Source organism: Rattus norvegicus, chromosome 4 (assembly GCF_036323735.1).
Source record: "Rattus norvegicus strain BN/NHsdMcwi chromosome 4, GRCr8, whole genome shotgun sequence".
In the NCBI taxonomy this organism is placed as follows: Eukaryota; Metazoa; Chordata; class Mammalia; order Rodentia; family Muridae; genus Rattus; species Rattus norvegicus.
In genome coordinates this window covers 163666612-163738700 of record NC_086022.1, presented here as the reverse complement: position 1 = coordinate 163738700, position 72089 = coordinate 163666612, and the positions used below count along the sequence as shown (strand labels likewise).

General features: G+C 43.0%; 1 protein-coding gene and 1 long non-coding RNA gene across 7 annotated transcripts; one reads left to right on the top strand and one right to left on the bottom strand.

The window, feature by feature from the left end:
* Nucleotides 1-28000: 28000 nt before the first annotated feature.
* On the bottom strand, nucleotides 28001-42770 carry Clec2d2l3 (C-type lectin domain family 2 member D2 like 3). Of its 3 annotated transcripts, none has more exons than NM_001024337.1 (7): nucleotides 42469-42770; nucleotides 38791-39009; nucleotides 37120-37299; nucleotides 31058-31183; nucleotides 29972-30150; nucleotides 29295-29401; nucleotides 28001-28322 (listed from the first exon to the last, which is right to left on the bottom strand). In NM_001024337.1, exons 3-7 carry the CDS (start codon nucleotides 37286-37288, stop codon nucleotides 28196-28198), a joined length of 708 nt encoding a protein of 235 aa, NP_001019508.1. In that variant the 5' UTR covers nucleotides 37289-37299; nucleotides 38791-39009; nucleotides 42469-42770; the 3' UTR covers nucleotides 28001-28195. The 3 variants fall into 3 exon arrangements, with proteins under 3 accessions (NP_001019508.1, XP_038964142.1, XP_038964141.1); XM_039108214.2 differs by having other exon boundaries at nucleotides 38942-39009; nucleotides 42469-42607; XM_039108213.2 differs by lacking the exon at nucleotides 42469-42770 and adding an exon at nucleotides 42306-42440.
* Nucleotides 34673-50300, top strand: LOC120102404 (uncharacterized). 4 transcript variants are annotated; one of them, XR_010066275.1, is made up of 4 exons: nucleotides 34673-34930; nucleotides 41020-41086; nucleotides 44746-44842; nucleotides 47919-50300. It is a non-coding gene; the product is annotated as an uncharacterized LOC120102404 (long non-coding RNA). The 4 variants fall into 4 exon arrangements; XR_010066276.1 differs by lacking the exon at nucleotides 41020-41086; XR_005503980.1 differs by lacking the exons at nucleotides 34673-34930; nucleotides 41020-41086 and adding an exon at nucleotides 42623-42760.
* The last annotated feature ends 21789 nt before the right edge of the window (nucleotides 50301-72089 follow it).

Genomic DNA, 72089 nt, shown 5'->3' with positions numbered 1-72089 from the left:
GCAGGAATAAGGTAGTCATGATCTTTAGTTACCTCTTGTTGACTTTGGGGCAACATGTCTGTCTCTAGGAAACCTAGTAAATGGGTATGGGAATGTTGTTCCAGTCTTAGGAGAGTTGGATGTTCCGTGCTTTCAACGTCAGTGGAACCTGTATGGGATGATGTCATTATGCAGCAAGGTGGGTCCAGGATAAGGTATAGCCTATCATTGGATGAGGAGGAATCATAGGTGGAGAAAGTCTAGGATGGAGGGAGGAGGAGGGGAAGCAGAAAATCAAGATGGGGACAACAGAGCAGGATGATCTAGATCCTTGTACACTGGGTCGAATTTGTCTTGTCTAGGAAGACAGTTTAAGTCTTTAATTGGCAGTGAATTTGTTGTGTGGATATATTGTGGATTTGGAATTTAACATGTGAATGTAATTGCTAAATTACAAGTTTCTGGAACTTTGATTTTCCTGGCTAATGAGGACAGTGTGTGAAAGAAATGGCTGGGAGGCAGTTGAAGTGTATGGAACTGGTTCAGTTGCCTGCACAGAGTGAAAATGTTCAAGAGCCCACAGAACAAGATATTTGTGTCTGTCTGTGTGTTTGTGTGTGTGTGTGTGTGTGTGTGTGTGTGTGTGTGTGTGTGTGTGTGTGTAACAAGGGGAGAAGAAGCAGAGAGAACTTGGAGACTAATGTTAAGATTCTTCTCTGCATATTTACAGGTTGTTAAGAATATCCTCAAGGGATGGATATGTATAGGACTTTGTGTGTCTAGGTGGGCAATTATATATTATCAATTGGATGTAACTTAATTGTGTTGTGTGTCCTTTCGTGTGACAATTTAAGTTCAAGAGAACATGCAGTGGCTGGAGACACTAGGCTGCCATGGAATTGGGATGTATATTTCTGGTATGGTGGCAACCTGCCTTGGGAGCTAGATGGGTAGAGATTGTGCCAGGCTCAGAGAGAAGCCATCGGCAGTGTGATATGGGATGGAGCAGAGTGGGTGAGAGGCTTTGCTGACTGAGATGAAGATATCTACCAGATATCTCGGGGCACTGTGATGACAGATCTAGTGCAGGATAAAAGACAGCTTTTTTTTTTAATTTTATAGCAACATGTTACTTGCAGCTTCTCCAGGCCATGTGATTCTGTTCCATCTTCCTCCCAATTCCTCTCCCCAGTCCTTCTTCCTTTCTCTCTAAAACTTCCAGCCCCACCTTTCTCTTCCTCTGCAAATCACAAGGTCTAATCTTTATTTTATCAGTTCAAAGGAGAAGAAGGTTCACATTGAAATTACCTGAATGTATGATCCACTCATCCTCATAGCAGCCACACTTAAGGAAGCAGAATTAATATCAAAATACAAACAGCACCAGGGCAACCAACAATATTTCCTCCTTTTTCTCCAATTAAAAGACGTTTTTCTCTCAGATATGAATTGAAGACAACCATCCCAATCATACCAAGTATAAAGTATGAGATGACCTTTACACCAAAGCCATTATATTTATCAATTCAGATAAAGCACTCTATCACCAATCCTAACTTAAAGAGCTTGTAATTCATTGCCTGAAGTATGTTCTGGTTTTAGCTTTTATTACCATCTGAAAACCATCCTCTCAAATCTATATCATCTCTATCAATGGTAAATAAGTTGAGACTAAAACTAATCTTCAGCCCCACCAGAATCTAAGAATGGATTAAATGTTACATGTAAATATAGAAGGCACAATGCATAGCTTCCAAACCTTGAACAATTTGTAGAGACAGCTGACTAACCTGGACAGTCCCTCATTCCTCAAAACATTGGCGCATCAGTCTTCAGCCTTCTGTCCATGATCATCAGACAGACTTTTGTAAAGCAGAATTATGAAAGACTGCTTACGCCAACTTGGCAGAGCCATCAATGGACTATTCCACATAGTGTGTCCTTTTCCTGGACAATATTTGTGTCCTTAGATGAATTGAGGCAAATCTTGTCCAGTGGCTATCTTGACACAACTGGAAAAACTCCATTGATGCTCAATTTCTTCTTTGAACCAGAAGGGGGTACTGTCAGGGGCAGACCTGTCTCTAGTCAAATGATCTTTAAAAAGTAAATGGCCTTATATATCATATTCTGTGCACCCTTACACCTTTAAAGACTATCTATATATGTATGTATATCTGAACTGTTAAACCTTAACTATAGTCATTTCTATTTGTAAATTAAAAACACATTATTATAATCAAATAACAATATAATATATCTATGGGTTTTCTATCTGGCCTTTAACTTGCATTAGTCAATCATCCTAAACAGTTTGTAATGTCAGTTAGTAGAAGGACTGGGTCTAAGCCTTATATACTAGATAAGTTGCATAGGCACATTGCCTGTCAAAGAGTAACAATATTAATTTCAAATTTTGCATCAATATAAGAAATTCACACTAATGAAAAACTTAAATCTACATCAATCTATAAATTCTGTACAAATGTAAAATTATAATTTCAATTTGGATCAATTATAAAGAAATCTACCAATATAAGATGGGACTATACAATGTTTTGTTTAAAAGTAAAGTTGAGAGCCAGAAGAGACTACACTCTGCCCACATTTCTGACCCCAGAGGAAAACACCAAATGCCATCTGGGACCTGGTGCACAGGGGCTCCCAGAAAAGGCTTCACAGGTATTCCTGGTTTCTTCCCTCGTGGAGAGCTCAAAAGGAACACCCACAAGCAAACTTGAACCTCGGGACCACAGGTAAAACCAACTTTTCTGCACCAAGCAACATGACTGGTGGTCTCAGGACACACAGAGGCAAAATTCCTCTGGGACCTGACACTTCGGGTTTTTAGCTGGATTCCCAACCTCGCTGATCCCCACCCGCAGCTCACTGCTCCCAAACACCTTGGGAGAGAGATCTCACCTCCCTGACAGGTGGGCACTCCTGAGACTGCAGAGTGGAAGAGACCACCAATACTGCCGACCCCTGCCCACATCCCTGACCCAAGAGGAAACTGTATACGGCCTCTGCAAACCAGAAGATAGGGGCACTGGAGCTGCAGGTCCCCTGTGCCCCAGACACCGCCAGAACCTGAAGGGACAGGATAAACAGTTCTCTGCACCCAAATCCTGTGGGAGGGAGAGCTAAACCATCAGAGAGGCAGACACACCTGGGAAGCCAGAAGAGACTACACTCTGCCCACATTTCTTTTTTTTTTTTAATTTATATCAGCTGTTTCTTTTTTTTTTTGTTTATTTCTATATTTTTTTTTATTAACTTGAGTATTTCTTATATACATTTCAAGTGTTATTCCCTTTCCCGGTATCCGGGCAAACATCCCCCTCCCCCCTCCCCTTCCTTATGGGTGTTCCCCTCCCAACCCTCCCCCCATTGCCGCCCTCCCCCCACCAGTCTAGTTCACTGGGGGTTCAGTCTTAGCAGGACCCAGGGCTTCCCCTTCCACTGGTGCTCTTACTAGGATATGCATTGCTACCTATGAGGTCAGAGTCCAGGGTCAGTCCATGTATAGTCTTTGGGTAGGGGCTTAGTCCCTGGAAGCTCTGGTTGCTTGGCATTGTTGTACATATGGAGTCTCGAGCCCCTTAGCTCTTCCAGTTTTTTCTCTGATTCCTTCAACGGGGGTCCTATTCTCAGTTCAGTGGTTTGCTGCTGGCATTCGCCTCTGTATTTGCTGTATTCTGACTGTGTCTCTTAGGAGCGATCTACATCCGGCTCCTGTCGGTCTGCACTTCTTTGCTTCATCCATCTTGTCTAATTGGGTGGCTATATATGTATGGGCCACATGTGGGGCAGACTCTGAATGGGTGTTCCTTCAGTCTCTGTTTTAATCTTTGCCTCTCTCTTCCCTGCCAAGGGTATTCTTGTTCCCCTTTTAAAGAAGGAGTAAAGCATTCACATTTTGATCATCCGTCTTGAGTTACATTTGCTCTAGGCATCTAGGGTAATTCAAGCATTTGGGCTAATAGCCACTTATCAATGAGTGCATACCATGTATGTCTTTCTGTGATTGGGTTAGCTCACTCAGGATGATGTTTTCCAGTTCCAACCATTTGCCTACGAATTTCATAAAGTCGTTGTTTTTGATAGCTGAGTAATATTCCATTGTGTAGATGTACCACAATTTCTGTATCCATTCCTCTGTTGAAGGGCATCTGGGTTCTTTCCAGCTTCTGACTATTATAAATAAGGCTGCAATGAACATAGTGGAGCACGTGTCTTTTTTATATGTTGGGGCATCTTTTGGGTATATGCCCAAGAGAGGTATAGCTGGATCCTCAGGCAGTTCAATGTCCAATTTTCTGAGGATTCTCCAGACTGATTTCCAGAATGGTTGTACCAGTTTGCAATCCCACCAACAATGGAGCAGTGTTCCTCTTCCTCCACATCCTCGCCAGCATCTGTTGTCCCCTGAGTTTTTGATCTTAGCCATTCTCACTGGTGTGAGGTGAAATCTCAGGGTTGTTTTGATTTGCATTTCCCTTATGACTAAAGATGTTGAACATTTCTTTAGGTGTTTCTCAGCCATTCGGCATTCCTCAGCTGTGAATTCTTTGTTTAGCTCTGAACCCCATTTTTTAATAGGGTTATTTGTTTCCCTGCGGTCTAACTTCTTGAGTTCTTTGTATATTTTGGATATAAGGCCTCTATCTGTTGTAGGATTGGTAAAGATCTTTTCCCAATCTGTTGGTTGCCGTTTTGTCCTAATCACCGTGTCCTTTGCCTTACAGAAGCTTTGTAGTTTTATGAGATCCCATTTGTCGATTCTTGATCTTAGAGCATAAGCCATTGGTGTTTTGTTTAGGAAATTTTTTCCAGTGCCCATGTGTTCCAGATGCTTCCCTAGTTTTTCTTCTATTAGTTTGAGTGTGTCTGGTTTGATGTGGAGGTCCTTGATCCACTTGGACTTAAGCTTTGTACAGGGTGATAAGCATGGATCGATCTGCATTCTTCTACATGTTGACCTCCAGTTGAACCAGCACCATTTGCTGAAAATGCTATCTTTTTTCCATTGGATGGTTTTGGCTCATTTGTCAAAAATCAAGTGACCATAGGTGTGTGGGTTCATTTCTGGGTCTTCAATTCTATTCCATTGGTCTATCTGTCTGTCTCTGTACCAATACCATGCAGTGTTTATCACTATTGCTCTGTAATACTGCTTGAGTTCAGGGAGAGTGATTCCCCCTGAAGACCTTTTATTGTTGAGGATAGCTTTAGCTATCCTGGGTTTTTTGTTATTCCAGATGAATTTGCAAATTGTTCTGTCTAACTCTTTGAAGAATTGGATTGGTATTTTGATGGGGATTGCATTGAATCTGTAGATCGCTTTTGGTAGAATGGCCATTTTTACTATATTAATCCTGCCAATCCATGAGCATGGAAGATCTTTCCATCTTCTGAGGTCTTCTTCAATTTCCTTCTTCAGTGTCTTGTAGTTCTTATTGTACAGATCTTTTACTTGCTTGGTTAAAGTCACACCGAGGTACTTTATATTATTTGGGTCTATTATGAAGGGTGTCGTTTCCCTAATTTCTTTCTCGGCTTGTTTCTCTTTTGTGTAGAGGAAGGCTACTGATTTATTTGAGTTAATTTTATACCCAGCCACTTTGCTGAAGTTGTTTATCAGCTTTAGTAGTTCTCTGGTGGAACTTTTGGGATCACTTAAATACACTATCATATCATCTGCAAACAGTGATATTTTGACTTCTTCTTTTCCGATCTGTATCCCCTTGACCTCCTTTTGTTGTCTGATTGCTCTGGCTAGAACTTCAAGAACTATATTGAATAAGTAGGGAGAGAGTGGGCAGCCTTGTCTAGTCCCTGATTTTAGTGGGATTGCTTCGAGTTTCTCTCCATTTAGTTTAATGTTAGCAACTGGTTTGCTGTATATGGCTTTTACTATGTTCAGGTATGGGCCTTGAATTCCTATTCTCTCCAGGACTTTTATCGTGAAGGGGTGTTGAATTTTGTCAAATGCTTTCTCAGCGTCTAATGAAATGATCATGTGGTTTTGTTCTTTCAGTTTGTTTATATAATGGATCACGTTGATGGTTTTCCGTATATTAAACCATCCCTGCATGCCTGGGATGAAGCCTACTTGGTCATGGTGGATGATTGTTATGATGTGCTCTTGGATTCGGTTTGCCAGAATTTTGTTGAGTATTTTTGCATCGATATTCATAAGGGAAATTGGTCTGAAGTTCTCTTTCTTTGTTGTGTCTTTGTGTGGTTTAGGTATAAGAGTAATTGTGGCTTCGTAGAAGGTATTTGGTAGTGATCCATCTGTTTCAATTTTGTGGAATAGTTTGGATAATATTGGTATGAGGTCTTCTATGAAGGTTTGGTAGAATTCTGCACTAAACCCGTCTGGACCTGGGCTCTTTTTGGTTGGGAGACCTTTAATGACTGCTTCTATTTCCTTAGGAGTTATGGGGTTGTTTAACTGGTTTATCTGTTCCTGATTTAACTTCGGTACCTGGTATCTGTCTAGGAAATTATCCATTTCCTGAAAATTTTCAAGTTTTGTTGAATATAGGTTTTTATAGTAAGATCTGATGATTTTTTGAATTTCCTCTGAATCTGTTGTTATGTCTCCCTTTTCATTTCTGATTTTGTTAATTTGGACACACTCTCTGTGTCCTCTCGTTAGTCTGGCTAAGGGTTTATCTATCTTGTTGATTTTCTCAAAGAACCAACTTTTGGTTCTGTTGATTCTTTCTATGGTCCTTTTTGTTTCTACTTGGTTGATTTCCGCTCTGAGTTTGATTATTTCCTGCCTTCTACTCCTCCTGGGTGTATGTGCTTCTTTTTGTTCTAGAGCTTTTAGGTGTGCTGTCAAGCTGCTGATGTATGCTCTTTCCTGTTTCTTTCTGCAGGCACTCAGCGCTATGAGTTTTCCTCTTAGCACAGCTTTCATTGTGTCCCATAAGTTTGGGTATGTTGTACCTTCATTTTCATTAAATTCTAAAAAGTTTTTAATTTCTTTCTTTATTTCTTCCTTGACCAGGTTATCATTGAGTAGAGCATTGTTCAATTTCCAAGTATATGTGGGCATTCTTCCTTGATTGTTATTGAAGACCAGTTTTAGGCCGTGGTGGTCCGATAGCACGCATGGGATTATTTCTATCTTTCTGTACCTGTTGAGGCCCGTTTTTTGACCAATTATATGGTCAATTTTGGAGAAAGTACCATGAGGAGCTGAGAAGAAGGTATATCCTTTTGCTTTAGGATAGAATGTTCTATAAATATCCGTTAAGTCCATTTGGCTCATGACTTCTCTTAGTCTGTCTACATCTCTGTTCAATTTCTGTTTCCATGATCTGTCCATTGATGAGAGTGGGGTGTTGAAATCTCCCACTATTATTGTGTGAGGTGCAATGTGTGTTTTGAGCTTTAGTAAGGTTTCTTTTATATATGTAGGTGCCCTTGTATTTGGGGCATAGATATTTAGGATTGAGAGTTCACCTTGGTGGATTTTTCCTTTGATGAATATGAAGTGTCCTTCCTTATCTTTTTTGATGACTTTTAATTGAAAATTGATTTTATTTGATATTAGAATGGCTACTCCAGCTTGCTTCTTCTGACCATTTGCTTGGAAAGTTGTTTTCCAGCCTTTCACCCTGAGGTAGTGTCTGTCTTTGTCTCTGAGGTGTGTTTCCTGTAGGCAGCAGAATGCAGGGTCCTCGTTGCGTATCCAGCTTGTTAATCTATGTCTTTTTATTGGGGATTGAGGCCATTGATGTTGAGAGATATTAAGGAATAGTGATTATTGCTTCCCGTTATATTCATATTTGGATGTGAGGTTATGTTTGTGTGCTTTCATTCTCTTTGTTTTGTTGCCAAGACGATTAGTTTCTTGCTTCTTCTAGGTTATAGCTTGCCTCCTTATGTTGGGCTTTACCATTTATTATCCTTTGTAGTGCTGGATTTGTAGAAAGATATTGTGTAAATTTGGTTTTGTCATGGAATATCTTGGTTTCTCCATCTATGTTAATTGAGAGTTTTGCAGGATACAGTAACCTGGGCTGGCATTTGTGTTCTCTTAGGGTCTGTATGACATCAGTCCAGGATCTTCTGGCCTTCATAGTTTCTGGCGAGAAGTCTGGTGTGATTCTGATAGGTCTGCCTTTATATGTTACTTGACCTTTTTCCCTTACTGCTTTTAATATTCTTTCTTTATTTTGTGCATTTGGTGTTTTGACTATTATGTGACGGGAGGTGTTTCTTTTCTGGTCCAATCTATTTGGAGTTCTGTAGGCTTCTTGTATGCCTATGGGTATCTCTTTTTTTAGATTAGGGAAGTTTTCTTCTATGATTTTGTTGAAGATATTTACTGGTCCTTTGAGCTGGGAGTCTTCACTCTCTTCTATACCTATTATCCTTAGGTTTGATCTTCTCATTGAGTCCTGGATTTCCTGTATGTTTTGGACCAGTAGCTTTTTCCGCTTTACATTATCTTTGACAGTTGAGTCAATGATTTCTATGGAATCTTCTGCTCCTGATATTCTCTCTTCCATCTCTTGTATTCTGTTGGTGAAGCTTGTATCTACAGCTCCTTGTCTCTTCTTTTGGTTTTCTATATCCAGGGTTGTTTCCATGTGTTCTTTCTTGATTGCTTCTATTTCCATTTTTAATTCCTTCAACTGTTTGATTGTGTTTTCCTGGAATTCTTTCAGGGATTTTTGCGATTCCTCTCTGTAGGCTTCTACTTGTTTATTAATGTTTTCCTGTGTTTCCCTAAGGGAGTTCTTCACATCTTTCTTGAAGTCCTCCAGCATCATGATCAAATATGATTTTGAAACTAGATCTTGCTTTTCTGGTGTGTTTGGATATTCCATGTTTGTTTTGGTGGGAGAATTGGGCTCCGATGATGCCAAGTAGTCTTGGTTTCTGTTGCTTGGGTTCCTGCGCTTGCCTCTCACCATCAGATTATCTCTAGTGTTACTTTGTTCTGCTATTTCTGACAGTGGCTAGACTGTCCTATAAGCCTGTGTGTCAGGAGTGCTGTAGACCTGTTTTCCTGTTTTCTTTCAGCCAGTTATGGGAACAGAGTGTTCTGCTTTTGGGCGTGTAGTTTTTCCTCTCTACAGGTCTTCAGCTGTTCCTGTGGGCCTGTGTCTTGAGTTCACCAGGCAGCTTTCTTGCAGCAGAAAAGTTGGTCTTACCTGTGGTCCCGAGGCTCAAGTTCGCTCGTGGGGTGCTGCCCACGGGCTCTCTGCGGCGGCAGCAACCAGGAATACCTGTGCCGCCTCTTCCGGGAGCTTCAGTGCACCAGGGTTCCAGATGGCCTTTGGTGTTTTCCTCTGGCGTCCGAGATGTATGTACAGAGATCAGTCTCTTCTGGTTTCCCAGGCTTGTCTGCCTCTCTGAAGGTTTAGCTCTCCCTCCCACGGGATTTGGGTGCAGAGAACTGTTTATCCGGTCTGTTTCCTTCAGGGTCCGGCGTTGTCTCTGGCAGGGGTCCTGCCGCTCCTGGTCCCTCCCCCACGGGAGCCCAGAGTGAAAGACCCCAGCTTAGCAGCAGTAACGCCATTTTGTAAGGCTATATTTAAGATGACTGGTTCAGAGAAAGGTTAGAACACTGAGTACACAGCGGCTGCCAAACAAGATGTGTTTGGTTGAAGGCCTGGCAACAGGAGGACTGCCGTTGAGCACCTGACAATGAGAAAAGCCCCGGGAGAGGTCCCACACCCTGGTGGGGGGCCGAGTCAGCCGTTATGTTCCAAGAAGGTAGCTATGAAACTTGCCCCCCGGCTGAACCCTGGGGGGGCCGAGTCAGTCCTTATGTTTCAGGAAGATAGTTAGGAAACTTGCCCCCGGGCTGAACCCTTGCCACATTAGAATCTACCAATTATATCCCTGTAACCATGTATCTGCTTCTGTATGCTTGCTTCTGCTCCCCAAAATCCTATAAAAAGCCCATCCTTGGTTCCGTGGGGCGCGCCAGTCCCCCGAGTGACTGAAGCGCCCGCAGGTGCCTGTGCCTGTGTATCCCGACAATAAACCAAATCCTCTTGCTGATTGCATCCTGTGGTGTCTCGGTCTGGTCTTTGGAGTTGGAGGGTCTCCATCCCGAGGGAAAGTTCTCCCTGAGAGCTTTTCATTTGGTGCATTGGCCAGGAAAGGAGATCCTCCACCCAGGGACCACCGACCACCCACTGGGAGGTAAGCCGGCCGGCGTCTGTCTGATTCTGTCTTGTTCTGCCCTATTCTGTCTGTTCTGTGAGCACTCAGCCGGGTCTGTTCGGTGAGCGCTCAGCCAGGTCTGTTCTGTGAGCGCTCAGCCAGGTTCTGTGAGCGCTCAGCCGGGTCTGTTCTGTGAGCGCTCAGCCAGGTCTGTTCTGTGAGCGCTCAGCCGGGTCTGTTCTGTGAGCACTCAGCCGGGTCTGTTCTGTGAGCGCTCAGCCAGGTCTGTTCTGTAAGCGCTCAGCCAGGTCTGTTCTGTGATCGCTCAGCCAGGTCTGTTCTGTGAGCGCTCAGCCAGGTCTGTTCTGTGAGCACTCAGCCAGGTCTGTTCTGTGAGCGCTCAGCCAGGTTGTTTGGAATTTGGGCGGGACGAAGAAGGAGCTGAGGAGCTCGGACTTCTCGCCCCGCAGCCCTGGAAGACGTTCCAAGGGTGTTAAGGGCCCGACTTTTCGGGGCCCAATCTGGGACTCTGGTTAGAGGAGAAGGATCCGGACTAACGGCACCTCTGTCTGTATTTTTGGCTTTCAGAGGGCCCCGGACCTTTGCCACCTCCATCTGACTTTTTGCTTTCAGTTTGGTACCAAAGCCGTGCAGCACGCCTGTCTGTTGTTTGTTTGACTGTTGGTGTTGTTTGTTTTCTCTGTGTTCTAATCTTCCTTAGAACTAACATGGGACAGTCCCTAACAATGCCCCTAAGTCTCACTCTTGATCATTAGAAAGACGTCCACGACCGGACACACAACCAGTCCGTCGAGGTTAAAAAAAGGAAAATGGCAGACTCTCTGCACATCCGAGTGGCCCACTTTCGGAGCGGGATGGCCAGTGAATGGCACATTTAATAAGATCATTATTTTACAGGTTAAAGATCGGGTCGTCCACGGACATCCTGACCAGGTTTCTTATATTATCACTTGAGAGAGTCTCACCTTAAACCCCCCCCCCGGGCGGAACCCTTCGTGGACCCGAATTGGCCTCCCCTCAACCCCCAGCCTGTCCCCTCGGCCCCGCCCGGTCTGCCGGCCACGTCTTCCTCTAAACCTGTCCTCCCGGCAGACCCAAACTCCCCTCTCATAGATCTTCTCTCTGACAGGCCCGGCTAAAACGGAGGAGGCAGAGCCGCCGGCCAGATCAGTTGCCGGGCCACAGTCTGATAAGGGTTTTTCCCCTGTCACAGGGAGATTGCGCAATAAGCGCGAGGTGATGCCAGATTCAACCTCCCAGGCTTTAACCGGTGGCCAGACCCAATACTGGCCGTTTTCAACAGCTGACATTTACAATTGAAAACAAAACAACCCTTCTTTCTCCAAAGATCCGGTGGCACTCACCGACCTAATAGAATCTGTTTTACTTACCCACCAGCCTACTTGGGATGACTGCCAACAGCTCTTACAGGCCCTCTTAACCTCAAAAAAAAAAAAAAAAAAAAAAAAAGAGTGTTCCTAGAGGCCAGAAAGCATGTTCTGGGAGATGATGGGCGTCCCACCCAGCTGCCTGAGGAAATTGATGCTACATTCCCACTTAAGAGACCAAACTGGGATTTTAATACAGCTGAAGGTAAGGGACACCTACGCCTTTATCGCCAGTTGCTTCTAGCGGGTCTCCGAGGGGCTATACGACGCCCTACTAATTTGGCTCAGGTAAAACAGGTATTACAGGAAGCAGGGGAAACTCCCTCCACCTTTCTAGAGAGACTTAAGGAGGCCTACCGTATGTACACTCCCTATGACCCAGATGACCCAGGACAAATGACGAGTGTCTCTATGTCCTTCATCTGGCAGGCTGCTCCAGATATCAGGACTAAGTTACAGAGGTTAGAAAATTTGCAGGGCTATACATTACAGGATTTACTTAAAGAAGCTGAAAAGATTTTTAATAAGAGAGAGAATTGAGTCGAATCTTGGCCGCCGTAGTTCAGGGCCAAGAAAGGAAGGGAGATAGGGGGGAGCTCGAAAGGGGCTAAAGCTGGATAAAGATCAATGTGCCTATTACAAAGAGAAAGGGCACTGGGCCAGAGAGTGCCCCAAGAAGCCTGGCGGACCCCGAAAGCCTCGACCACGAACCTCCCTCTTGGCTCTAGGTAAAGATTAGGGAGGTCAGGGCCAGAAGCCCCCCCCTGAGCCCAGGGTAACGCTTAAAGTTGGGGGGCAGCCGGTTACTTTCCTGGTAGACACAGGAGCCCAGCATTCAGTCCTCACCCGAACTTCAGGACAACTCAGCGACCGGACGGCCTGGGTACAAAGAGCTACTGGTGAGAAACAATACCGATGGACTACGGACCGCCGGGTTCAGCTGGCTACCGGTAAGGTGACCCATTCCTTCTTACATGTTCCGGACTGCCCGTACCCTCTGCTGGGCCGTGACCTGCTCACCAAACTAAAAACACAAATTCATTTTGAGGAAAGAGGGGCCCAAATAACTGGCCCCCACGGAACTCCCCTTCAAGTTCTAACCCTATGAACCGGGACAGGACACTGGCTTGGGCAGAGACTGGTGGGATGGGGTTGGCGCTCCAACAGCCCCCCTTAATTACAACTCCAGTCTCCATAAAACAATACCCCCTGTCACATGAAGCTTATCAAGGTATAAGGCCTCACATTACGAGGCTTCTAGATCAAGGCATCCTAATCCCCTGCCGGTCGCCTTGGAATACGCCTCTTCTGCCTGTTAAGAAACCCGGCACTGGAGATTATAGGCCAGTACAAGACTTGAGAAAGGTCAACAAGAGGATAGAAGATATTCATCCGACTGTTCCAAACCCTTACAATTTGCTCAGTAACTGTTCATCAATGAGAAACAGGGGTATGCTAAAGGGGTCCTAACACAAAGGTTGGGACCCTGGAAACGCCCTGTGGCCTACCTGTCTAAGAAATTGGACCCTGTGGCCTCCGGCTGGCCACCGTGCCTAAGGATGGTGGCTGCTATTGCTGTCCTGATCAAGGATGCTGGAAAATTGACTTTGGGACAGCCACTCACCATCCTAGCACCCCACACAGTGGAGGCCTTGGTAAAGCAGCCCCCAGACCACTGGCTCTCTAATTCTCACACCAAGCCTTGTTACTGGATGCAGAACGGGTTCAGTTTGGGCCCGTAGTCACCCTCAATCCTGCCACCTTGCTTCCTCTACCAGAGGAGGCAGAACAGCATGACTGCCTACACGGATGACAACAGCTTCTTGGCAGAGGGAGAGCAAAAGGCTGGAGCTGCGGTCACTACGGAGGACAAAGTGATTTGGGCGAAAGCCCTGCCTGCTGGTACCTCCGCACAACGGGCTGAACTCATCGCCTTGACTCAGGCGCTCAAGATGACAAAAGGTAAGAGGCTAAACAGCCGTTATGCCTTTGCCACGGCACACATCCACGGGGAGATCTACCGGAGGCAGGGGCTGCTCACATCTGAGGGTAAAGATATTAAAAATAAGGCTAAAATTCTGGCCCTCTTAGAAGCCCTATTCTTGCCCAAAAGACTGAATATTATACATTGTCCAGGACACCAGAAAGGGCACAACCCAGAGGCACGAAGAAACCGGCTGGCCGATGCCACGGCGCGAGAAGCGGCCATGAGCAAACAAATCTTGCCCTTAAATAGCCCAGACCAACCCACGCCCCCACCAGTGGGACAAACCAGTTGGGTTTATGCCCATGAGGACATAGAGCTACTAAAAAAATGGGGGCCATCTACCACCCTCAACTAAAACAGTGGGTCTACAAAGGACTTTTGAATTGATCTCCTTTTTACATAAATTAACCCATTTGGGGTTTAAGAAGATGAAAACCTTACTAGATCGGGAAGAGATAAATCTGTGTTTTTTGAATCGGGACAAAGCGATACAAAAGGTGACTGAGAGTTACAAAGCGTACGCTCAGGTTAACCCGGAAAGGACCATGATTGGACAAGGAGTTCGTCCTAGGGGACACCGTCCCGACATCCATTGAGAAATTGATTTTACTAAAATTAAACCAGATATATATGGATACAAGTATCTCCTAGTGTTTGTAGACACCTTCTCAGGATGGGTCAAAGCCTTCCCCACGAAGCACGAGACTACAAAAATGGTCACCAAGAAGCTCCTCGAGGAAATCTTTCCCAGGTATGACATGCCTCAAGCGTTGGGGTCGGACAACGGGCCCGCTTTCGTCTCCCAAGTAAGTCAGTTGGTGGCCAAATTGCTGGGGATTGATTAAAAATTACATTGTGCCTATAGACCCCAGAGTTCAGGTCAGGTAAAACACATAAATAGAACAATTAAGGAGACTTTATCCAAACTTACGCTTGCAACTGGCTCAAAGGATTGGGTGGCCCTCCTTCCCCTAGTTCTATATCGGGCCCGGAATACCCCGGGCCCCCATGGTCTAACTCCTTTTAAAATAATGTATGGAACACCACCCCCATTTGTCCATTTCTTTGATTCAAACATTGCTGATTTTGCTGACAGCCCTTCTCTGAGGGCCCATTTACAGGCCCTACAGATTGTACAGAGAGACGTCTGGAGACCTTTGGCCGCTGCTTACCAGGACAAGCTTGAGCATCCGGTGGTGCCACACCCGTTCCAGATTGGAGACACCGTGTGGGTGCGCAGACACCAGACCAAGAATCTCGAGCCACGGTAGAAAGGACCCTACACCATCCTCCTGACTATCCCGACCGCCCTAAAGGTAGACGGAGTCGCGGCTTAGATCCACGCACCACACGTCAAGGCAGTCCGGTCTGAGGAATTGACTAATCACAACACTACACCCCAGACATGGAGAGTTCAGCGCACTCCAAAACCCTTAAAGTTAAAACTCCTACGTGGCTCCTCCTAGCCCTTTTGTGGCCTAGAGTCAGTGGGGGAATAAGCCCCCACCAGACAGAAATTTCTTGACCAAGTCGAGTAAAAGATTTCACTCAAAGTTAACAAAAAAAAAAAAAATGGGGGAATGAAAGACCCCAGCTTAGCAGCAGTAACGCCATTTTGCAAGGCTATATTTAAGATGACTGGTTCAGAGAAAGGTTAGAACACTGAGTACACAGCGGCTGCCAAACAAGATGTGTTTGGTTAAAGGCCTGGCAACAGGAGGACTGCCGTTGAGCACCTGACAATGAGAAAAGCCCCGGGAGAGGTCCCACACCCTGGTGGGGGGCCGAGTCAGCCGTTATGTTCCAAGAAGGTAGCTATGAAACTTGCCCCCGGGCTGAACCCTTGGGGGGCCGAGTCAGTCCTTATGTTTCAGGAAGGTAGCTAGGAAACTTGCCCCCGGGCTGAACCCTTGCCACATTAGAATCCACCAATTATATCCCTGTAACCATGCATCTGCTTCTGTATGCTTGCTTCTGCTCCCCAAAATCCTATAAAAAGCCCATCCTTGGTTCCGTGGGGCGCGCCAGTCCCCCGAGTGACTGAAGCGCCCGCAGGTGCCTGTGCCTGTGTATCCCGACAATAAACCAAATCCTCTTGCTGATTACATCCTGTGGTGTCTCGGTCTGGTCTTTGGAGTTGGAGGGTCTCCATCCCGAGGGAAAGTTCTCCCTGAGAGCTTTTCATTAGGCCTTATACAGTTTCCTCTTGGGCCAGGGATGTGGGCAGGGGTGAGCAGTGTTGGTGGTCTCTTCCGCTCTGCAGCCTCAGGAGTGCCCACCTGACCAGGCGGTTGGGTCTCTCTCTCACAGGGTCTGGGAGCAGAGAGCTGCTGCGGGCCGGGATCCGAGGGTGTGGGACTTCCGGTAAACACAGAACGTGCCCGGTCCTAGAGGAATTCTGCTTCCGTGTGTCCCAAGCTCACCAGGCAGCTTTCTTGCAGCAGAAAAGTTGGTCTTACCTGTGGTCCCGAGGCTCAAGTTCGCTCGTGGGGTGCTGCCCACGGGCTCTCTGCCCCACATTTCTGACTCCATAGGAAAACACCTAACGCCATCTGGGACCCTGGTGCATGGGGGCTCCCTGAAAAGGCAGCGCAGGTCCTCCTGGTTGCTGCCCTTACAGAGAGCTCATAAGCAACACCCCACGAGCAAACTTGAGCTGGGGGACAACAGGTAAGACCAACATTTCTGCTCCAAGTGACCTGCCTGGTGGACTCAGGACACAGGCCCACAGGAACAGCTGAAGACCTGTAGACAGGAAAAACTACATGCCCAAAAGCAGAAGACTCTGTTCCCATAACTGGATGAAAGAAAACAGGAAAACAGGTCTACAGCACTCCTGACACACAGGCTTATAGGACAGTCTGGCCACTGTCAGAAATAGCAGAACAAAGTAACACCAGAGATAATCTGATGGCGAGAGGCAAGTGCAGGAACCCAAACAACAGAAACCAAGACTACATGGCATCGTAGGAGCCCAATTCTCCCACCAAAGCAAACACTGAACTTCCAAAGACACCAGAAAAGCAAGATCTAAATTTAAAATCATATTTGATCATGATGCTGGAGGACTTCAAGAAAGACATGAAGAACTCCCTTAGAGAAACGCAGGAAAACATAAATAAACAAGTAGAAGACTATAGAGAGGAATCACAAAAATCCCTGAAAGAATTCCAGGAAAACACAATCAAACAGTTGAAGGAATAAAAATGGAAATAGAAGCAATGAAGAAAGAACACAGGGAAAGAACTCTGGATATAGAAAACCAAAGGAAGAGACAAGGAGCCATAGATACACGCATCACCAACAGAATACAAGAGATAGAAGAGAGAATCTCAGGAGCAGAAGATTCCATAGAAATCATCGACACAACTGTCAAAGATAATGTAAAACGAAAAAAGCTACTGGTCCAAAACATACAGGAAATCTAGGACTCAATGAGAAGATCAAACCTAAGGATAATAGGTATAGAAGAGAGTGAAGACTCCCAGCTCAAAGGACCAGTAAATATCTTCAACAAAATCATAGAAGAAAACTTCCCTAACCTAAAGAAAGAGATGCCCATAAGCATGCAAGAAGCCTACAGAACTCCAAATAGATTGGACCAGAAAAGAAACTCCTACCATCACATAATAGTCAAAACACCAAATGCACAAAATAAAGAAAGAATATTAAAAGCAGTAAGGGAAAAAGGTCAAGTAACATATAAAGGCAGACCTATCAGAATCACACCAGACTTCTCACCAGAGACTATGAAAGCCAGAAGGTCCTGGACAGATGTCATACAGACGCTAAGAGAACACAAATGCCAGCCCAGGTTACTGTATCCTGCAAAACTCTCAATTAACATAGATGGAGAAACCAAAATATTCCATGACAAAACCAAATTTCTACAATATTTTTCTACAAATCCAGCACTACAAAGGATAATAAATGGTAAAGCCCAACATAAGGAGGCAAGCTACACCCTAGAAAAAGCAAGAAACTAATCGTCTTGGCAACAAAACAAAGAGAAGAAAAGCACACAAACATAATCTCACATCCAAATATGGATGTAACAGGAAGCAATAATCACTATTCCTTAATATCTCTCAACATCAATGGTCTCAACTCCCCAATAAAAAGACATAGATTAACAAACTGAATATGCAACAAGGACCGTGCAATATGCTGAGTACAGGAAACACACCTCAGAGACAAAGACAGACACTACCTCAGAGTGAAAAGCTGGAAAACAAATTTCCAAGGAAATGGTCGGAAGAAGCAAGCTGGAGTACCCATTCTAATATCGAATAAAATCAATTTTCAACTAAAAGTCATCAAAAAAGATAAGGAAGGACACTTCATATTCATCAAAGGAAAAATCCACCAAGATGAACTCTCAATCCTAAATATATATGCTCCAAATACAAGGTCACCCTCATACATAAAAGAAACCTTACTAAAGCTCAAAACACACATTGCACCTCACACAATAATAGTAGGAGATTTCAACACCCCACTCTCATCAATGGACAGGCCATGGAAACAGAAATTAAACAGAGACATAGACAGACTAAGAGAAGTCATGAACCAAATGGACTTAACAGATATTTATAGAACATTCTATCCTAAAGCAAAAGGATATTCATTCTTCTCAGCACTTCATGGTGCTTTCTCAAAATTGAACATATAATTGGTCAAAAAAACAGGCCTCAACAGATACAGAAAGATAGAAATAATCCCATGCGTCTTATCAGAGCACCACGGCCTAAAGCTGGTCTTCAATAACAATAAGGGAAGAACGTCCACATATACATGGAAGTTAAACAATGCTCGACTCAACGATAACTTGGGCAAGGAAGAAATAAAGAAAGAAATGAAAGACTTCTTAGAATTTAATGAAAATGAAGGTACAACATACCCAAACTTATGGAACACAATGAAAGCTGTGCTAAGAGGAAAACTCATAGCTCTGAGTGCCTGCAGAAAGAAACAGGAGAGAGCATATGTCACCAGCTTGACACCACACCTAAAAGCTCTAGAACAAAAAGAAGCAAATACACCCAGGAGGAGTAGAAGGCAGGAAATAATCAAACTCAGAGCTGAAACCAACCAAGTACAAACAAAAAGGACCATAGAAAGAATCAACAGAACCAAAAGTTGGTTCTTTGACAAAATCAACAAGATAGATATACCCTTAGCCAAATTAACCAGAGGACACAGAGAGTGTGTCCAAATTAACAAAATCAGAAATGAAAAGGGAGACATACTACAGAATCAGAGGAAATTCAAAAACTCATCAGATCCTACTACAAAAGCCTATATTCAACAAAACTTGGAAATCTGCAGGTAATGGATAATTTCCTAGACAGATACCAGGTACCGAAGTTAAATCAGGAACAGATAAACCATTTAAACAACCCTGTAACTCCTAACAGAATAGAAGCAGTCATTAAAGGTCTCCCAACCAAAAGGAGCCCAGGTCCAGACAGTTTTGTGCAGAATTCTGTCAGACCTTCATAGACCTCATACCAATACTATCCAAACTATTCCACAAAATTGAAACAGTTGGAGCACTACTGAATTCCTTCTATGAAGCCACAATTACTCTTATACCTAAACCACACAAAAATCCAACAAAGAAAGAGAACTTCAGACGAATTTCCCTTGTGAATATCGATGCAAAAACACTCAATAAAATTCTGGCAAACCGAATCCAAGAGCACATCATAACAATCATCCACCATGATCAAGTAGGCTTCATCCCAGGCATGCAGGGATGGTTTAATATATGGAAAACCATCAACGTGATCCATTATATAAACAAACTGAAAGAACAAAACCACATGATCATTTCATTAGATGCTGAGAAAGCATTTGACAAAATTCAACACCCCTTCATGATAAAAGTCCTGGAAAGAATAGGAATTCAAGGCCCATACCTAAACATAGTAAAAGCCATAGACAGCAAACCAGTCGCTAACATTAAACTAAATGGAGAGAAACTTGAGGCAATCCCACTAAAATCAGGGACTAGACAAGGCTGCCCACTCTCTCCCTACTTATTCAATATAGTTCTTGAAGTTCTAGCCAGAGCAATCAGACAACAAAAGGAGGTCAAGGGGATACAGATCGGAAAAGAAGAAGTCAAAATATCACTGTTTGCAGATGATATGATAGTGTATTTAAGTGATCCCAAAAGTTCCACCAGAGAACTACTAAAGCTGATAAACAACTTCAGCAAAGTGGCTGGGTATAAAATTAACTCAAATAAATCAGTAGCCTTCCTCTACACAAAAGAGAAACAAGCCGAGAAAGAAATTAGGGAAACGACACCCTTCATAATAGACCCAAATAATATAAAGTACCTCGGTGTGACTTTAACCAAGCAAGTAAAAGATCTGTACAATAAGAACTTCAAGACTCTGAAGAAAGAAATTGAAGAAGACCTCAGAAGATGGAAAGATCTCCCATGCTCATGGATTGGCAGGATTAATATAGTAAAAATTGCCATTCTACCAAAAGCAATCTACAGATTCAATGCAATCCCCATCAAAATACCAATCCAATTCTTCAAAGAGTTAGACAGAACAATTTGTAAATTCATCTGGAATAACAAAAAACCCAGGATAGCTAAAACTATCCTCAACAATAAAAGGACTTCAGGGGGAATCACTATCCCTGAACTCAAGCAGTATTATAGAGCAATAGTGATAAAAACTGCATGGTATTGTATTGTTGTAAAAATATAAAAATAAAAGAAGTTTCATTGTCTTTTACCCTGCTAGGTACACACCGCGGTGCCCCAAGATATCTGTTAGATATCTTGGCGGAAACACATCCCAGCCTCATGCTTTCCTATACTCAAACCCTCACAAAAAAAGAACACACAACACGATAATCTTTGACCCAGTTGGTAAGATATAATTGCCCACTTAAACATACAAAGTCCGGTACCATCCATCCCTTAAGAACATTGTTAACAACCTGTAAATACACAGAGCAGAATCTTAACATCACCTGCCGTGGCTTCTCCCCTCTCCCCGTCTGTCTCCTGTCTCTCCTTTCTGTTCTAGTCTCCTCCTCTTCCTTCAAACTTTTCTCCTTCCAATCCTTCCTTCTCCTCCAATAATAGGCCTCCTTCTATCCTGTACCTGCCCCTCACCTGTACTTTACAAAATCAATGGGGAGAAGGTTCTGGTGAAGTCACCTGATTCCTGAGTAAGTGACTAGGCAGCAGTCCTTGGGGCAGTGGAATTAGCATCAAAATACAGATAACTTCAGGACAAACAACAACAGTATTGGTACAGAGACTGAGAGATAGACCAATGGAACAGAATTGAAGACCCAGAAATGAACCCACACACCTATGGTCCTTTGATTTTTGACAAAGGAGCCAAAACCATCCAATGGAAAAAAGATAGCATTTTCAGCAAATGATGCTGGTTCAACTGGAGGTCAATATGTAGAAGAATGAAGATCGATCCATGCTTATCACCCTGTACAAAGCTTAAGTCCAAGTGGATCAAGGACCTCCACATCAAACCAGATACAAACTAATAGAAGAAAAACTGGGGAAGCATCTCGAACACATGGGCACTGAAGAAAATTTCCTGAACAAAACACCAATGGCTTATGCTCTAAGATCAAGAATCGACAAATGGGATCTCATAAAACTGCAAAGCTTCTGTAAGGCAAAGGACACTGTGGTTAGGACAAAATGGCAACCAACAGATTGGGAAAAGATCTTTACCAATCCTACAACAGATAGAGGGCTTATATCCAAAATATACAAAGACCTCAAGAAGTTAGACCGAAGGGAGACAAATAACCCTATTAAAAAATGGGGTTCAGAGCTAAACAAAGAATTCACAGCTGAGGAATGCCGAATGGCTGAGAAACACCTAAAGAAATGTCCAACATCTTTAGTTATAAGGGAAATGCAAATCAAAAATGCAAACCCTGAGATTTCAGCTCACACCAGTGAGAATGGCTAAGATCAAAAACTCAGGTGACAGCAAATGCTGGCGAGGATGTGGAGAAAGAACACTCCTCCATTGTTGGTGGGATTGCAGACTGATACAACCATTCTGGAAATCAGTCTGGACGTTCCTCAGAAAACTGGACATTGCACTACCTGAGGACCCAGCTATACCTCTCTTGGGCATATACCCAAAAGATGCCCCAACATATAAAAAAGACACGTGCTCCACTATGTTCATAGCAGCCTTATTTATAATTGCCAGAAGCTGGAAAGAACCCAGATGCCCTTCAACAGAGGAATGGATACAGAAAATGTGGTACATCTACACAATGGAATATTACTCAGCTATCAAAAACAATGACTTTATGGAATTCATAGGCAAATGGAGGGAACTGGAAAATATCATCCTGTGTGAGGTAACCCAATCACAGAAAAACACACATGGTATGCACTCATTGATAAGTGGCTATTAATTAGCCCAAATGCTTGAATTACCCTAGATGCATAGAACACATGAAACTCAAGACGGATGATCAAAATGTGAATGCTTCACTCCTTCTTTAAAAGGGGAACACCTTTTTGGCAGGGAATAGAGGGCAAAGATTAAAACAGACACAGAAGGAACACCCATTCAGAGCCTGCCCCACATGTGGCCCATACATATACAGCCACCCAATTAGACAAGATGGATGAAGCAAAGAAGTGCAGGCCGACAGGAGCCAGATGTAGATCTCTCCTGAGAGACACAGCCAGAATACAGCAAATACAGAGGCGAATGTCAGCAGCAAACCACTGAACTGAGTATGGGACCCCCGTTGAATGAATCAGAGAAAGAACTGGAAGAGCTTGAAGGGGCTTGTTGTACATATGCCAACAACCAAGAGCAATGCCAAGCAACCAGAGCTTCCAGGGACTAAGCCACTACCTAAAGACTATACATGGACTGACCCTGGACTCTGACCTCATAGGTAGCAATGCATATCCTAGTAAGAGCACCAGTGGAAGGGGAAGCCCTGGGTCCTGCTAAGACTGAACCCCCAGTGAACATGACTGTTGGGGGGAGGGCGGCAATGGGGGGAGAATGGGGAGGGGAACAACCATAAAGAAGGGGAGGGGGAGGGACTAGGGGGATGTTTGCCTGGAAGCCAGGAAAGGGAATAACACTCGAAATGTAAATAAGAAATACTCAAGTTAATAAAAAAAAAAGAAATACTCAAGTTAATAAAAAAATTAATAAAAAACACATTTTTACTATTATCTTATCACTTATTAATTGAAGTCAACTGTTCCCTTCTTATATAAAATTTTTGCAAGTCTAAAAAAAATAGTTAACAAGCTGTTCTTTTTGACTCATTTCAGGAATTATTATCAATCCACATAACTTAAAAACTTCTGGTAAAATTTGCAAAACACTTTCTGACTCTACCAGACTAGGTCCTGCAATGAGAGCATCATCCATGTGATGGGAAATATATAAATGAGGCTAGCACTGACTAAGAGGGTTCAGAGCCTTATCCACATAAACCTGACACAGAGTAGGGAATTCATCATTCCTTGTGGGAGTACTTCCATAAAATATTTATAGGCTCAATCTACACAATATAAAATTTTAAATGAACACCCTATTGTTCCAAGACACAGGAACAGTCATTCGCCAAACATCAACATATGAAGCAAGGATACTTAAGTCATCACATTTTACCAGAGACAAGCGTTTCTTTTTAGAATGTGAGCCCTGGGGTTGGGGTGTTCAGCTTTGTCACAGCATTTCAGCCCACAGAGTAGAATAACGGAATCTGTCTTCTTGCTGACATTAGGACACAGCAAAGCGTGACAGGAAGGCTTAGATGCTAGTCAAAGGTTGGGCAATGGGGAATTTATCAAAAGCATCCGATTAGCTAATCCAGATGAAAGACAAGGAATAATCCCATCTGCTGAATTACTTAACATCAGCCTTCAGCAAGGCCAGAGTTGAGCAGTTCCACAGCTGAGCATCAGATGGAGTCTAAGTCAGGTGAATGTCTGCCAAGACGAGTCCAGACTGTGAACAGAAATAAAATTGTCTAGCAAATTGTGAATGTAAGAAATCCCAAGACAAAGAAAAAAACTCCCATTTCTTTTTTTCCCTTTAGATTTTCATTCTAGATTGAGATATGTCACATGAATGCACACAAAGCCTTGCAGAATCATATGTAAATGTCATAATAAAAATTATACTGGTCATTATTTCTCTTTAGTGTATTGTCCTATGTGTTTTTTTGAGAGCAGATATTTTATTGTTGAATTTGCATGCTACTTTTTTCTTTTTTATTGGATATTTTAATTTACATTTCAAATGTTATTCCCTTTCCCCGTTTCTCGGCCATAAGCCCCCTATCCCATCCCCATCCCCTTCTTCTCTAAGGCTGCTCCTGTTTAGTTAACAGCTGTCCCTTATACTCCTATAAATACACAGATTGAACAGGGATGTGTTTAGCATAGTAAGAAGCTTCTTTAAATTTATCATCAGAAAACAACCAAAGAGAAGTTAACATCTTGAGCTTGTAATTGGATTGTAAATTGCCAATGTTCCATTAACTCATCAGAACTCCATTAATCAATGTTAAAATCCTGAACTGTGAAATAACGATAGCATGTGAGGGATACATTTTTAGAGCTCTGTAGGCTTTTTTCAGACTTGCCTGTCTTTGTAGACATGCACAGATATGATTATAATTCATATTTAATTCATACTTAACATATATGGATTTCATTCAGAGTATATCACTAACATTTTACACATATAATTTTTATACACTGCATATAATGTATACACTAACATATATAGCTTACATTCAGTGTTATACTCTGTATTAAGTGCATATAATCTGCATGTAATACATAGGATTAATATTTAATATACATGGTTTATATTGACTGTATATAATATATACTAACTATATTATTGCATACAAACTATATTCAGTGAATACAATTTATATTTAACTTGTTTAATATATATTAGTTTATACTTTAAATTTGAGGCCATCTCCATGAAAACAAAGAATATTAACTACTTACCCACATCAGAGCTGTAAATCTGCAAAGCTGTCCTGTTTGCTGGGCTGCTCCTTTACCAGAGCACACCATTTCTCCCCCAGTTTCTCACTGCTGCAGTCCCCTGGGGGCTCAGTGAGTGCTCATGCAGTGAGCACACAGTGACAGAGCCTGATGGAGACCACCCCTGCAGCCTGTGGCCTCCAACCCAGCTGCAGGCCTCTGTGTCAACTCTGGAAATGCTTCCTTTCATCCTCTCTCTCATTCCTCAAAATTTCTCAGACAGGTTTTTCCTCTCTGAAACTCCACTCTTCTCTCCTTGCTGACTTAAAGTCTCATCTCAGCCTTCTTCATGGTTGCTGAATTTATTGTATCTTCCTCATATTCCTTTTCATGAGCTCCCTTATCTACATTTTCTCACCGGTCCTGCCAGTACAAGTTAGGCTGATTATAGGAAGGTTAAAAAAAATGTGAAGAACAGGTATAAGAAGGTTGCTTTGTGAACACCAGCCCTCTGCACATATATGTCTCACAGCCTAAAATACTACAAAAATGAAGGACCAAATTAACTCAAACTTTAGAGGAGTTTTCTCCCCTTACTCAACAGCCTTTTTTTACATTCCTTTTCATCCTTTGCCAATTCCCAAAATCTATAATGAATGCTTACTGATAACTTCTAAAAGAGTCTAAAAACTTTCTTGCCCATTCTATGGTTTAAAAATTCTGACTTCTTTTCTCTTTAACTCTGCATGAGTAAATGTTATACATCTCAGTGAACTTAACTCTTTCTTACTATTCTGTGCTAAGAAGTTAATTCTTGCTTAACGTTTTACTACTTGTACGTTAATAAGCACTAATATCTGGAAATTAACACATGCTGCTTAGCAGCTAGGAATTAAGTCAACAGGTTGATTGCTGGTGGTCCTTAAGGGAAGGAAAAAGAATTAAGTTGCTTTATTCAGACAAATATGCACAGTCACTTACACTTTTAAACATTCATACACACACATTCTCTCTGGCCAGGCCACACCTTCAGTCACTATCAACTCCACATATATTCATACATGTTTACATATATACTCATACACTTATATACATGCTACAGAAAAGAAATACTAAGCATAGATAGCTTGTCATTTTTCCCTGTAATGGAGAGTATTTTTCATAAGTGCCTTATGCAATGAGTTTCTAAGCAGAGTTACACCATTGCAAGAAGGTTTACTCACCAAAGTTACAGCCATCTGCAAAAATTGTATTCCTTACTTAGTGTCCTGTAATTGGAGGCCACTTATCAAAGTCTAGTGTGTTGCTGTCCCAAGGGTAGAATCACATGAACAGACCACAAGGGATACACAGAATAACAATACATATTTTATTGGACATTTCAACATCTTTTATACAGAAAACACAATAAAGATTTGCCATGATTTCTTATTCCCACCAGTTGCTGTTTACTTAGCCATAGCTTGTCTCGGTTCAAGGTGACCCAAACCTCTTTGCAGACTGAGAAACCTGTGTACAGTCCAACTCTTTGCTGTGATGTCTAATTAAAGCATAAACAAAGTTATTTCTCATGAGAAAAGGAACGGGAAGGCCACTTCCTCAGGTTTGCAGCTTTCTTGGCACAGCACCAGGATCCTCTGCTTGAGACAGTCTGCCTGACCTTTATCTTAGTGTGCTGAGATGAACACAAATCCTTCACGGCCAGCAGCTAGCAAGCTGGGAGCAGTCGCCTCATGCCTTTTCTCTACAATTTCCCTTTTTATTTTGTAATTCTCCTTCTAAAGGATTTTTGCCATAAGGTACACATTCGAGAAGTATGTTTATGGGAGCAACATTCATAAACAGTCAATCCAGTCTCCTCATGACATTTCTCTGCACACCTCACTCCAGAAATCTAGGTCCTCTTTTGGGGAGTCCTCTTGATTTGGAAATCCCTCTCATGTGATGTTGAATTCCCCATGTTAGGAAAAAGGAAGCAGTGGTGCTAGTGACTGTTCCTGAAGGATTTTGCCACCAGGGATTTGCATGCTCAAGAAGCACAGGCCTGACCACAGATGTGAGAGACTGGCAGACATCCCAGTGACTTCTCAGTGGGAGCTGTGTTGCCAGGTTCTTGATGAGAAGCTAAAAGGTCATTCATTGCCTACACTCGATTGGTATGCCAGGGTGAAGAAATTCTCAAAGAATTAAGTAAGAAAGTAAAATGACTCGTTTATAACATATTCTTAGTACACTTTAATTAAAAGGGAAAACTGAGAAGTAAATCTAAAAGTAGTTTGACAAATATCCCTTATTAATTAAATTAATAATGCTAATATTGGTTTTAGACCTGTCTAAGTCTGCCTTCATGTTGGTCATTAAGTATTATAAAAGAATGTTGATGATTCTAAAAATATTAGAAGACCACAGAACAATAATCATCTTTTTGTCATGACAGAATCATTCACACTGTTATTTGCCCTTCATTTTTTTAAGGCCCCAGTCATTCAAAGAAAAAAACTAATAGAAAAAAAACTTCATATCTGGTCATAAAAGTAGAGGTTATCACCTTCAAAATTGTTCCTGTCTAAAAGAAATGCAGGGACAAGAACAGAGCAGAGACTGAAGGAAAAGCCATCCAGTCCTTAGCCAAACTTGTGAGGTTCAACACTAAGAGCTAAAGATTCTATTGACCTTGGTAAAAACTAACAATAATAAGATTTTAAGATTTTTGGTGAAAACTGTCTCATATACATTTCAACAGAATTGTTTCTGTTGGCTTGTGACTTTCTTTCCCATGGTATCATATTATAAAAAGCTGTGAGAAATACACTCAGGGATGGCGTGCTATTGACCTATAGCCCTCTGATTATCTGTATCTTTTATCTGTTTTCTATCTTTCCTGTAATCATCCTCACTACCCTCTTAGAGGATTGCTCAACTTCATACCAGCTAGACCATTGCACCCTCTGAGAGGCTCTACCAGGAGCTGACTGAGACTGGTACAGATACTTAAAGCCAACCACTGGACTGAAGTCGGGGACACCTATGGAAGGGTTAGAAGCAGCATTAAAGGAGCTGAAAGGGATGGCAACTCCAAAGGAAGACTAACAACATCAACTCACCTGGACCCTAGGAGCTCCCAGAGACTAAGTCTCCAAAAAAGATACATTGGATGGTCCATAGCCCCCAGGTCATGCATAGCAGAGGACTACCTTGTTGGCCTCACTAGGAGAGGATGCACCTAATCCTGTAGAGACCTAAAGTCCAAGAGAAGGGAAATACTCAGAGTGGGGTGGGTTAAGGATGGGGGTTGGAGGAACATCTCTTCAGGAGTAAAGAAGAGAGGGTATGGAGTGAAGAACTCTAGAAGGGGGAACAAGGAGGGGACAGCATTTGGAATATAAATAAATAATATAATTTAAAAAAGAGAAAAAAGAAAGTAGAGGTAACTAATACTGACGTGATTTAGTTTATGTTTAAGATGTGAGAACCGGCTCATACCTGAATACTTATTTAATATAGAACAGTTCATGATCTCCCAAGCAAAATATACCTCAGTTGTCATCATAGACGTCACCACACATTATGAACTGATGACGATTTTAGCAGATTGTTAATGATGCAGGAACTGTAGATAGCATGTTCTGTGTTCCTCATGATTGCTAGGACAAACTCTCTACCCAGGACACAAAACTACGGGCACTGTGAGGTGTAGCTGTTGAGTTTGCTACAAATCGACTTCCTCTTTATGTAGTCCTTGCCACTGCTTAACCCATTGTCACTCAGGAAACCATGTTTTTCTTCTCCTTTGATGGGAACCCTAAAGCAACAAGAAAGAAAAAAGATTTCTGCAGAGTCTGCCATTGCATTCACTCCTGCAATCACCTCTCTCATCTTCTCCACTTATGTATAATATGGATCAGAAGCACAGTCCACCGCACTCCCATACACTAGTTTTGAACCTAGGAATTTTTACATCATCAGGGGTTGACTTGATCAGGACACCTCTGTCACTCATTCATGTTGAACCCTGTAATGTGTGTATAATGTTCGCTGCCATGTTCATGTGAATGGAAGCAGTGGGTGGCCTCACAAGGGTGATTATGAGTGCTCTCTTGAACTATTCCACAGATGCATAAAACTGGAAGAAAATGCACCACTTAGTAAATTGCTGAAGGGTCTTATGGAGGTGACTGGTTCTGTGTTTTACTATTCCAGTGAAATGGGTCTGTTCAAAATGGCTGTGCTCACATTCAAGAACTGTCTCCAGTGCTCTTTAATGACAAGAACTTAGGGAGATTCTCAAAGTCCCTGGAGTCTCTACTTTTGTGACCAGGTAAAACCATGCAAACAGAGGACTGATAATTCTCAGATTTGCAGTTCTGAAGTGCCTTCCTAGGGATTTAGAGCCCTTGATGGCCAACAGCAGGCCTGGGTACATCACACAATGGAAGTTATAATCAACTAAAGATTTTCAAGAGGTGATACAGACAGTGTCTACCTTTGATGCCACGGTAATGATAAATATTTGGAGTGAAATAACAATCTCTAAATACGTCAAGGTGAAGGCTAACAAAAGGGAGAGAATCCAATTGATTTAAATTTGTCAGTAGGTGGAGTTTCTAAGGATTGGCCAATGCATGTGTGTCTGCCTACAGTCTAAAGGTTCATATTTTTCTTCCTTCTCAGTACATGACATTGGCTTTCAACTTTCATAGCCACAACACACACACACACACACACAAATCACAACACATGAACACAGTAGAAGAAAAACATTGTGAAAACATACAAGTTGTTATATGCAGTGTTGTCTGTCCACTTCCAAGGGTCTGCTGATGATTCTCTATGCAGGCCGATCCAGTAACCTGAACTCCCTTTGTATCTCTTTAGGAAATTCTGCCATAAAACACAAAAAGCTGAGAATGCATGTGTCTCTGTTTCAGATGATCCTGGAATCTCTCCACAGCTTCCTCTAGAGATAACAGGAGGGAGTAACTGAGGGGCACAGATTTGGAGCTGTACTAGTCACCAGTGGTCAGTGGATCCACTTGACATCTGTAATTCTAAAGACCCTCATTTGAACTAAAGTACCCAATGTAACAACATGTTCCTGTGTGGCCAGGAGAGGTCTGGGTTAACCTTCCACTGCAGTTATTAACAGTTGTCTCCTGTATACAACATGGGTCAGCTTAGAGGAAAACGCCCATGACCATGCGGTATCCAGTAAAATGGCAGATCTGACCTTCCAGCTGACTGTGAGCGCTGTGTGAGAGAATGTTTCCTGGATGTCTCAGGGCTCCAGTCAGGAGTCAAGCATCAGCAAATGACACACACTCACACGTGTCCCGTGTCTCCATGTGCGTGGGATGGGATCCTTCCTCATGCTTCAACTGTAACCTCTCTATCTCAAGGGAGAGCAATATGCAACAGAACAAACAGACAAACCAATCCCTGTCCACTTCTTACCAGCTCCTCCTCATTGTCAAATCGTGCTAGCTCAGCCTCTTGTTCCTTACAGAGGGTCTGGCTGAATGTCCAGTTCCTTGCCGTTTCATTAAAATAATAACATTTATTTCCAAATCCAATCCAGTTTCTCTGGCAAGCAGCATAGGTATTTACAGCTGAGATCTGTGGTGTCTTTTTTACTAAAATGCAGACAATACAAGGAATCATAACAAGCATGTCTTCTCTATGGATTACCCTCCTGAGCTCTGCTATGAGGTGTGAATTTGATTGTAACTTTCCTAACTGATCTCTAGGAGTCCTCTCCTAAGCATGATGCACCTTTATCTAAAGGCCTCACACCTTGGGCCTTTGTCCCATTCTCTCTCTGGTGCTCACTGACAGTAGGGTTCCCAGGAAGTGCATTTCTACAACAGCCTCACTCCTGAGCTTTGGATGACTGTTTACTACAGTAGGGATGGCTACAGCAGCAGGCACTCTGTATGGACAACTATTGACAGCCAGCCTACTAATTGGGGTTGCATTGAGGACTTTGCATAGATAGTGTATACAATGTGGACACGTTGCACTAAAGGATCATTCACATACATAAGAGGACAGTGCAAAATTTTATTACAGTATGCTGAATACTGTGGTACTAAAATCCTATAAATTTATTACCTCAGAAACTTTCAATTTAATACTTTCAAATGCAATTGACCCTGATTACTAAACCCATGGGTCATGGTGGGAGGCACTGTATCTTTCTGGCCATATTACTCTTCTCTGTCCTCACCTTTGAGATTTGCTCTTGTGATTCTCTGCCTTGCACAGTTCCCCCAGGTGTACCATGTCCCCTGCATCACTGTCTAGAGCCTGCTGGATGTCAGCTTCCCAGGGAGGCTGAGCCTGGCCTCCTGTGCACACCACAGCCTGTGTGTTCCTTCACTGCATCTTCCTGCTGGAACCTAAGTCCCCAGAGAACAGGAACTTGCAGTGTGTTTTCTCTGGAGCCCTTCCCACAATGCCTGGCTCACAGCGCTCAGTGAGTATAACTGACAATGTGGATGTGGACAGAGGGACGCAGGATTTGGAGAGTGAGTCACTCACCTGACAAAGCAATAGATAGAGCAATTACAACTACAGTGAGGGCCATGAACACTGCATAGCAACAGAGAAGCTTAGCAGCAGACTCAGTGGGGATGATTTTGGGAAGCATTCCTTCGAGCAGTTTTTCTGTAAAATATGAATATAATAATGCCAATTTCAATAATTTGTTGAGTAAAATAAAATAAATTCACCACAAACCTGCTTAACAATTGCCTATAAATTCCTGCAAGGCTTCTACCAACACTTTTAGAGAAGGCCCTGGTCTACAAAGGATGTCATTGGTAGAAAGAAGTCTAGAGAGGATGGAAACAGAGCTTCTGCAGGGACTCTTCTGCTGACTGAGGTCTGGGTGAATAGTGAAAGTTCAGTAGTAGAGGGAGTGGAGGTCCCAGTGAAACGCAAACAACTGAACTCTGGATGTGGATCCCTGAAAAGCACCCTAGTTAAAAGGAATAATGGAAATATTAGAAATAAACACTGATGTCATTAGACATATTAACAAAATCAGAAAAAAGGGGAAACTAGAAATATCTCAGTAAATACAGCAACATTATGTGGAAAATGGAAGTGCAAGGACCTTCCTCAACCTACAAAAGTTAAAGTCAAGACTAAGCCCAACTTCAGTCCACTTCATTCTCAGTGCTCGATTATGAATGTTTTCCAGCGATCGGGAGCAAGAGTCGGATGTCTGCTCATTACTCCTGGTAGCCTTTTGCCACCAGGTATTCACCAGGACAAAGAAACAGGGTCAGGTGTCTGGAGAATGGCTCAGCTGTGAGGATCACTGCACCTCTTCCACAGAACCCGGGTTCAAGTCCTACGACCCACAAGGTAGCTGACAACACTGCACGGCTCCTGTTCCGGGGCTCCATTGCCCCTTCTGACTTCTGTAGGCACCAGGCATTCATGAGATGCACAAACATGCAGGCAAACAGCCATGCACATGAAAGGAGTTTCTTTTTTTTTTTTTTATTAACTTGAGTATTTTTTTTAAATCAAGCAAGGATAGGAAGGGTTTATTTCTCTTATAATTCCACATCATAATTCATGATTGACAGAACTCATAACAGAAATTTAAACAGAGAAGATATGTGAAGGCAGAAGCTCATGCAGAGTCCACAGATACATGTTGCTTACTGGCTTGTTTTTTTTTTTTTTTTTTATTAACTTGAGTATTTCTTATATACATTTCGAGTGTTATTCCCTTTCCCGGTTTCCAGGCAAACATCCCCCTCCCTCCTCCCCTTCCTTATGGGTGTTCCCCTCCCCACCCTCCCCCCATTGCCGCCCTCCCCCCAACAGTCTAGTTCACTGGGAGTTCAGTCTTAGCAGGACCCAGGGCTTCCCCTTCCACTGGTGCTCTTACTAGGATATTCATTGCTACCTATGAGGTCAGAGTACAGGGTCAGTCCATGTATAGTCTTTAGGTAGTGGCTTAGTCCCTGGAAGCTCTGGTTGCTTGGCATTGTTGTACTTTTGGGGTCTCGAGCCCCTTCAAGCTCTTCCAGTTCTTTCTCTGATTCCTTCAACGGGGGTCCTATTCTCAGTTCAGTGGTTTGCTGCTGGCATACGCCTCTGTGTTTGCTGTATTCTGGCTGTGTCTCTCGGAAGAGATCTACATCTGGCTCCTGTCGGCCTGCACTTCTTTGCTTCATCCATCTTGTCTAATTGGATGGCTGTATATGTATGGGCCACATGTGGGGCAGGCTCTGAATGGGTGTTCCTTCAGTCTCTGTTTTAATCTTTGCCTCTCTATTCCCTGCCAAGGGTATTCATGTTCCCCTTTTAGAGAAGGAGTGAAGCATTCACATTTTGATCATCCGTCTTGAGTTTCATTTGTTCTAGGGATCTAGGGTAATTCAAGCATTTGGGCTAATAGCCACTTATCAATGAGTGCATACCATGTGTGTTTTTCTGTGATTGGGTTACCTCACTCAGGATGATATTTTCCAGTTCCGACCATTTGCCTACGCAATGAAAGGAGTTTCTTAAAGAACGAAAGAAGCTTTACACTTCTCAGAAACAGGTAAAACTCTTTCTCCTCATACGTGACATGGTTCCATCTACGTAAGAATTCTAACCCATCTACCAAAGACTACTGGATGTAAAAAATGTGTTTACAAAGCTGTAGGATGGGGTGTCAGTGGTAAAATCAGTTATATTTTCCTGTCAAGTGGAAATTAATATCTTAGCGCTCTTTACAGTAATGACAAAAAAACATAAAATTACAAATATAAAAATGGGATATTCATAATCAGCATAAGAAAGACTACATGTAAAGCCATGAAGAAATAAAGATAGAAGTTGGCTCAGTGGTTAAGAGTTAACTTGTTAACTTGTTATTGCAGAGGACCTGGGTTCAACTCCAGCAGCCATATAACAACTCCCACAACTCTGTAATTCCACATTCTGGAAATCTGACACCTTTTCATGACCTTGGTGGACACTAGGTATACACAAGGTCCGTAGATATCTATGCAGGCCCAACACTCACTCATGTTACATTTGGAAAGAAAATCAAAGAAAAGACGAAAGATATCAAGGTAGCTGTAAACATATAATGAACTGGGAATACACCATATTCTTCATATGTCAACAATTCCTGAACAAGTTTATATGTGCAACATATTCCTGGGGAGTGGTTACCTTCAGAAAAAAATGTAATAACACAAAATTATATGAAAAGTACTGTGAAAATTAAAGACAACAGAATATTCAAACATGATACTGAAAAGGAAAAGGTCAAAATCAGAAAAATCTCAGTGCCTAATCAGCCTGGTGCTATCAACAGAGTAGGCACTGAAACAACACAGCAGAAAACAGGACTCCAGAATGACATCAAACAGGTGTTGTCAACAGACACTTAACAGATGAATGATTTTTAAGCAGGGAAAGGGTGACATCGCTCCAGTATGTGCCCCTGAAACAACCTGCTGACTGACTGCTAAAAAAGGGAAGATTCAAGACCACTACAGTCCATCTGTGGACATATGACCCAAGCACAAAGCTTAATATTGTAAAGTCATTTGTTTTTTAGAAAAGTATGGGAGAATATTTGGGAACTTGACTTGGGCAAAAATCATTTCAGATAAAAGAACAAAATGACTGTGTGCTAGCAAGATGGTTAAACATTGATGTTGATGTAGATGTTGAAATAGATCTAACACCTTTTTGAGGCAAAATTGTGCAGCGACTACAAAGCTTTTGTCAGTGTAAAATATGGTACGCTCTCATCCTGCCCACATGTCCCCATGCTGGAAAGGACAGCCTGCATTTAAATTTCAAGTAATCTGTATGTGACTGTTTGCAGCAGCTTAAGGGTCCCAGTACAAATGAACATGTGTGACCATTGAAATATCCCCAAGGTGATGACAAGGTAAACCTCTCAACACAAGAAACTACTCCAACCACATGCCTGTGTGTGCCTTTTCTCATGCCACTTCCACGGGACAAATGTCCCATAGGCTCCTTACCCAAAAAGTCCATATACTAAGGCTGCCAGCAAGCTTATGCAAACTTGTGGTCAGAGAGCTACAGGATGAGGTCCCCTTGCAGTTTCCTATCAGCAGAGACCCCAACTGCCACTACTCGCTTCCTCCACTTACTTCTCTAGAAGTTTCTATGAGTTTTTCATAACCTCTCTATATAACATTTGCTGGTGAGATTCTTGAGAAATTCTGAATTGAGAGCACAGTTCTGCGTCAGCTGTGCTGTGGATACGGTCTCTCAGCATCTCCCCGAAGTGCTTGTTCCTGACAGGCTACTGCTAGGCACTGCACTGTGGGTGATGAGCAGAGGAGGTTGCTCTGACAAGATGGAGGAACTGAGGCAGGATTCTCTGCTTCATGGATCCACTGTATGGCATCTGCAAAGGTGAGTACTTAAGGCTGCAGCAGGGGAGCAGTGAGTGAGTCTCCAACAGACAATGGGGAGAGTAGGGGAGGGTAGGGGGTCTGCATATACTTTTGATATCATTGTTTTAGTCTTATTTATTTTAAGTGTAAGAATGCTTTTTGGCCTTTATGCATATGTACGTATGTATGTATGTATGTATGGATGGATGGATGGATGGATATATAGTATACTCCATGCATGCCTAGTGTTAGTGGAGCTCAGAAAATATGTTGGATCCCTGGAATTGGAGTTACCGGTGGGTGTGTGAGCCACCATATGGGTGCTAGAAATGAAACCCCAGTTCTCTGCAGGAGCAATAAATGCTCTCAATGGTTGAGCCAACTCTCCAGACTCTATATATATCTTGATGATGAATGTATGGTTATATGTTTTCAAAATTGAGGGAAAAGTATACAAGTGTATTAATTTTACTAAGTGCAGATTATAGTTTTTACAAAGTTTCCACTGACTTTAGCCATTGCATTTTGCTCATTTTCTCACGCCTAAAACACCGGGAAGCTTCTATCTCATGAACAAGGAAGAAAAAGGATACTTAGGATGAGAAGGCTTTAAGCACTGAACTGTGTGTGGCCTTTGGAATTTGGATCCACACAGAACTCTCACAATTCATTCTTAATAGTTATAAAAAGTATTTAAAGACAGCATAAGAACTTCTCATGTGCTCACTTCCTGACCAGAATTTCTCAGCCATGAGTTGCTGTGAGCAATGGAGTTTCCCCTGTGAGCGCTCCTCTGATATCCTCACACTCCCTACAGAAAGCACATCTTGGGAGATTTCTAAACCCCTTCATATTGTGAAGGACTGGTTTCATTGTGATTTCTACTTCTGCATCATGCTTTAAAAAATCTTTCTGAATCCAAGAAAACAGTGTAAACTCCTGTCTGATTTTAGTGATCTCCTCTAGGATAAACAATGTTGGAATTTCTGTGCCTGACTAATCTGTCTCAGCATGTCACCCAGGTGCACCCAGTTTGTCACAAAAGACATCGCCCCAACGTATGTTATGAATGCATAAAATTCCATTATATATGAGTTCACAGCTTTTCCACCCTCATCCACTGATAGATTCTGGTGTATGTTTCATCGGAGCCTCCGACTTGGCTGACATCCCCCATTGCCACCAACCCAGCTATGGCACCAAAAGCCCAGCTCAGCATTGCTGGCAGCTGTAGCAACCTTCTCCCCTAGCTAGGTGACCTCACTTGGGCATAAGCCCAGCTGTGGCAGACAGGTCATTTTCCTTCACCTACAATCTATACACAAACTTCCCTGTCACAGCCAGGGCAGGACTTCTTCCGTCTTGTCCCTTGAGACTGGTGCACTTGCCCTGGAGCTGTTGTGAAATAAATATGGTTTTCTACTTTTCATTTAGCTTGAATTGACTTATGGCATCAGCAGAGAAACCCATTAGTGTGTTCCACGAGCTGACTATTGTAAACAGTGTTACAACAAACAACAAACAAGCAAGTAAACACATCTCTTACCAGGGGCTGGAGGAGTAGAGAGGGAGTACACGATATTTTCTATAACTTGGTATCAGTTCTGGGGTTCAAAGGCACAGAAGGATGAATACTGCTCAGGTAATGTACACTATGTCTAAAGCCAGCCCAAGGGATTTTGAAAATAGTCATTACAATGAGCAAAGAGCATGATCATTAATTTTAATGTGTCAATCAAAACAACATTCCTACTCTGGCTTTGAACTGTTTGGACTTGCTCACCAGCAGGGGCTGCACTGGCAGGAGATGAAAAAGCCGCCATTTTAGAATTTCTCCATTTTAGAATTTCACCATTTTATGTTATTAGTCCGGGCTCTCTTAGGGCCCTCTGGTGGCCATCTAGACCCTAAGCCCTCAGAAGCACCTGGCTTATCTGAGAAACAATAGTATTTATTACTCATGAGATTTCTCTTTGGGTATTCGTCAGAGGAGGTGAAACATTAGAGAAGTTGTGCTGCTTTGAGAAAGCCTGGTCTGTAGACAGCAAATATAGTGACTTTCACAGAATTCAGTTGCTTTATGGACCTTGGCCACTGCTGTGAGGACCAAAATGTGGGTTGCCATTTTTAGCCCATAGAAGAGTCTGAGGAGCAAAGGAAATCTTTACTTTTATAAGTTTTCCCACCATAACAGGTGCTCTGACTTACTTTGAGAAATTCTTGACTTGGTAGAACCTGACAATGACTCAGAGGCAGAGGCAGAGGTAGTAGACGGACCACAGCTGCTACTCTGCCTCAAGGAGGTCTGTTCTTCATCCTGTGTAAGGGTCCTGGAGAGGTGTGGGGGAGGATCCTGTAGGTGTGCACTGGACGGCATTGATTACGTCCCTAGGATTCAAGGGAGACATGGTTAGATCTCCCTCCCCTTCAGCTTGTACCCTACCTCCCAGAACAGTGTTTCCAACCATCACAGCAGGTAGGCTGTCCAGTCTACAGGAGCTTGGCCTGAGATCCTAGGGCTGACACTAGGCCCTTGATCTAGAAATAATTGGGAACTCTGTGCTTCAAGAAATTCGCTATTTTATTCCTAATCAAAAATATTAAGTTGGGGGTGGATCATGTCTCAGCAGTAGAGAGCACTTGCTACCCTTGTAGAGAGAGGACTTGGTTCATTCCCAGCACCCACAGGGTGGCTCACAACTGTTGAAGTCTGCTTCCAGTAGATTCAACACTTTCTTCTGACCTCTGTGCATGCATGACGAGGCATGCCCGCAGTGCACACAGACATACAGGAAAAGCACACATAAAATATATGTGTTTTTAAGTTAAAGGGGAAGAGAGTTAAAGAATAAAATATAATTTTTTTTTCAAAATGGAGAGGATGCAGTTTTAAGTAGAAATCTTCAATGTTCTTTTCTCATTATTTATTATGAACATAAACTGTAGATGGCTTTGCAGGTTTGATAAATCTCACACCCCCACCCTACTGAAAAAAACCTGGGATACAATATCTAACACTAGGACCAAGATTGTTCGCTGAGGCCACAAGAGTGATTTAAGGCCAGAAAGACTATACCACACACCATTGTCCTAAGGAAGAGGGAGAATTTCTGACAGCTTGGAAGTTTGGGGAAGGAGGAATACCCCCCTACTGTGTGAGTCTGAAATGGGAGGTGGGGTTTGGAGGCAGGGCACTTGAGGTGTGGGCTGGGTGCCAGGATGAGACTGAGCCCATCCAAGGTCATCCAGTGAATCCTGGAAGAATCCGGAAACCTACTTAAAAGAGCCATTTTCCTGAGCAGAAGTAGGGAACTCAGAATCAAGTATGTGGCCAGGGCAGCAAGCCAGTGGAAAACTCGGTCATTCTGAAAGGGAAATTCTCCAAGGAAAATCTGAGGGAATCAGTAAGAGTGCTGTGCCAGGACAGGGTGCATGGGGCCAGGGGTGCAGGAGGGGGTTGGGGGTGGGAGGTTGGTGATGAAAATTTCAAACTTGACACTTTACAACACCTGCCGCTGCCCTCATGGCTGCTGCACTTTAATTACACTGAGTGATCACAGGAAATCCCAGCCTCACTGCTTCTAGGGTGCAAATTTATGGCACTTTCTGAAAGTGGAGTGCAAATTCCAGATGCCTGGGAAGAGGATACAACAAGTTTGCTGTTGGTTGCACTTCCTTCAAACACATTTAAGTAACAAACGCCACACTAGAAAAATACATAGGAAAAATACACCCCCTACAGAGCTCCCCACCCACCCACCCCAGCCACCACCCATCTATAAAACCCAAGGTGGCAGGCTAACAGGAGTGAGCTTCAGCTCCTTTCATGAAACTCCCTTCTCTCCCTTTAGTTTAGTTTACATTTCATTAAATACATACGGTTTTCTCCTGTTTCCAAGCAATCTGGGGAGGGAGGATCTGCACCTTCTTCTTGCTGAAGCAATGTGTCTCCGATGAATGAAAACATTGGAACACCCTGAGATCCTGTGGGTGGAGTTTTAAACCAGCTGACCTGTGATTGGGCTCCTACCTAGATCTGACCACAGGCTCCAGAAATGAAAATAGGGGGCGGGATCAATGACGGAAAAGCATGCTGTCCTGTAAAGGAAATAAACAGAACTGAGAAATTTTTCCGATTTTAACGGTACATGCTTTTTTTTTTTTAAATCGAAACCATTTTTATTGTGTGTGGTGCCAGGGATCAAACTCAGAGCCTCTTACCTCAGAACTGGCCAGTCTACCATTCATCTGTGCCATTGCACACCGGTCAGTTATATCTCTATTCACTTCAGAAATATCACTCAACCTTTCTCTCTTTTAGCCTCACCAAAACTTTGCTGTTATCAACAATTTCTTTTTTATATTATTAATTATTTTATATATTTAGATTTCAAATCTTGTACCCATTCCTGGTCTTCCACAAAACCATCAAATCAACCCCACTCACCTTTGCCTATAAGAGAGTTCATCCCCAGGCAACCTGCCCACTCCTGCCTCACACCTCTAGCATCTCCCTTTTTTGGGCATCAAGCCTCCACAGGACAAAGAGCCTCCCCTCCCACTGATGCAGGATAAGGCCATCCTCGGCTACATATGTAGCTAGAGACATAGACCTATCCATGTATACTCTTTGGACTGTGGTTTGGTCCCTAGAAGCTCAGGGAGTGTGAGGTCCAGTTAGTTAATACTGTTGTTCTTCCTATGGGGTGGCAAGACCCTTCGGCTCCCTCAGACCTTCCTCTGACTATTCCATTGTGACTCCTGGCTCAGTCCAGTGGTTGGCTCTGAATATCTGCATCTGTCTTAGACAGGTATTAGCAGAGACCCTCAGAGGACAGCCACACCAGGCTCCTGTCTGGAGCACTTCTTGGCATCAGCAACAGTATAGGGGTTTATTGTGTGTAGATGGAATGGATCCCAAGGTGGGGTGGTGTCTGGATGGCCTTTCCTTCAGTCTCTGCTCTGTTTTGTGTCCCTGCATTTCCTTTAGACAATTCTCGGTTAAAAATTTTGAGATAGGTGTGTGGCCCCATACCTCAACTGGGGGTCCATGTCTACCGAATGGCGGTGCTCTCCTGAGGTTCTACCTCCCCACTATTGGGAATGTGGCTAATGTCATCCCATCCTAGGAGCCTCTTGCATCCCTGGATCTAGCACTTTCTTGTGGTTTTCCCTCCTCCCTCCGTTCCCCACCACACCCCAAGTGCTACGTATTTCTATTCATTCTCCTGACCCTCTGGACTACCCTCCTGTCTCTTCCCATACCTGATCCTGCCATCCCTTTTTTCTTCCACCTCCCCTCTCCCACCCATTCCCTTCCTCCCTCTGCCTCTCATGATTATTTTGTTTCCCCTCCTAAGTGAGATGGAACCATCCACACTTTGGCCATCTTTCTTGTTGATCTTCATATGGTCTGTGAGTTTTATCATGGGCATTCTGAGCTTTTGGGCTAATAATCACTTATCAGTGAGTTCAGACCATGTATATCCTTTTGGGTTTGGGTTACCTCACTCAGGATGGTATTATCTAGGTCTATCCATTTTCCTGACAAATTCATGAAGTCCTCATTTTTAATTGCTGTGCAGTGTTGCCTTGTGCAAATGTAACACATTTTCTGTATCCATTCGTCTGTTCAGGGACATCTGGGTGGTTTCCAGCTTTTGATTTTTATACAAAAGGCTATTATCAACATAGTTGAGCAAGTGTCTTTGTGGCATAATGGAGGACCTTTTAGATATATACCCAGGAGGGATGTAGCTGGTTCCTTAGGAATTCCACCAGCAATAGAGGAGTGTTCCTCTCCCTACACATCCTCACCAGCATCTGCTCTTCCCTGAGTTAGACGTTCTGATTGATGAAAGGGAGAATCTCAGAGTTGTTTGATTTGCATTTCCCTGATGAGTAAGGATGTTGAACGTTTTTTTAGGTGCTTCTTAGCTCTGTACCCCCTTTTTTTCATTGGGTTAATTTCTATTTTTTGAGTCTAACTTCTTGAGTTCTTTGCACATTTTAGATATTAGCCTTCTATCAGATGTAGGGCTGGTAAGGATCTTTTTCCCATCTATAGGTTGTCGTTTTGTCCTACTGAAAGTATCCTTTGCCTTACAGAAGCATTTCAGTTTCTTGAGGACACATTTGCTGATCTTTGAGCCTCAGTCATTGGTGTTCTGTTCAGGTAATTTCCCCCTGTTCCAGTGTGTTCAAGGCTATTTCCCACATTTTTTCTGGTAGATTCATTATACCTCATTCTAAGTCTGGAGGACTTAAACTTTGTACAAGGAGATAAAAATGGATCAATTTGCATTCTTCTACATACAGACCCCCAGTAGACCAGCACTATTTGTGGAAAAGGCTTTTTCCCACTGTATGGGTTTGAATTCTTTGTCAAAGATCAGGTAACCCTAGGTGTGTGGGTTTATTTCTGCATCTTCATTTCTGTTTCACTGATCAACTTCTCTGTCTCTGCACTAAGGCCATGCAGGGTTTTTGGGTTTGTTTTGTTTTTTTTTGTTTTGTTTTGTTTTTGTTTTTTTTTTATCATTAATGCACTAATCAGGGACAGATATGTCCCTAGTCAAATGATCTTTAATAAGGAAATGGCCTTAAATATCATATTCTGTGGAATTCTCAAGCCTTTGAAGACTATATACCTATGTAAATTATATCCAAACTGTTAAACCTTAAATATTCTTAGTCATTTCTATTTGAGTAAATTAAAAACATTTTATTGTAATTAAATAAGAATATAATCTAAGTATGTGTTTTCTATCTGGCATTTAACTTTCATTACTCAATCAACATGAAGCGTTTATATCAGTTATTAGAAGGACTGGGTCTAAGCCTTATATTCTATGTAAGTTGCATAAGCACAAGTACTGTCAAAGAGTAACAACATTAATTTCATATTTTGCATCAATATAAGAAATTCACGAGTTCCGGCATAGGGTGCGTCGAGCTCGGTGATGAGGCCTTCTTCCACCCGGGCCCTCCATGGCCTCGGCTTGTGCCAGGTGAGCCGTGGGGGGCCCGGGAGCACCCTCGGTCCCCGTCCTACGGACCCCAAGAGCCCAAGCCCTCGCGGTAGCCACCGACCGGGCCACTTCGCGATTCTGCAGGGACTCTTTTGGCAGCGATGTGCCTGAATGGTGGCAGCCTCTGCGCGCGGCCTCCACTACTACACCGCCCCCCTACTGTCCAGGGTCGGGCCACGGAGAAGCCCCAGCTAGGCCTTCGAGGACATCTCCCGGTGGCGGCGAGCATGGCATGGCGGGAAGAATGGCGACCACCTGACAGCCAAGGCTGGCCCTTCGGGGCTTCTGCAGCCTGAGACGGCGGGCGCGCAAGAACACTCGGCCATCCCTGGGAGGGAACCGACCCTGAACGAGCGCTCAGACCTGAATGAACAGAGGCCTCGATGGGACTGGACGAAGGTGAGAGGGCCCCAAATAGCGGCGAGAGGAACGATCGATTGTTGGGCCGCGGGTCTTCCTTCCATCCTAGAGAAGCCGGGACGCGACAATCGCCTGTGGTCAATCGGAAACGCTGGCGAAGACTTACCTGCCGCCGTAGAAGGCCTGTGTATATAATATGAAAAAGCTGCTCTCAACCTTTCCCCCGACCCTTTTTAGATTGTTGGCTAAATCTGGACATGTAGCTGTGGAGATTGCCGACGTAGGGTAGAGATAGAAGATCACACGTGTACCCAGTCGTCATAAAAAGAAGATCGGAGACTCGTCTTCTACAAGGGACTTTGAAATGGAATTGTTGAGGCCGCCTCTAGAAAGACCCAGGAGCGACACTGGTTCCTGTTTGTTCAGTAGTTTAGAGGACCCAGCAGGAGGAAGAAGAGGTCCGGAGCCCGATTGGTCGTGTGAAGAAGATCTCTCTCTCTCTCTCTCTCTCTCTCTCTCTCTCTCTCTCTCTCTCTCTCTCTCTCTCTCTCTCCCTCTCTCTCCCTCCCCCCCCATTGTATTGTGTATACATTTTATTCCTCATTTCTTACGCCCCCCCCCATCTTATGTGTGTGTGTATTTGAGTGTGTTTGAGAATGTCAGGTTTTTTGGAAATGTTTTTCTAGCTGCTCTGAAGTGCCTGACATACTTTATAAGTAGTAGTAAAACCTTTTCGTTAGGATTCATTTGAAATAGTGTTTGGAGAGGAATAGCCCAACCTCTCCTGAGTTGACCGCATTGTGTTTGTGCCCTGGTTCCCAGAAGGAAATCCAGAGTTCTAAGCCATTGTGGTCCGTGGGTGGAAAGGGAACCGCTGTCCCATTTCGTTTGGCTTTGCTCTGTACATAGTGTATGTAAAGGATAAAGGGGTCCTAATTTACAACATCTAGTCACTCTAGATGTCAAAGAGGTTGCCAGTGTATGACAAAGTAGAATTGGTGGAACAATGCACTTTTTTTTTTACATTTTGTGTTAAAGAATTTTTAATTACTCTTGTTACATGTGTGCCATTTACTGGACTGCTGTGTACATAGTGGACAACAGTCCTTATTGAAACATCTGGTCTATCTAGATGTTTAGAAGTGCCCAACGTATGTTAAATGTAGAGGTAGTGAAATACCACTTTGTAAATATCTTTTTCCAAAAACTCATGAATCATTGTCTTTTGGGAATGGAGTGATGAGCCCCTCCGACCAGTCCGGTTTGGAGGAGGTGCTGGGAGGCAGTGACAGCAGTCATGTAGTAGTGAGTGTTTATGGGACCTTTTTAGATGCCATTTCTATATACTTGCATTTTGTTTTGCTGTATGTATACTGTATATAGTGGACAAATATGTCTAAAGTTTTCAACATCTAGACTTTAGATGTTAAAGAGGTTGTCAATGTATGACAAGGTAGTAAAATTAGCACCTAGTGTACCCGGTTAGAATTCATAGAAAATACTGTTCTGTAAATGACTTGGGGATAGGAATTTGTTCAGCTGTTTCTAACATTGCACATGCCTATATTTGTCTTCTGGTTTGAAGGCAGAGAGAAGGGAGAAGAAAGTGGGTCAAAGCCCAAATGGTTATATTTAGAAGATACCTCAGATAATATCCATTGCTTTGCCTAGTTTTTATTTACCAATGCCATGTGAATAGCAGATAAGTTCTTACATGAAGCATCCAGTCTTTTTAGGTATTTGAAAGTGCTTGATACATTTAAAGGTACAAGTAGTAGAATATTTTGTGTATATGGTTTTTTAAAACTGGAGAAATAGTGTGTGTAGAAATAGAATTGTTAACCCACCTCTGAGAACAGTGTACTGGCTGTACTTGTTCAGTGGATTGAGGAGGTGGGAGGGAAGAAACTGCAAAAAGATTCCATTAGTGCTAGACATCTCTAGCTTACCCGTCACCCTGTATGCTGTGTGCATCTCATGTAACTGCTATACTGTATTATATTGTACATACTGGACAAATGAGTCCTAGGATATCTAGTCTCTAGGTATTAAAGAGGTTGCCAATGTATGACAAAAGTAGTTTGTCACCTCACACATTCTGTACACTGTTAGTTCATAACAAGGTTGTCTTCTGAAGAGTTGTGAAAGTGTATCATCCAAGTGACAGGTGCCCATGTCACAGGACACAGGAGAGGGGCTGGAGGGGAAGAAAGGTCGGAGACCAGAATATTCTCACCACAAGACACTTTGAGACCTAACAAGTTACACGTGTGTGGTTTCAACACTACTATGTATATAGGGGACAAATTTAGGTCCTCATCTGAAACATCTAGTTCTTCTAGGTGTTTAGAAGTGCACAAAGTATATTAAAGTAGACATAGTAAATAACACATGTTGTAGCTTCTCCTGTTTAAACTCGTGAAATGCTGTCTTTTGAAACTAGAAAGAGAAAACCGCTTCTGAGCAATGCAGCCTTGCTTCTTGCTTGCGAGGGTTTGGGAGGAAGGAGAAAGAAGAGGAATGAAGGGCCCAATGCTAATGTAAGTTTGGTAATACAAGATTAGCCATTGTTCCTTACATCTGTGCATCTGATTTTGCAATGTATAGAAGATGTGTCCAAATATGCAGCACCCAGTCTTCCTAGACAGTAAAGAGGTGCCAGTGTGTGTGACAAAGTAAAGTGAGTGAACAGACATGTTTGTAAATTACGTGAAAATTTGTAGGAAAAAACTCATAAAACCATTTAGGAAATGAAAGAGTTCATCTCCCAACAAAGACATGGCAGTTGCACACGTGACCCCTGGGTGGAGAGAACAGGAAGAGGGGCTAGACCAGAACCTTGGTGTTGAGAAGGCAGTTTCTGACTGCAGCCTTTGTTAGGTGTACAGTGTATCCACAGCAGTGTACTCATGCTAGGGAAACGGAAGTGCGTATTGGGAACATCAGTCTCTAGATAGTCTTCAGAAGTACATTAATTGTCTTGGTGTGGTAGGGCACGCCTTTAATTCTAGGCTGAGGCAGGTGGATCTCTGTGTTCTGGGTCAGCCAGTGCTATCTATAGACTTTGTCTCAAATCAGTAAGAAAGTGTGCATGATGAAATGGCAGGGTGGCTCGGCATGGAAAGGTGCTTGTCACCAAGCTGGTGACCTGAGCTTGATTTCCAGGATCCACGTGATAGGAGAAGTCATTCACAACTTGTCTTTTAGCCTCCACACAAGTGCAGTGGCACAGTGTGCACACATGCATACAGTAATGCGTAAATGTAAAACTGCACACCATGGTAACACCACTTTTTAGATTGTTTTATTTCATAGGAATGGTCACACTGGGGAAGTGAAGGTCAAAGTTGGCCTTTGAACAGATGCTGTTACCAGGCGGTGGAGGTGGGCTAAGGCAAAGACTAGTGCTGAGAAAAAGACACTGTAGCTGTTGGTTCAAGCTGTCTAGCCACCAGTTAGATTTGCATTTCAGTTAACCAGTTGCCAGGCATTAGAAATAGTCCCAGTGCCTAAAGGATGTTAGCAGTAGCAAAAGAGTCACTAGAAGTCAGGCTGGTCTTTGTTATTGTCTCACTAGCATCATCTGCGCTTAGGAGTTGTGCGGAGAAGAGGATGAGAGAGGGAAAGACTGTAGTACTACTACATCCAGAAGACAGCTGTCTGTACCCAGGGGCCCTATGTGCATCTCGGGAAAATACTTGTGTTCATTGTGCAGAGTTCATTCCTCATCTGAACGTTATGTCCTAAAGGAGAGCACATAGCTTAAAGAATAGCTAGTGATATGGCAGAACTGACAGAGGGTTCCTCTTGAATATGGAACTGGTAAGCCATGTCTGGACAGTGGGGAAATTCATGTTGCTAGGATGACTGGAGGGGCAGAGAGGCTCTCGGGGTGAGGTCTGCAGCTGTGTGGAGACTGACATCCTGAGAGCCCCCACCGTGGGTGCATCTCCCAGCTGCTCCATGGGAATACATTTCTTGATCGGGGAACACCCCTTCTGCATATGTTAGTGTCTAGATCTGATGATGAGCTTAGGAATGCTAGACTTAGTGTGGTTTGTTGCTTTGTGTTTCCTTGTGAGCTGAGCACTGAGCAAATGCAGAATTTAGTTGTAACTTTGCCAGTACGTCTATCTAGAGGCCTGCTGCCGTTTTTGTCTCCTATGAAGTTTCTTTTGCCAAGGAAGACAAGATTACAATTTTGTCTGACAGATTGAGATGGCATGGTGTATTCTTGGCTATCAAAATCCTCCTGTAGCATGGGGTTTTTAGTTGGTGAATATTCACAATGTGGGGAAAGCATAGTACATACTATATAATCTCCATTACCCAAGTGTATGTACACCTGCAAGATCTAGAACGACACATCGAGCTGAGCTGCTTGTGACTGGGTGACTTTGTTCTTGCCCTCTTGTGTTTTGTTTCCTGTAATGCACATATTAAAAAATAAATGAAACCTTCTTTTAAAACTGAAAAAAAAAGAAACTCACAGTAATAAAAACCTTAGAGCTACATCAATCCATAAATGCTGTACCAATGTAAAATTATAACTTATATTGCATCAATTATAAAGATTTCTACCAATATATGATGTGGCTATACAATGTTTTGTTTAAGACTAAATTTCATAACATATCTCCTATTTGTCTATTCCTCTAATGTCTAGGATATTACTATGTCCCTCCTTCTTTCTTCCATGCCCCCTTCCTTTACCTAAGGAGGAAATAGAAGAGGAAAGGAAGGGTAAAAATCCCTGAGTCTAAGCTCGATAATTTCTTCCCTGTCCAAAGCTACAACATTAGCAAACATCCCTTAAATGACAACATATCTACAATTCATAAAATAACCAGAACCATTCACGCCAACCTGAAGGACTGGGACAACAATCTTCTTTTGCTTGCTTCTATCTTAATTGGGGTGAAGAATTCCCTTCTTTGGCCCAAAGAGAAATAGGAAAATTGGCTTTGTCAAAGGAGGGCAAGCTGGCATCATTTGCCTTCTAGTTCCTATTTTCTGAGAAAGTTCATGGCTGGCATCCTAACAGTAACAGTCTGAAAGGTTGGATGGGTGAGCCAGCGGTCTGGAAATGTCCTGGAAGCACGTTGTTAGAGGAAACAGCTTCAATGTAGTTGAAGTAGAATCAAACACGGAGCTAGAAGAGGAGGTCCCAGAATCTCAGCATCGCAGAGTGTGAATCTTCTCGGTCTATCTTTCTCCTCTTTCAATCTGCAGTACACAAACACCACAAGCAGCACATAGCTCTGTAAAGACATTCATATGGAGTGTGCAGGGTGCACAGATCAATGAATGAAGATCAATAAAGAAGACAACTGCCTTTCTTCTTAGGTTAGTATGATGACATGAAATCACACTGCAATATAATTTTCCATTCATGCCATCTTAATGGATGGTATGTAATAACAAGTCATGAGAACATTGTACCCAATAAGTCTTGTTGGCTGGATATAAACATTGACGTTTCAACCAGTTCCAGAGCTGTCTCTATGTACATAGACATACACATCACCCCATATACATCACCTACGGTGTTAATCATGTTAGTCTCCTACTTACCTGTAGCCAAGGTCTGCAAGGGTCTTCCTTTGTCATATATAGGTTGATGTCTTTATGCAAGTGAAGGCAGACAAGATAAAATGAGGCCTGCCATTGGATGAGAAAGAAAGGAGGCAAGAATAGACTTTTTAGAAGAGAGGGAGAAGCAGGAGAGAATTGCCAGAGCGAGGAAGGAGGAGCTGAGACAACAATGCAACCATCGTTAAGATTAATCTCTTCACATTGATACAGGTTGTTATGACTATTTTTAAGGGATGGGTGTGTACAGGATTTTTTTGCTGTCTAGATGGGCAAATTATATCTTACCAATTAGGTCAGAGGTAATTCTGCCCTTTGTTCTTTCGTGTGGCAACTTAATTGAGTTCAAGAGAATGTGCGGTGGTGGGACACACTGGGTCTGCCATGGAATTGGGATGTGTATGCCTGGTGTGGTAACCACCTGCCAAGGAAACTGTGACTGATTGACTCACGGACAACCCCAGTCAGAGGGAGCTGGAGAGAGAAAGCACAGAGCAGTACATGCAAAACCAGCTGGGATGAGCACCTTTCATTTTTTAATCGGAAAAAGTGGTACCCAAATGGGACAAGAATCCACTAAAAATTAAAGTTTTCAGGCTGAGAAAGTTTTGTTTTCTAAGTAAGAGGGGGCCAGCACCATACGGAGTCACTTGATGTTGCTAGTACAGGAATCTTAAACAAAGAAAGGAAGACAGTCAGCTGACAGACTCACGTCCTCTGCTGTGAAAAGTACTGGGTACTTCTAGTCACAGAGAGATAAATAATGGAGGCTGCCTGCTCCCTTACCACATGTTGATTAGAATATGCTTTATTTTAAAGGCTGCTTTATTTGCTTTTAGAATACTATGTACAGAGTTTGTCTGAATCACATGGGGATTTTCAACCATGATTCAGGACTAGGTAGAAATAGATAAAAGTCTGTGACACCAGGCAGAGTGAATACAGACATATTGTAGAAGTCATTACTAAATAAAGGCCTGATGTTCCAGGTAGAGAGCTTAACATATAGATGGTATTATTTTGGTCTAGAGGATACTTAGATTCTCTAACACGAGCTCCATGGAATTTGGGGTTAAAATCCTACTTTGACAAATTGCCTGCTTCTTAATGACAGGTTTTAATGAAACTGTGAATAAATTTGTTTTTATAGTTTGAAGGAGAAAATCATGTGGGGATTTTCACCAGTTTGAACTTACAGAAAATGAGTCACTGACTCTAATTAGGGAGTGGTCGCATTTGCCTGTTATAAAATTGTTATTATACGAAAAAAGTATGTACACCAGGCAGAGTGAATACAGACAAGTAGTAGAGAAGTTATTAATGAATAGAAGTCTGACGTTCCAGGTAGAGAGCTTAACAGATGTATTTTGGGCTAAAATCTTAGTTTGGCAACTTGCTTACTCCTATTGGTATTGGTATTACTAAAAAGGTGGTCAAATTGTTTTAGGAACAACTCCACTAAGGCCACATGGCTCATCAAGGCCAGCTAGCGAGGGTTTGTGGTTATTTTTGATGTTTACTGCAATGAGAGGCTCATATTCTTTTAATGTGGGCTCCACACGAATATTGACTTCATTTCCTGGGAAGAGAGATTAGAAAAGTGTAAACAGGCTCACATAGTATTATTTAGTTTACCTCATTTTTTAAATTGTTTTAATTTTCATAATGGGTGTGATTTTGAGTCTTGTGGTTGTACTATTTCTCTGTGAGAGAGAGTAAGATACAAGCTTATCTGGTTACAGACTAAGGAACACCATATTTTGAGAGAAAGGTTTTGTCTTTGTGTTTTTTAAAAAGGGTGATTAGGGTTTGGACACTTTTCAGAGTTATGCTGATTAAATTTGATAAACTTAGAACTCCTGAAAAACTAAACTCAAGAGAACAAACAAAAAGATATCTTGATGCTAAAATTTTGTTTTGAGATTTATGTATTACAGAACGTGCATCATGGTGAAGCTCATCATCAGAATGCTGAACTGACCTGCTTGGAATCCTGATCTCAAGGACTTTTGAAAGAATAAAGATTTTAAACTATCCCCCATGACCCTGCTGTGAGGACAAGTGCACCTCACAGCAAAGAATAAAATAAAATGTTTTGGGGATGTAGCCTGGCTATAGCCACCACAAACCATCTGGCCTCAATAAGGCCTGAGAAAACTCCGGTGAGAAAAAAACGAGAATTAGGGTCAGCTTGCCCCAGAAGGAGGGTGGCCTAGAGTTGAACTGAGCTCAAGTTACAAACCAATGAAATTGCTTTGTGTGACTGTTGCTAACTGCCTATGTAATTTTCCCTATAAATCCCTTCCCCTAATTGGACTCAGGGTCGACTTCTCTGTCTCCTGTGTGAGATACGTGTCGTCCCCAGAGCTCTGGTTCCTCAAATACACCTCTTGTTTATTACATCAAGAACGGTTTCTCGTGAGTTCTTGGGGGTTTCGTCATCTTGAGATTTGAGTGGAGGTCTTCCCCACCCCGGTAGTCTTTCACTTTCAGTCAGGCCCAGTCAAGACAGACATCAGACTACAACTCCTTCCTTTTTCCTATACCCCTCCACCCATAAGAATATCTCAACACCCACATACAGCATGAAGAAGTTATTGAAGAGTCATCTCCCCGATTCCCTAAACTTTGAGAGGCTAAAAGTTGTCTTTCTAGAGAATTTAGAAATGCTCATAATTTAACAGGGAGCAATTATCTACATCATTACACAGCCATAAACTCTTTTAGTAAAAATCCTTATATTTGTTAAGCGAAATTTATAATCTTTACATTCATATAGAATTTATTTGAAACAAGTTTAGATATTCTTTGATATGAATTTCTTATCAGTTTAAAATTAAAATTAATATTGTTATTATCATATATAGGCATTGAGCGTATATGACTTATTTGAGTATACAAGGCTTATACTCAGTTCTTTACTACTATTACAAAACTAACCTGAGATGATTAAACATAGAAATTAAGGACCAAATAACAAATTCATGACTCATAGTTCACTGTTAGGGTATTTTTAAAGTAGTCTCATTAGAAAAAGCTGAGAGTAGTTAACAGACCACAGTACAGATTATATTACACAGATAGTTTTATATATTAGTTTATATAGATGGTTTTCAAAAATATCAGAAATCCACAAATGCGACACCTTGTTATCATTTGTTGAGACGTGTGCCCTAACAGCTCCCCTTAGGTGGATTCAAAGAAGAAATTAAACATCTCCAACTCCAGGTGAGGTAATCCACTGCCTAAGGAGCCAGTGGGCAGGAATTGCCTGTTTCTTCTACAGATGAAATATTGTCCAAAGGAAGACACATTACAGAATAGTCGACTGATAATTTCTGCTCAGCCAAAATGATCAGTCTTTCAAAATTCTGTTTCAAAATTCTGTGAGATGATCCTAAGCCAGAAAGCTGAAGACTTGCTCTCACGTGTTACTACAGGGGACTGTACGAGTAGACAGTTGTCTCTTCAACCTGACTCAGTTCAGGAAGCCATGTTAGGCTTCCTATATTTTCAGATAATATTGGTCGATTTCAGATTTCTGATGGGATTGGAACTAGTTATAGTCTCCCAGCCTACTCAGGCTGTTTGACGTTGAGGATACGTATTTAATTGGATAGGTATCAGATAATATACAAGCTAGTCAGGATATAACATGGATTTTAAGCCTTCGTTAAGCTACAATAGATAATCAAATGTTCTGCTTAACTGATAAAATGTTTGATTGGGTGTTGGTATATTCTATACTTTTAAATTAGAAAATGATAATAGCTGTACATTTGAGAGAAAAGTCTTGTTAATTAGACAGAAAGGGTGAAGTGTCAGTTGATGACATTATGCAGGTGAAGGCAGACAAGACAAAAGAGGCCTGTGGTTGAATGAGAAGCAAGGGAGGAAGGAACAGAGTTTTAGAAGAGAGGGAGAAGCAGGAGAGAAGGGCTGGAGGGAGGAAAGGAGCTGAGAGAACATGGAAGTTATGACTAGTTTTAAGAGATCAGTGTTTACAGGATTTTGTGCTGTCTAGATGGGTAAACTATATCTTACCAATTAGATTAGAGGTTATTGTGTAGGGTGTTCTGTCATGTGGTGACTTACTTGAATTCAAGACAGTGTGTGGTGGCAAGACAAATCAGGCCCACCATGGAATTGGTATGCCTGGCCTGGTAACCATCCACCAAGGGATCTGTGACTGAATGGCTAACAGACTGCCCAGTCAAAGGGAGCCTGAGAGAGAAAACATGAAGTAGTATGCACAGGAACAGGTCCCAACGATCACCCTTTATTTTTTTTTACAACAGTCATATATCATTTTTATCAATTTGGAACGAGACCATAGCTTTCCTTTTTCTGTGGAAATATAGTCATAGCCCCTCCCACAGTGTAAAACATTTCCTGTTTTCCATTTTGATGTCAGAATATGCTTTAAATAAATAGGCTTGTTTAATTGAGCAGTTCTCCCCACAATCCAATGTCTTTTTGAAACCATAGTTTTTCCTTCATTAGCATGTAAAACTTTTAAGGTGAATAAAGCACTATGTAATCTATTTTTGGGGTTTTTTATTCCCCCCTTTATGTCTTAAGCATCTCTTTTAGAGTTCAATTAAATCTCCACAATCACTTGTCCCATACGGTTATATTATATGCCTATAAATGTTTTATAATATGGAAAAATGCTTCATTTTATTATAGACATATGCCAGACCTTGTCCGTTTTAATTTTGATGAGTAGTTTTACGATGGCCATAACTTCTAACAAATGTCTCATTACAGAATCATCTGTTTCTGAGCTAAGGCAGTTGCCCATTGAAATCCTGCATATGTGTCTATACTATGATGCACATATATTAGTTTACCAAATTCTGTAAAACAGAAGCCATCCATTTACCAAATATCATTTCATTGGGTACATTTAGGGATACTTCCGTAGGTAATAAAGTTTGGTTATATAATGAGCAAGTAGGACACTGACACACAATTTCTTCTTCTTTTAAATAGTGTTCCTCTTTTGTTTAAATCTTTGCTGTTAACATGGTGTTCTTTATGTAATTTTGAAGCCTCTAGTATATTTCCTATCAATAACTGGTTAATTTCATCATTACCTTATGCCATATGGCCTTGAAGGCCTGTATAGGCTCTTATGTTTGTTATATATAGTGGATGACCCTTATGTCTGAACATTTCCTATAGGAGACTAAATAGTGGAGTCAATACAGAATCATACTGAACAAATTCAACAGCCTTTATTTGTAAAGCAGTCCTTTCTGCATATTGAGAGCCAGTTATTATAATAAGAGACTCTTGAAAATCTGGCAACACCATGAGTATTACATATGATTCAGATTTTTCAACCAACTTATAGGGACTCTCAGCCACCTTGCTTATATCTTCTGGTTTATATCCTGCCTTTCCTGATTTATTAGCATCAGTGCAAAATGTAGGGGCTCCAGAAATTGGAATTCCTTTAATTATATTAGGAAGAATCCAATTCGTTCTTTTTATGAACTGAAGTTGCTTGCTTTCAGGTTATCTGTTGTTAATCTCTCCCAGGAAATTATTTCATGCTTTTTACCAAGGTTCATCTTGTGTCCACATCGAGGCATTCTCTGAGTTAGTAAAAGTTACCACAATTTCAGCTGGATCCATTTCAGCTCATTGTTGAAGCCTCATTTTTCCTTTTCGTATCAATGCAGAGACCCCTTTGTAGAATTTTAATTTCTTACTCTGTTTGCATGCTAAAAAATTATCAATTCTAAGATATATTCTTCCCTCTGCATGAGAATTCTTATAGGCGAATGAATAGAAGGTAAGATGACTAAAATGCAGCCCATCTTTGGATCAATAAGATCTAGATGTGGATCCTACAATTTCCTTTCTACCAGATCTAACTCCTTCTCACCCTGGGTTGATAAATTTCTCAGGCTATTTAAATCTTTATCCCCTTGTAAGGTTTTAAATAAATTGCTTAGCTCTTGGGTGGCCAAGTCAGTCATAGGCTGCAGCTGATTGATAGCTCCCTGTTGCTTCTGAAAATCATTACAGGTCCTTGATTGGTTTCTTCTGATTTGCAACGTTTCTGGCATGACCTTTTGCAGACATGCTCTATATCCTAGACATTTAATCCAATCCCTTCTTTGTGTTTTTTTTTTCAGGGACTATTTGCAATCCCCAGCATGCAAGGTTTTTTTTTTCTTCATCGAACATTCTTTCCAGGATATCTATATCTGAATCAGCCAATAGGATATCAGCCATATAATGATAAAAAATAGAACGGGAAATTGTTGGTAAATCATCTCCAATGGCTGTTGTACAAAATATTGACACAAAGTTGAGCCACTTAACATTCCTTGTGGCAGGACTTTCCAATGATATCTTTTAGTGAGCAACTTCCACTGAAGGTAGGTACTGAGCAAGCAAGCCTTGCCTTATCAGGTTCATGGACAAAAATTGTGAAAAAACAATCTTTTATGTCCATCACTAGGATAGGCCACTCCTTAGACAACAAGAGAGGCAATGGATTTCCTGGCTAGAAGGGACCCATTCGCTGAATAATCTTATTAATTGCTCTGAGATCCGTCAACATTCTCTATTTTCCAGACTGTTTTTTAATGGCAAATACCAGATAATTGCAAAGACTGGTGGACCCCTCTATATGCTGAGCCTCCAGTTGCTCCTGGAATACCTGTTCTAACACCTGTAGGGTTTTTATTGTTGTTGTTGTTGTTGTTGTTGTTGTTGTTGTTGTTGTTGTTGCTGTTGTTGGGTTTTTTGTTTGTTTGTTTGTTTGTTTGTTTTTATCATAGTGCATTGATCAATCCAAATGGGTTGGTCAGTCAACCACCTTAGTAGTAAGGCTGTTTGTGTCTTCTCAGCAGTGGCTCCTTGAGGTAAAGCTAAATTGTCAGCCCCAACTGTATCTTGTTTATGAATAACCTGGACAGTCTGTATCAGCCTTTGCTAATATTCCCTAGTGTAATGTTTTTATTAGGAGCCTGACTGGTTTTTGAGCCAACCTCTGAAATTGGGGGGCTATTAATTTGTGTTTCCCACTGCTATAACAGATCCCTTCTGAGAAGTAAGGACTACAGCCACATATGGCCTTAATTTTCCTAGCTGACCTTCAGGCCTGTTCATTTAAGCTTTGCTTTATTTTAGATAGTGTCCCAGCTCCTTGCAATCAGATGTCTACTTCTTGAAGTGGACAACTTTCAGGCCAAGATTTTGGAGAGATGATGGTGACACCTCTTCCAGTGTTGGTCATTCCTTCACTCTCAGTATTGTTCACTAGTGTTCTCAGCTTGGGCCTTCTCTATAGACGTTTTCCAAAACATTCAGTTTTGTCCCCCATTTAGGTTTTGTAATTTGTCTATAGAATTTGCCTCAGCAACAGTTATCTGGTACCACAACTTCTGATTTTAGAGCAGTGGTGTTTAATTGTCCTAAGGAAGAGAGCTCTTCCTGCTTGGGAGCCTGCAAAAGGCCCCCAGGAGAGTTTTTTCTTTTTGGTAAAGTGTTGCCCCATTTGTCTATGTGTGCATTTGCTCTAGAGAGACCCCACTGTCAGGAACAGGCAGGTGGGGAGGGGAACAGGCTGTGAGTTGACAGTACTGAGCTTGAGTCCTTTTGACTGGTGAGAGGTGGACTCAAGAAGATTCCCTGAAGCTCACAAGAGCCTTCTTATGTTTACAAAAAGATAAATCCTTCATAATTTGTATTTACCCAGCTCAGAACATCTTCCTTTACAGTTAAACACTTTCTTAGACTTTTACTTTTTTGGCAGCATTCATATTCTCAGGCCTAATACAAACTTTTCCAATCCAATTACTTACCATGAGACACCAGTTGGTGATCACCAGGATCAAAACCCTCAGAGACTTGAGGAGGATATATTGTAATCTAAATGGCCTATGTGTCATTTAAAATGATAGACTCACCCATTACCCAGACGGTCACCCCACTAGGACCCTGTGAGGTTGATGGCTTCCTTGGGGACACAGGTCTCAGGACAAGATCAATCTTTAGCTGCTATGCCAGGCGAATCTAAGAGACCTTCCTGTGAAAGAGGAACTTAGGAGGCTGATCTTGCTTTAACTTAGGCAATGCTAGGTATGCCCAGTGTCCCTGTTTGTCCTTCGTTTAGGCCAGGACTCAGGAGCAGGCAAGGAAATGACTCAGACTTTCCCAGTGGATATCACCTGCAATCCGGGTTGAACCCTTTCTTATTGTGTATGTATCTTCTTGAGGACCTTCAGGTATCATTGCTAGGATTAGGGAGTCTCTGTCATTTTAAACATCTCAAGTTTAAGATTTTAAATGACATTTTCAGTAGGGTTCTGACAGGTTTAAAGGCTAGAAACTGCTAAGCATATCTGGGTGAGAAAATCTACGTCTGTTTCTACATATCTGCTCTAAACTGTGCACCTAGCAAACACAAAACAGGAAGCTAAATAAAGTTTTAATCATTACCTGTACCAGTTCTCAACATGACTTTATGAATGATTTTGAACACATTAAAAAATATGATTATTTGTAATGTTAGTGGCTATAAACTTGTATCTCGTGGTGATAGTAGCTTTTATAAGACTAGAACCCAAAAAAAGGCCTTATATAAATTTCAAAATATCTTTCTGAAATGGGCTACCCTGCTCATGTCACCTGTTGTTGCTCTTAAGAAAGATGGCAGTGAGGGTATAATTTGATCCTCTTCAGTCCCAAAGTCAAGATGGCAACCAGTCATGTGCTGTTCACCCAGTATACTTTCCTCCTGTCAGTTTGGCAGGCTTTCTTAAATAATCAAAGCTGGTGTTGGTGGCACTGCCTCTGCCACTGCCACCCCTAATCCTGAGGCCACACTGGGCAGAAGGTGAGTAGGGCTGTGAGGTGAGGAAGGGAGGGGCAGTTGACACCTGGAGCCCTGTGCTCAGTATGGTGAAGGGAGAGTAGGAGTTAGGAGAGAGTATAGTTCCCAAAAGTCCTGTATATAGAAAAGTTCAGATCATTTGTCCACAGGCCTGCAGAAACTTTTAAGATCGCAAAGGATGTTACTGCCAAGACAATGTGGTAGCCCTCTGTCCAAGGGTTATTATGGCCAAGCCACAGAACAAAGAAAGACTGGGCCCTTTGGACATATGGCTGGAACAGCACATATTTAGATATATTGTGTAGCAGACATCCCAAGGGTAACTGAGGATCAGGTTTAGACTCCGTGTTGGTCATCTCACAGCTTAGAAGGAGCCCTAAGGCCTATAATGCAGTGTCCCATATCATAACCTGGAGTCTAACAGTAGAGAGTAGTTTTACCTTGGAAAGCCATCTCCAAATCCAAATGGTCCTGGGAACAAAGACCTGGTCTCTGTTCTGGAATAGTAGGGCTTCCCCTGGTATAACCTCAGCTTGGTAGGACCTAGGAAGGGCACCTGGTACCTCTTAGACTGTGGCTGAGAAATGGTGACATTTTCAGCTCAAAGGTGTGTTTACTACACTCCTTAAGGGGAGAGTAGTAAAGAAGTGGCCTCAGCACTGCTAGGGTCCCCCCCCCCCGGAGTGGGGACCCAACTTCTCTAGGTGTTTTATCAGTGAGAACAAAATCTATAAGGCTGTGTAAACAACTGAGGTTATAATGTCTCAGAATTTCATGGGATTAAAGTCACTGAAAGTCTTACGATTAAATTATCCAAATGAATGTACTGATTACAGACAAATTTAGTGAAAACTGATGTCCTGTGGAAATCAACCTAGAAGCAAAACAACTACACACACACACACACACACACACACACACACACACACACACACACACAAAGGTGAAACGTAACTGCCTGCTGCTTTCAAGCCCAGTAAAAATGAAAGTTTCTCAAAGAAGCAGCAACTCCCACATATTGTTCTCTAAGGCTGACTGATGAGCATTTTAGTGACCACGGAGGGTTTGAAAAGCTGTGGTCATTTTAGCCCAAGGAAAAGAAAAAGGAAGAGAGAGAGAGAGAGAGAAAGAGAGAGAGGGGGGGGGGAAGGAAGGGACGAAGGAAGGAAGGACATTTATTTGATGCACACTAGTGTTTCGCTGTATACATATTGTACATCTTGCACATGCCCAGTTCTCATGAAGGTCCAAAGAGAGCATAAGATCAGGCGGGAACGGAGCCATCTCTCCAGCCCTCCATCTCTAGTCCTCTTAATAACTGGTAATTGCTCTTCTCTGTCCCTGATCTTGTCACTGTCCACAGAAGACGAGCTCTCTCTGGAATGTATTAACAGACAGATAGCTTCCACCCATCCAAGAGCTAAGAGCATCACCAGGGAGCAACTGAGCCTGTACCAAAGGCTCCCCACTTTGCTGTAACCGTGTCTCCCACATCTCCACCAATGTGCTCAGAAAGTGTCTTCAGGTACGGCTTCCTTGGTTCTGTTTGGGGTAATCTAAATCTGTGTTTCTGGGCATGATCACTCATTTTTTTCTCCAGAATAAACTCTTATACCCTTTGAAATGAGAGTTGTGCTTCTGCTCACAATCAAGGGTGACTCTGGGACCTGGACAGAAGAGCACACAGCCACTGTAAGAGAAGCCAGGCAGAGAAGAGGGAGGAGAGACAGAGTGGATATCAAGAGGCTGAGACTGCTGTATTGGAATAGAGAGGGGCCCAACCTGTCCATGGCATGAATGTTGAGCACCTATAGATGGGGTGGAGACATGTGTGTCTGTGTGTCTCTGTCTGTGTATGTGTATATCTGTCTTCTATGTGTCTGTATGTGTGTGTGTGTCTGTGTGTCTCTGTGTGTGTGTCTGTGTATGTGTGTATCTGTCAGTGTATGTGTCTGTATGTGTGTGTGTCTTTGTGTGTGTCTGTGTATGTGTATCTGTGTGTATCTGTGCATGTGTGTGTCTGTGTGTGGGTATGTCTCTGTGTGTGTTTATCTGTGTGTGTCTCTGGGTGTGTCTGTCTATGTATGTGTGTGTGTCTGTGTCTGTGTGTGTGTGTGTCTGAATTTGTGTGGGTCTGTGTGTGTCTGTGTATGTGTGCATCTGTCTGTGTATATGTGTATCTCAGTATGTATGTGTGTGTATGTATGTGTGTCTATGTGTGTCTGACTGTGTATGTGTTCATCTCTGTATATATGTATCTGTGTGTATGTGTCAGTCTGTCTGTGCATGTGTGTATGTGTGGGTGTCTGTATGTGTGTGTGTGTGCCTTTATGTGTGTGGGTCTGTGTGTTTGTGTCTGTCTGTGTATGTGTATATCTCTGTATGTATGGCTATGTATGTGTGCATCTGTGTGTGTCTGACTGTGTGTGTGTATCTGTGTGTGTGTATGTGTGTATCTGTGTGTGTGTGTGTGTATGCACAAGAAAAATACAGCTGTGTTTGTGGTTGGATTGGAAGCAGAATAAGTTGTTTTCACTACCCAGGCTTCTTCCGTAAAGTATCCCAACTCCGGTAGGGTGAAAGGAAAAGGCAGAAAGCAGTCCTCATTTGGGGAGGCTGCTGGTGGGTCTCAAAGGTAGACCGGGTGGAGCGAGGGTAGATCAAAGCTGCTAGTTTTCAGACATGAAGAATACAGTGGTGCTCCAGGTGGTGAAGCCTGCAGTCTCTGTAGGAGGAAGTTGGTGAGACCACTGAAGAACAGGGACCAAACAGTAAGTTAGCACAAATGTAATGATTGTCTGTCCAAAGGCCCTATCCACAGTCCTCAAGCAGTCAGTGTCCTTCCAGAAAGTATTGTTCACCTTTACTCGGGGTTTAATTCATTCCAACAGTCATCTGGTATCGCCCTTCCAGGGCAGGGTTGATTCACCTCAGAGCAGCATTCAGCCCTCCTTTTTCAGCACAGATTAAGTCCAGCCCCACTCTGTGGTTTGGGAGAACCACCACAGCCAGGGAATTTACTTGAGTTTGATGTAAAGGCCAGCTTTGACACCACAGGGTAAATCAAGGCAGGCAGTGAGGTTTGACCTCAGCGATTGGGGTCAGCATTGAGAGCGGCTGATGGAGTCAGTTCAGATACTGACCAACAAGGGCTTCTGCCTACAGCAGCCAGCAATAAGGAAAATAGGGAGAAATCACACACACACACACACACACACACACACACACACACACACACACACACACACACAGAGTGGTTAAAGTAAAAGCAGGCTCCAGCAATTTACCTTTTTTTTTTCTTAACCGACTTCTATAAAGTGATCCTGCCCTTTCCTGCTCACAATAGCAGACAACCCACACAGATCTCAGTCCCTTTTGACTATGGCCAGCCATAATCAAAAGTAAGAATTCCTGGTTTGCCAGGAGTCTTCTGACTAAGATTAGAGCAGCTGCAAGCTCTATCAGAGCACCAAATACAGACTTTGCAGAGAGAAAACATTTCTTCAAGGTTTAAACAGACTTTAACAATTTCTCAAGTTCTACTTATTGACCCAAACATTGCCAAGACTTTGCCGAAACTCTTCACTCAAAGCCAGACACAAAGGCTTTACTGTCCGTACAACTACATGAGTTTACAATACTATGTACTGCATCCTGAAGGAAACTGCGGCTTTCCCTTGGAAAACGGGTCATTTGTGGCCAGCCCAAGTATTTTGCAGGGAATGTGGGAAGTGTCCTCCCAACATCTGTAGGTACTTACAAGAAAAAATTCAAGGTATATCTTAGAGGTGCAGTTAAAACTCAGCTGCACATACAAAATAAAAACATACAGCTTGGTCTCTACCATAGAACGGAACGCTGGAGCAGCATAAAAAATGTTTTGGGGCGGGAAAAATGTGTAGACCAAGCTGGCCTCGAACTCAGATCCACCTGCCTCTGCCTCTTCAGTACATCCTACCGGGCTTCGCCACCAGAAACAGGAGAAACAAAAATTGCTGTATTTGTAATTGAAGCCTCTTCCATATGATGTACTACCCTACAGGTTGACTACCTCTTTTAAAGAAAATCAACCACATAACTCAACACCCTCTACTGGCCTCTCCTGGAATCACACAACAACACCGACAGGCAGATCCCAGGACAACAATCCATCCTGCCCTGATGCTCACATCACCACCGCAGATACACTCCACTCCACATTTACGCCTCTCACCAAAACATTCACAACACCACTGCAGCCCGGGAAACATGCACGTCCAGGGGACTTTAATCACAGCTCACTCACAAAACAAATTCACCCACAACCTGCTCAGGACAGGAGCACTGGGACTCTTCAGGCTGACTCCAACACCCCAGGCTGGGACTCAGGGCAGGAACACGACTCAGCTCCTCCCACCAGCCTCCTTCAGACAGAGACAACACCATCTGCTGATTTTCTTTATTTCAGATAAAGTCCCAACTCCTTGAAATTGGATGTCTACTTCTTCAAGTGACCACCGTGAAGGCCAATATTTGGAAAGATAATGATCACATCTCCCCCAGTGAAGAGCATTGCTTCGATCTCAATATTTTTAGTAGTTTCCTACCTTGGGACTTTGATTCTCTGTAAAAAATTTCCAAAATAATCGGGTTGACCACCGTTTAGGTTTTTTAATTGTCTATAGAATTTGCCTCAGCATCATTTTCTCGTTTCACAACATCTGTTTTTGCAGCAATAATGTTTAATTGTCTGAAGGAGGAGAGCTTTCCCTGCCTGAGACCCTGCAATAGGCTCCCCTGAGAGTTCTTTCTTTTAGGTAAGGGGTTGCCCCATTTCTGTGCATGGATTTGCTCTACACTCCCCAGCTAAATGTCACCGTTTGCCACATCTTTTACATATTCCACAAGGCATTGGTTCCCTTTGGTGATTAATTTCCTTTTCTCTGAACTTTCTTCTGAAATGACCCTGCTCATCAAATCAAGACATTTGACATTTTTGGTCTTCTCAAAGCCTCGAGTGTCAACTTCTCCTCTTAAGATCCTATCAGGCAACAAGGTGTCACATCTGCTGTGTTCTCATCCACTCATCTAAGATGCTGACCTTGCCCTCCATGGTCTGATCACATCCTTGGTTTCCACACTCACATTTTCAAAGGCTAAAGACCTGATCACTGCCTTTCTTGTTGATGGCTCTGACACACTCCTTCCCACAGCTGAGGTCAACCTTTGCAGGAAGTCAGGAAAGGTTTCCTGTGGACTTTACTTGACTTGAGGAAATGGTTCAAATCTTTACACTGGGCATTTCAGGCTCCCAAGGGACACAACACCATAGTCTTTTCATCATATGCAGCCTGCACCTCTATCCCAGCACAGTGACCTTCACCAAGCAGCTTATCTTTGGCTCTCTCTGCCCTTGGCCCTCATTGTGCTGTGTGATCTTCTTTACCTCTTCTCTCCACCATGAGAACCATTGGAGAAGTGACCCAGGGTCTAATATTACATGTGGCATATCCTTCCACTCTTGGGGGATTATTCTATTTTTAATAGTCCAAGAAGTCAGGGTTTGTCTTACAAATGGTGAATGCATCCCAAAATTAGTGACACTCTCTTTAAATGTTCTCAGTTCTAACATCCATGAGGTGACATTCAAATACCTGATAACCCTTGGATGAAATGCCTGGAGGTCTTTGTTGTGTACTAACCGATAAAACTAAAGACTGTTTTCTAATACCCTTTGGTTGGCTTTCTCTAATTTTATCTTCTGCTTCTCCCTGAGTATTTTCCTTAATTGAAGTTTTAAATTCCTCCCTTAAGGTTTGTCCCCAGATCTCCCTTCAGATCTCTCCTTCTGTCGCCGTTCCTCTTGTTTGAGCTCCTCTATTGTCTGTTCAAGGTCCTACATCCACATTTTAGATTAATACTTTATATTGTAGTTCTGATATTCTGCTGTCTATTTTATTTTCTTTCGTTGATTTTAAAAGGTCATTCTCCAAGTCTTGCTTCCAATCCTCATTATGTTCTCTCTGCTACTCAGTCTGGCGTGTGAGCTGTTGCACATTTGCTCTACCGTCTTTTCCAGCTCCATTTTCTGTCTTTCGTTTGCTGATCGTGATCTTTAATTTCCTGTGCCTTTAACTCTTGTGTCTCCTCTAGGCCATGTTGCCAACTCTTAAATTTCTTTCTGTTATTCATGCTTCTCTGTAAATTGCTGTAACTTCTGTCCTAGACCCTGCTTCCATCATTTGAATGCTGTGCTTCTGATATTAATGCCTCTGCCTTATAGGGATGCACTGCTTCAGTAAATTGTCCTCCAGACTCTGCTCCCACACTTTATCTCTTTGCTGTTCAGTCTGATCTATGAAATTCTGCACCTGTTTTCTAGCACCTCTTCCAGCTCCTTTCTCCAACTCTTATTCTCCTCCTTCTGTTGCTTACCTTGATTTACGAAATTCTGAACCCTTAGTTCTAGTGGTCCCTCTAATCCCTTTTCTAATGCATGTAATTTTTTATCTGGGGCCCTGGATTTTGGGAAAACATAGTAAATCAAGAGAATAAGTATCGTAGTAGCGGTAAGTAGCTAGGTGTCTATTTCCTCTAAATCTATCCCTGTCAAACTGTTCATAATATCATCCAATAAAGCCCGAAAGATTTATTGTGTCTCTCATTTTTAAGTATCCAATATAAAATATATATAAAGTATCAAACACATATATATTGAAAAAATATATGAAATATATATTATATATGATATATATAATGCTCAATTTATAATTCTTATTAGGCAATCTGGAGCTTTCGGTACCTTTGTCTCCCTCTGCTGTTTCATTCTGGACATTGCAGTCCACAGCCAGGGTATCTATTTGAGTTTGTTCTCAAAGGCCAGCTTTGACACCACAGGGTAAATCAAGGCAGGCAGTGAGGTGTGACCTCAGCGATTGGGGTCAGCCCTGAGAGCAGCTGATGGAGTCCGTTAAGAGAGTGACTAACACCGGCTTCTTCCTATGGCAGCAGCAATTACAGAAAAGAAAAGGGGGAGAAATCACACAAACACACACACACACACACACACACACACACACACACACACACACAGAGTGGTTAAAGCAAAAGCAGGCTCCAGCAATTTTTTTCTCTTAATCCTCTTTTATAAAGACATCTTGCCCTTTGCTGCTCACGATAACAGACAACCCACACATATCATAGTCCCTTTTGACTATGGCCAGCCATAATCAAAATCGAATTCCTGGTTTGCCAGGAGTTTTCTGACCAAGATTAGAGCAGCTGCAAACTCTATCAGAGCACCAAGTGCAGTCTTTGCAGAGAGAAAACAGTTCTTCAAGGTTTATACAGGCTTATAACAATTTCTCAAGTTCTACTTATTGACCTAAACATAGCAAAGACTTTGCTGAAACGCTTCACTCAAAGCCAGACACAAAGGTTTTACTGTCCATACCAGTGCATGAGTTTACAATACTGTGTACCGCGACCTAAAGGAACCGGCGGCTTTCCCTTGTGAACATACAGGTCACTTGTGGCCAGCCTAAGTATTTTGCAGGGAATGTGGGAAGCGTCCTCCCAACATCTTACAAGAAGAAAACTGAACGTATATCTGAGAGATGCAATTATACTTCAGCTATGCATTCAAAATAAAAATGTGTGGCTCGGTCTCTACCAAGGAAATTAACTCTAGAGTCGCGTACAAAATGTTTGTAGGCGGAAAAAATGTGTAGACCAGGCTGTCCTCGAACTCAGATCCACCTGCCTCTGCCTCTTCAGCACATCCTACCGGCCTGCGCCACCAGAACCGGCAAGCTTTTCTTCTCTAAATTTGTAATTGAAGCTTATCACTCATGACGTACTTGGCTACGTAGTCCCTACTGGTCTGGAAGAGATTCAACTAAACAACTCTACGCCCCCTACTGACCTCATCTGGAAACACAGTACAACACCCAAACGCTCCTCCCACAACTACAATCTAGGCTGCTCTCATGCTCACACCACACTCACACAGACACTACACTACATAATTACGCCTCTCAACAAAACATTCACAACGCCAGCCCGGGGTAAACATGCACATACACCGGACTTTACTCACGCCTCATTCACATCTAACAAAAACAAATTCACCCACAATCTGCTCGGGACACTACCACTGCGATGCTTCACACTGACTCTAACACTCCAGGGACACAGTCAGAGTGGGAAAACCACTCAGCAGCAAGAAAAAAACAGGAGTGGACTCCAGGGCGTCTTGCCCATTGCTCCTTTCATCAGCCTCCTTCAGATCGAGACACCTCCTTCTAGGAGTCCAGACCGCAGGAGAACTATCCCAGCACCAGCTTTAGATGTCCTTGCCAGGAAGGGCTTCAGAATTTCTACCCATCCATACATGCCCTGGACTAGGATGGGGCAAGATGTTAAACAATGCTACAATTTTCTGTTCTTTAAGTCAAAGGATAAGGAGGGCAGACAAATCCAATTCTCACGCTGTTGCATCCATACAAGGTGGTTGCCTTCATTTCGTTTTCTGTTGCGGTGGGAATTTAAAGAGGGAAGGGCTTATTTTGGCTCACAGTTCAAGGTCCAGCCCGTCAATGCAGAAATGTCGAAGCAGTAGAAGCTGGAGCAGCTGGTCGTGCGGAATCCACCACAAGGAAGAAGGATGAGTGACTTGTGTCCAATTCACTGTCTCCATTTATACATTGCAGAGTCTATAGGAATGGTCCAGCCCACAATTAAGTTGGCTCTTTCCATGTTCCTAAAGTTTTGTTTATTCTAAAGAACTCCAAGTGTGCTCAGAGTCATGTCTCATGGATGATTCTATAAAGTCTGTCAAGTTGACAATTAACACTTATCATCAAAGTTTTGTTCCTTAAAAGATTCAAAAATTACAATGAGCATACATTCTGAAATATTAACATCGTGTTGTTCTGAATTCTGGAATGCTTTGTGCAAGTATTAAAATATTGATGCTGTTCAAAAATGGATTCTGATGTCAGTTTGTTGCTGGTTTTTGGACATGCAGAACACACTGGCAGGGAACATGGGAGAGAGCAAAACTCCCCTGGTGACATGTGGAAGCAAGAGACCACAAAGGAACCAAAGGTAAGATAGACACACCTCCAGGATCTTCCAACAGGTAGGCTTCATCTCAGGAAGTTGTCCTCACCTCGCTATTGTAAGGCTGTAAATTAGGAAGCCATGAATGAATCAAGCCATTGGTGGAGGCTGAGCCCTCAGGATCCAGTCACCTCTCACAGCACCCATCAATCAAATACAGAGCAAGGGTCCATGCTCAGCCTCTGCAGGGCCCTTGACATCTGAACATAACAGAGGCCACATAGGACTATACCTAGGTGCCCATGAAATCGGACATAGCCATGTGACTACTGTAGTCAACTCAACTAGTAAGACTGTCTTACTGCTATGATTTTAAGAACCCAGGTGTAATTTCCTTTCTTCTTTTCATCACAGCAGACAACATTGCCAAAGCTACCATCTGCCTGAGCATCGTGGAATGGATTAGAGGCAAACCAGGGACTCCAAGCAACCTCGGTGGGCACACTGTGAATTCCTATATGGTTGAAAGGAAGTCTGCAGTCCACTCCCACCGGTCTGTGGGCCTGTCTGTCTGTCTATCTGTCTGTCTATAAGCATTCGTGCTTTCTGTGTCAGCCTCAGAACCTCACTTCTCAGGCAAGCATCCCAGCCCCTACTTGAGATCCTCCACCTGTCTTAGGTCATCCATGTCTCCCATCTCTGTCTGAAATGACTCCAGCCCTGCCGTGTCCCTTGACTGAAGTCTGGAAAGAAACTAAGCTGAGAGTAGCCAGCTCAGCTCCCCTACACTTCTGACCTGCAGGCTGTCATAGAAAACAACAGTTCTTATAATCAATTACTAAATTTTGGAATAATTTCCTTAACTGGAAAAAAAGCCAAATGGAACTATCAAAAATGGACCATATAGCAGAGGACGATGTGGAATGTGGTTAGGAAATGGGGATTTCAACATGAATTCCAGGGATCAAACTCGGGCAGTCGGGCTTGCAAAGCCAGCAGCATCTTTGGTTGCTAAGCCACTCCCTACTCTTTCTCATTTGTGCTGAATTCAGTGTTTTGTTTGGGATTAAGTTTTTCCCCACTTAATGTGTAATTGTGCATACATATATAAATACATGTGAGTTTACAGATGTATGAATATGTATATATTTACATATATTTAAATATAAGTATATATCCTGAACGAAGTGCTGTAGGTTCCATACCCTTTCGATGAATGAATTTTGAGTGCAGGGGTGGGGATGGTGGAGGAACCGAGTTGTGCTTAGGCTGTGGAGAGGTTGAACCATTTCAATGTCCTGTACTGCTGCCACCTAAGGCCATGTTGATGTCTGTGGTCCGGGCTGCCACCAGGGGCTGTGTCTGGGTCCCTGGTCCTGCTGCTGTGTCCACGGCCCCTGTGGCCCTTGTTACCACTGAAGGCCATGTTGATGTCTGTGGGCTGGGCTGTCTGGGAGGACAGTGTTGGTGCCCATGACCCTTACTGCCACTGGAGACCATGCTGAGTCTGTGGAACATGCTGGCACCAGAGGCCGAGTGGATGTCATCATCCGTGCTTTCAGCAGATACCATGTGGAGGTTCATGATCCGTGCTTCCCCTGACTGTAAAGGACAAGGAAGCTCCCTCTTTAGAGGTCCTGAGGACTGCAGACTCACAGATGACAAAGAGGGACATAGAAAGGTTCAGTGACAACACCTAACCTCCACCCCCATACCCCAAAAGTAACAGTCTAAACAGGAAACCATCGAGAGAACTTTTAAAGATTGTGATAAGGACACCTAAATGTAGCTCTCCACAAATGGATGGCACAGGAGAGGGTGGGGGAGGGGAAGGACTCACTCTTCTTTAAGGGACTGGCCACCAGGAGTTTGACTGTACTCCAGTGACTACATGACAAAAATAAAATAGGAGAGGGCAGGCCACAATGGTGAGGGGGAGGGCTGGTAAGTAAGGATGATCAGGGTACCTTGTGTGAAATTCCCAATAATCAATGAAAATTATGTTTAAAACATGGAAACAAAAAAAAATAAATTGTGAGAAATAAATGGAAAATAGTTTTTACCCACTAACAACACTTCTGTTTGAAGCAATTTCCTGTGATCTAATAAAATAATTGAGGCCAGGTTGTGTACATACATATACATATGTACATACTTATAGATCATATCTGATTCTCACTTCTTTCAAGTTTGAATAAGAATTTGTTCATTACAGTAAATAGTGAGTTTCCTTGTGACGTGGTTATGCATGCACATAACATGTTCTGATGACACTGACCAGCTCATCACCTGCACTTTTCTGCCCCTTCTTCCCTTATTCTCTTCACAAATAGCCCATCTTCTACTTTGGTTGAAAGAGGTTTGTTTTGTTCATGGTTTTGAAGAAGAATCCAAAGAGCAAAAAATAAAAAGTGGACTGGGGTTGTGGCCTCTGGTGAGGATTCCAGTTGACAGCATGTGAGAGGGGAAGAACACATGGCAAGACAGGAGGTAACTGGAGCCAAGAGGGGAGCAAGAAAGAACCTCCTACCAGGTCCTAATGCATCCACCTCTCACCCCTGAGTCTGAATGCGTGAGAACCAAGGGTGCAAATCAGGCATATCCAGGCCTATGCAATATTTTTTTGGCACTGAGACAGGACAATGTAGTTCTCAAAGTTCAAGCTTCAGGCTACACAATGTTACCAAAAAAGTCAAACACACACACACACACACACACACACACACACACACACACACACACACCCCACAATCTCATCATATTCTAAGCAAGTTCACAGTGTTAGGTTGGAATGCATTCTAAACTATCCCAGAGCATATAAGACCCCGTGGGTGTGCATTTAGGGTCTTGGACCTGCATTCATTCACCCACGTTGATTCAACAGGATCCACTATATCCATGTAGTAGAAGCATCAGGCGGGCTTACACACTGGAAGGGCATGTGCAGAGTGCACGGCATTCTTTACCCTTAGGAAGGAAGAAACTTTAGCTTTGGTCTCTAGGATGTCTTGGAAAAGGAGGAAGATTTTGAAACTGCTGGGTTGCATGAACCACTAACAGCTCTGGCCCCCATCAGCCCTCAGAAGAAGCCCCTGCTATGCTATGCTGGGGACCTGCTGGCTGCCTGCTCACTACGGGACAAACTTTAGCAAAGTCATGGGGAGGTCTGACCACTTGGGGGCAACATTGACCACCTGGCTAATCGTCAACAACAGAGGGGACCTGGGTCAGCCAGTCCACAAACACAATGACCTCCATAGGCAGGAAGGTTTGCCCTCCCAGCTGAATAGTGAGAGTCCTCAGCAAAAGAGCCCAGAAAACAATAAAGGTGTTGGGGAAAACCTGTGTCCTGGTGCTTTAGAGGGGTTCAGGATTTTATAGAAGCCAACAGTTCCGAGGCGTTAGACTTTTAAAGAGACAGTAGACAATTAAAATGCTGAAAGAAATTAAGACTGTGGGACTTCTAAAGACATACTATGTTTTCTATTGTGGTATTAATATTAACATTACATCTTGGAGACAAACAAGAAAGGAAAAATTATGGCTTTGTAGGTCAAGTTGGCAAGGGGTTAATTTTGCAGGTCAGTTTTTTGTTTGTTTGGTTGGTTGTTTGGTTGTTTGTTTGTTTGGTTGGTTGGTTTTGGTTTTGGTCACCTTGACGCAAGATGGTTAGCTGGGGACTGGAGGGGGCAAGGAACATCAATTGAGAAAATGTCCCCATTAAAATGTGCTGTAGGCCTGCCTGCCAGGGTCCTTTCTTGAAAGCTGTTAGATGACGGCGTGGGCTGTGACTAGCACACTGGGTGAGGTTTTATCCCAGGCCCGGTGACCATGGAAAGAATAAGAAAGCACACTGAGAAGAAAGTTTTGGGCAGCAAGGTTGAAAGCAGTGTTCTGTCAGGGCCTCCCGGTTCCTGCCTGGAGTTCCTGCCCTCAGTTCCTCAGTGAGGGAGTATGATTAGGACACATAACCCAACTTGTATTTGGTCCTGGTGTTTTCTCAGACCTGTAGAAAGCAAACTAAGACAAGGAAGGTTCAACCACTATTTTCAAAAGAAGGGAAAGAACATGATGAGGAGGGAAGGGGGGACAAAGAAATAGAGATTCCGGTGTGGCCTCAGCAGCAATGGGGAAAGGGAGAAAATGCACCAGGTGAAAGAGGTCATCACACTAAGGGACTAGGGCAGAAGCCAGAGCAGAAATCCGAAGGTCGAGTGCAGGGAGGGTGTGGAGCAGCAGAGGTGTGGGCGGGCAGATCTCTTTGTCTGGGTGTTCGCTGAGCCCACACTGCGAGCCCTGAAGTTCATGTCAAGAACATCAGGCAAAAGAGCAAGGGTGTAAAGCAGCCAGAGTTCTCTGAGTTCTCTGAGTCTTTGAGCATCTGTGTGTAAAACTGAAATTGACTTTCAATTCAGTTAATTGAAATTCAGGGCGTTTCAGAGAATTTCAGGGCAGCTAAATTGGTAAGGCTCGGCGCTGAGAATTAAATCTGAATTAAAGTCTCACCGGTGAGGAATAGATTCTGTTTTTGTTTTTTGTTTAACATGGTCTTTATATGTGTGCGAGGGTGCGGTGTGGGACAAAAAAGGTGGCTGGAGAGACAGCCGTGGGTGCTGGGAACCGAACTCTTATATTTTTGGTTGTGAGCCTAGCCTTTAACGGCTGAGCCATCTCTCCAGCCCGACGCCGCCTCGCATTCTTTCTGTGAAGTAACTAACTAGGCGTTGCGCAACCACCCCTCCGCCGAGTACATTCTTGTTCCCAATTCCAAACAACTCTGATTCGTTTTTCCTGGGCATAAAACCGAACATTCCAGGAGAAAAGAACCGAACTATTTGCAGCAAACATTTTGCTCTGAACAGTGACTGACGACTCATTATGGTGCAGGACTGGAGAAAATAAACCAAAGGGGCGCGAGAGGGCCGAGCAGGCGGATTGTAGAGAGGAGAGAAAGCCTATCCGGGAGAGAGGGTTGTGGACTACAGGCGTGAGGGTCGGGCCTGTGCATGGATAAGTGTGAGTTGCAGTGTGGAGCGGAGCCCGTGGGGCTGGAGAAGCTCGTACGGGTTGGGGTGCGGGTACTCGATCAGATTCCAGGCGGAAGAAGCATAAGAAACGGCCTTGGGGCGCTTGGAGGTGTAGTGTAGCCCCAGATTTGTGTGTTTTTGTTGAAACTAGGAGAAAAAAAAAAGTGTAGACCAGGCTGGTCTCGAACTCCAGATCCTCCTGCCTCTGCCTCCTTCAGCAAATCCTACCGGCCTGCGCCACCAGAACCGGCGAGAAAGCGTTTGCAAATTGTTCTATTGAAGCATCCCCTTAGTGACGCAAGCTAACGGGTATTTAGCGAAAGAATCGTAGTGGCAGCACTCCGACCTTTCCACCGTCTCCACTGGTCTTACACACACTCTCCGCTGAGCTCCGGCTTCACGCCCGCCGCCCTCACAGAACGAACCACAACCGCACAATCCCGGAAGGTCCTTCCCTCCCTGCGCCCCCCGCGGGTCAAAACAGGAAACTCAGTCCAGCACCGCAAGGCGGGGATGACTGACAATTTTTAAAACTCAATCCTCCCGCAACCAGCTGGGGCCACTTAGCACTTGGAAGCTTGACTCTGACTTCCATCCCTGAGGAAAGGCTGGGTCAGGGTGGGAATAGAACTCGACATGGAAATAAAATAGTGCGTGGACATCGCTGATTCTTGCCCACTGGTCCCCCAGATCGCCAAAATATTCACCTTCCTTTAGTGGTAGACACCCCCTTCAAGGTGCCCATCAGCTCGGGAGGACCGCCTCACCCCCTGCTTTAAGAGTAGTCCTTGCCCCAGGGTGCGTTCATCTGGATATCCACCCATTTGTCCACCCTGAACTTGGCTGTAGCAAGATATTAAAGAACGTGAGCAAGGTTCTTTACACCCATGGGTAAACAGTGGGACAAAAATCCAGTTCTTCTGTTTTAGTTCTGATAAGTTCTTTCTGGGCCCCCGGAGATGGCGTGAGAAGGCAGAGTGCTTGCTGCTGAGCAAAGCTTCCCCTTAACATTGAGCAATGAGAGACTAAAAGACTGAGAGAGAGAGAGAGAGAGAGAGAGAGAGAGAGAGAGAGAGAGAGAGAGAGAGAGAGAGAGAGAGAGAGAGAGAAGAGAGACAGAGAGAGAGAGACAGAGAGAGAGACAGAGAGAGAGACAGAGAGAGAGAGACAGAGAGAGAGACAGAGAGAGAGACAGAGAGAGAGAGACAGAGAGACAGAGAGAGAGAGACAGAGACAGAGAGAGACAGAGACAGAGAGAGACAGAGACAC

What these genes read in the sequence shown, in the direction of transcription:
- Clec2d2l3 (NM_001024337.1), bottom strand. Translation starts at nt 37,288, where the DNA reads ATGCCGTCCAGTGCACACCTACAGGATCCTCCCCCACACCTCTCCAGG. An exon ending in CAAGTCAAGAATTTCTCAAA is followed by an intron (nt 31,184 to 37,119) that starts GTAAGTCAGAGC and finishes CATATTTTACAG; the next exon opens with AAAAACTGCTCGAAGGAATG. An exon ending in AACACTGCATATAACAACTT is followed by an intron (nt 28,323 to 29,294) that starts GTATGTTTTCAC and finishes TTGTTGCTTTAG; the next exon opens with GGTTCCCATCAAAGGAGAAG.